Source organism: Arachis duranensis, chromosome 9 (genome assembly GCF_000817695.3).
Source record: "Arachis duranensis cultivar V14167 chromosome 9, aradu.V14167.gnm2.J7QH, whole genome shotgun sequence".
Taxonomy (NCBI): Eukaryota; Viridiplantae; Streptophyta; class Magnoliopsida; order Fabales; family Fabaceae; genus Arachis; species Arachis duranensis.
Genome location: NC_029780.3, coordinates 6,406,050 through 6,466,997, shown reverse-complemented (window position 1 = coordinate 6,466,997; position 60,948 = coordinate 6,406,050). Strand labels below are relative to the sequence as shown.

At 33.0% G+C, this 60,948-nt stretch overlaps 7 protein-coding genes and 1 pseudogene across 7 annotated transcripts; 5 read left to right on the top strand and 3 right to left on the bottom strand.

The window, feature by feature from the left end:
- The first annotated feature begins 556 nt into the window (after positions 1-556).
- On the top strand, positions 557-5,135 carry LOC107464315 (IQ domain-containing protein IQM1-like). The gene is made up of 9 exons (XM_016083244.3): positions 557-611; positions 1,202-1,656; positions 2,194-2,308; positions 2,718-2,783; positions 3,131-3,219; positions 3,315-3,402; positions 4,060-4,290; positions 4,385-4,486; positions 4,649-5,135. Exons 2-9 carry the CDS (start codon positions 1,208-1,210, stop codon positions 5,063-5,065), a joined length of 1,557 nt encoding a protein of 518 aa, XP_015938730.1. The 5' UTR covers positions 557-611; positions 1,202-1,207; the 3' UTR covers positions 5,066-5,135.
- Positions 5,136-10,889: 5,754 nt separating this feature from the next.
- LOC107464314 (protein IQ-DOMAIN 6-like) lies at positions 10,890-13,948 on the top strand (annotated as a pseudogene).
- Positions 13,949-14,358: 410 nt separating this feature from the next.
- Positions 14,359-17,540, bottom strand: LOC107464503 (uncharacterized). Its single transcript, XM_016083424.3, has 3 exons — positions 17,226-17,540; positions 15,463-15,559; positions 14,359-14,809 (listed from the first exon to the last, which is right to left on the bottom strand). Exons 1-3 carry the CDS (start codon positions 17,473-17,475, stop codon positions 14,737-14,739), a joined length of 420 nt encoding a protein of 139 aa, XP_015938910.1. The 5' UTR covers positions 17,476-17,540; the 3' UTR covers positions 14,359-14,736.
- Positions 17,541-18,270: 730 nt separating this feature from the next.
- Positions 18,271-21,825, top strand: LOC107464534 (protein MAIN-LIKE 2). Its single transcript, XM_016083463.3, has 6 exons — positions 18,271-18,367; positions 19,143-19,250; positions 19,357-19,992; positions 20,082-20,246; positions 20,325-20,717; positions 21,187-21,825. Exons 2-6 carry the CDS (start codon positions 19,161-19,163, stop codon positions 21,394-21,396), a joined length of 1,494 nt encoding a protein of 497 aa, XP_015938949.1. The 5' UTR covers positions 18,271-18,367; positions 19,143-19,160; the 3' UTR covers positions 21,397-21,825.
- A 623-nt stretch (positions 21,826-22,448) lies between these two features.
- Positions 22,449-22,974, top strand: LOC110275371 (uncharacterized). Its single transcript, XM_021131277.2, has 2 exons — positions 22,449-22,647; positions 22,735-22,974. Exons 1-2 carry the CDS (start codon positions 22,453-22,455, stop codon positions 22,972-22,974), a joined length of 435 nt encoding a protein of 144 aa, XP_020986936.1. The 5' UTR covers positions 22,449-22,452.
- Positions 22,975-23,555: 581 nt separating this feature from the next.
- LOC110275608 (uncharacterized) lies at positions 23,556-24,982 on the bottom strand. The gene is made up of 3 exons (XM_052253694.1): positions 24,410-24,982; positions 23,777-24,324; positions 23,556-23,687 (listed from the first exon to the last, which is right to left on the bottom strand). Exons 1-2 carry the CDS (start codon positions 24,888-24,890, stop codon positions 23,789-23,791), a joined length of 1,017 nt encoding a protein of 338 aa, XP_052109654.1. The 5' UTR covers positions 24,891-24,982; the 3' UTR covers positions 23,556-23,687; positions 23,777-23,788.
- A 481-nt stretch (positions 24,983-25,463) lies between these two features.
- LOC107464313 (uncharacterized) lies at positions 25,464-26,246 on the bottom strand. Its single transcript, XM_021131779.1, has one exon. The coding sequence runs from the start codon at positions 26,244-26,246 to the stop codon at positions 25,464-25,466; it is 783 nt and encodes a 260-aa protein (XP_020987438.1).
- Positions 26,247-41,695: 15,449 nt separating this feature from the next.
- On the top strand, positions 41,696-42,172 carry LOC107464312 (serine/arginine-rich splicing factor SC35-like). Its single transcript, XM_016083240.1, has one exon. The coding sequence runs from the start codon at positions 41,696-41,698 to the stop codon at positions 42,170-42,172; it is 477 nt and encodes a 158-aa protein (XP_015938726.1).
- Positions 42,173-60,948: the final 18,776 nt, after the last annotated feature.

The following is a 60,948-nucleotide window of genomic DNA, read 5'->3' as shown; positions in this document are numbered from 1 at the left end:
TAATAAATTTATTAAAGGAAAATTAAGTCTCAAAAATATTATTATTGATTAATGTCTATTCAAAACGATAAAAGAGACCAATTTATCTAATAAAAATAATTTTTGAAGACTTGTAAAAAATAAAAATTTATAAAAACCAAATATTTTATTTAAGATTTATTGAGTACCAATTTAAGTATTTATTTTATATTATATTATAGAGTTTAATTTTGATATACTAATAGTATAAAGTATTTTATACAGTCGTTTAATTACATCTGTTCTTTTGGATGACCATTTACGCAGTAAAGTAGTTATTTTAACTATGTGACACAAAACAGCCCATTTAGTGGGACTAATTAAGAACTTTACACAAATTTCCATTCAAACAAAAACCTGTTCATTGGTGCCACAAAATTCCAAAGAGGGAACCAATTTTCTGCAATGTCTTGTTCTCTTGCGTATTTGAAACTACAAACTCAAGAAAGTGAACTTCTATTCCAACCCTTTTTATATGTCTTCCAATTCCAAACTCGTGCATTATAAAACATAGAACCAATCCCCATTTAATTTCTATTCTAAAAGTGAATCATACATACAGAACAATATTCTGACTTGGTATAATTTCTAAGGTGATTATCCTCTCTTTCTGCCACTTCATTACATTGTTCTGTTTCTGTCAAATTTCCCTTCCTTTTTTCTTTTAATTTGAAAACCTCACATGACTTATTATAATACGTGTCACCTAAAGCTTCAACATTATGGTATGATCAAAGAATGAGTAATTATTTAATAGAGAATTAAATCATGGGGTGATGAAGATCAGAGGTAGGAGTTGCTGTCAATTTAATTAAGATGTTGGTCGAATGCCATTAATGTTTATTTATTTTTTATTCATTCTAATGATTGACTTGGTCATGTTTGATTTTTCCTCCTCTTCTTGATTTACTTATCTTACGGGGTAGTGAATGGTTCTTTTATTGAATTTTCTGAGAATTATTGTATTGTATATGTTTCATAATTTGACAAATTCTGGAAAAGAATTGTATTCCATGTAAACAATAATGCTACTATATATTCTAAGTTTTCCTTCTTCAATTTGGTGCATTCAATGTGTTTAGTTAGTAGTTAGTACTTCACAACTCTTCTCATTAAATTGCAAACTAACGAACGTTATTGCTTGAAAATTTTCTAAGTGTCTTGTGTTTAAATGTTTCTGCAGAGGAAAATGGAAATGGTTACTTTGAGACCAATGGAAAGAACAATGAGCTTCAAGAAAGGAAGAAACTTTGATGAGTTTTATGAGCCCCAAAGGAATGATTTGGATGAAGATGAAGTTGTTAATTCTGAAGAATCTACAACATGCTTGAAGAGAAGAAAAGTTGGGAACTTGAAACTTCAAACCACATTCTCATTCAAGTACTTATTACTCCCATCAGAGAATCATTGTGATGATTCAAAAAATGAGAATAGAGTTGGAGGTGGTGGTGGTGGCATTATTGTAAATAATAATGAGCAAAAACCAACAATTGTGGTTCCAAAATCAGAATTTTGGTTCTCATCACCAAAGCCAATTAGGGAGCTTGATGTTGCTGCAATAAAGCTTCAGAAAGTTTATAAGAGTTACAGAACCAGAAGAAATCTTGCAGATTGTGCTGTTATTTGTGAAGAGCTATGGTAAAGTTTCAGTATTTTAATCTTGATTTTGGTAAAGTTTCAATATTTTAAGTGTTTTATATTAATATATACTCCTATTTCTAAGTAATTGTCTGCTTAGACATAGTGCTATATTAAAAAATATGATTCCACCCTAAATATTTTGTGTCTAAATATATTTATTTTTCAATTTTTCTAATATACTATTCTATCCAAATAAGTAATTATATATAAAAGCAAAAGGAGTATGTGATGTTTTTAAAATAAGAGCCAAATGTTTTTACTTTTTAATAATATAAATATATAAGGTATTAAAATTCATGAAAGGCTTGCATATTCTAACAAATATATTCATTTTATAATAATGATATGATATATATTAAATATTATATTATTAGACCACAGTCTGACAAAAAATAATTAAGTGAATAAAAACTTATTAATTCGATTTTTATGTGTGTTCATAGGAGAGACATATATATAAAACCATGATTAATTACTACTATTTAATAAAGAATATATAGAACTTATTATATTATTTTGTTTAAAAAATTGTAGGTGGAAAGCTTTGGACTTTGCTGCTCTGAACCGATGCTCAATCTCACACTTTGACTCTGATAAATCGGAAACAGCTGTTTCAAAATGGGCAAGGGCTAGGACCATGGCTGCTAAGGTATATATTATATATTATAACCCCTAAGAATCTTTGAATAAATTTGTCACATGACTATAATAATATCTTTCTTTTTTCATGAGGAATTTATATATATTATAAATTATCATCATCATATTTAAAATAAACAATTATTTATTTATTTTTTCTATTTTTATGATGATAAATAAATAAAATTTTCAATGTTTAGAAACTTAAAATATAATTAAAAATTTATTAAGAGAATATATATATCATTTATTTTATTTTAAAAAATTGTGGGTCCGGATTTTTTTTTCCTTTAAAATCCCAATTATATATTTGACTGGGACCACAGAAAAGAATTCAAAGTTTTCATTCTCTTCCGACATAATTTCTCTTTGGTTAATGTAGTTATCAATAATATAAGTTTATGCTCCATTTTTGGTAGGTGGGAAAGGGTTTATGCAAAGATGATAAGGCGCAAAAATTGGCTCTAAGGCACTGGCTTGAAGCTGTAAGCTCATACGTCCAAACTTTGACTTATATATGACTTTTTAATTCACTTTACCATATATACTATATTATTATATTTTGGTATTGGTCAATGCTTATTACTTATTAGCTTAAGCATTAGTAATTAAATTTTTAAAAATAAATATTTTTAATTTACAGATAAATATTCAGTTATTTTTATTTTTATATTAAAAAAATTAATTATAAAATTAAAAATAATGTAAAATTTAATTAAAAATATATAAAATTTTAATTACAAATTTAATAAAATTATAAAAATAAAAAAGTAATTTATTTATTTTTTAACTATTTTGTCTCATTAATATGATGTTGATGTTGTTTTTGCAGATTGATCCTCGTCATCGTTATGGCCACAACTTACACTTATATTATGACATCTGGTTTCACAGCCAGAGTTCACAACCATTTTTCTACTGGTAAATTATTATTATTATTATTATTATTATTATTATTGTTATGTGATAAGTTAATTAATTTTGTAATTTCATAATTTTATATTGGTGAAATGAAGGTTGGATATTGGAGATGGAAAAGAAGTAAATATTGAGGAGTGCCCAAGAAGTAAACTACACAAGCAATGCATAAAGTACCTTGGACCAGTAAGTTATTCATCACTTATTTTGACCTCATGAAATTCACAATGTCACAAAAATATATATATTATATACTAATCACGTGTAACCACAAGTCTGATTTTAGTAACTTTTAATTAATTTAATGAAAGTAGTATATAATTGAGTGATATATAAAACTTTTGCATTAATTAGTAATTTATCAAATCAAAGCAATTAAGTATTATTATGTCATTTTTTATATTGATGAAGTTGAGTGCGTTGACTAAGGAATGCTTGGTCAATTCTAGAGTGCTATTTGGTGCTTGGGAAAAGAGTCAGAAGACTAGCTTTGTTGACTATTCAATTAATTTAGGTACAAAAACCTTAGAGTAACTAATTAATAACAACATGATGACATATAATTTGTATTGAGTGCTTCAAGGAGACAAATGATTTTGTGATGCATTTTAGTAGCAAATAATTTTTTTTTTAATTTTAGTAGTAATTTTAAAGGATTTAATGAACGTATCCTTTTAAAATGTATGTTAAGATTACTAATGAATTTTTCTATAACAACAAATAATATTTAAGTTTTTAATGAATTTCTTATTTATTTATTAAAATAAAATATTTAAAAATTTAACTAATAATAATTTTAACATCAAGCACATGTTAGCTAAATTCATTTCTTTATAATTGCAGAAAGAGAGGGAGGCATATGAAGTAACTCTGAATAGAGGGAAGCTTATTTATAGAAAAAACCAAGAGCTTGTTCACACTGCTGAGGGATCAAAGTGGATTTTTGTTCTTAGTTCATCAAGAATTTTGTATGTTGGTGAGAAGAAAAAGGGTCAATTTCAGCATTCAAGTTTTCTAGCTGGTGGTGCAACAATTGCATCTGGAAGAATGGTTGTCCACAATGGAGTTCTCCATGTATGATATACATTTAAATTAACTGTAATTTTTTTAATAAATGTTATGATGATATAAAAGTATAATTGATGATAATTTTTATATATTTATGCAGGCTATTTGGCCCTATAGTGGTCATTACCGCCCTACAGAGAAGAATTTCAAGGAATTCATAGGATTCTTGATGGAACATAATGTGGACATGACAAATGTAAAGGTGAATAATAAATTAAATCACATTATTGAGACAAATCCCTTTGTTTGTATATAGACATTGGTTTCATTTTGGTCTTTTGATTTGAGGTCACCAAGCCCAATATTGTTGAATTTAATTAAACATAACCTTTTAATGTTAATTTGATGGGTTTTTGATTTGTAGAAATATGCAATTGATGATGATGTCCCACCTTCTACACCTCAATTTAAGTCCAAAGAAGGAAATGTTGATTCAAGTGATGACTCATCCAATGGCAACAATAATTGTAATAATCAAGAAAATGTGGGTCATTTTGGTACCAATGTTGAAGATTCAAAACCCAAAGATAGCAAGAATTTATTGGGTAATAAATGGACAACAGGAGTTGGTCCTAGAATTGGTTGTGTGAGAGAATACCCTCCTAATCTCCAAGTTAGGGCACTTGAACAACTCAATTTTTCACCAAGAGTCAACCATGGAAAGTTTGACCTTAAAGCTCCAATTCCATCTCCAAGACCAAGTCCAAAAGTTCATCTATCCCCTAGACTTGCACAAATGGGTCTTCCTAGCCCAAGGGTAAATGCTACTCCCACAAATTAATTTCTATCCGCGACGAATTAGTCCTTGATTTGTTGGGTTAGAAAATACGGTAAGAAATCAAAAAATTAGTTCCTAATTCCTATATATGTTAGGGTTTCACATTATGTGACTCATCATTTTTGAAGCATAATGTGATCAATAACCATCTTCTAATTTGGACCATAAGATTTAGTACAGAAAAATAGGATCATAAATCTTATACAACACAAAGGATCTAACCACACAAGATTTATTTTTTCCTTTATTTATTTATTTTTATTTTGATGGTCCAAGATTTTTTTATTTGGTTTTTTCTTGGCCAGTTCTTTTGGTCATTCGGCTTCTATTGTATCATTTTTCCCCTTCTCCCCAAATTGTATTGTAGGAGGTGGGTTAATCTTCCATACTTGTAAGCCAATTAATAATTTAATATGTAAATTACTTTTCCTTTGGTTTTTCTAATTTGTGCCTCAAAGTACTCCATTCAAATCCAAATAAATGGTTAGTTTTAAATAGGTGCATAAATTAATGAAAGGGGTTGATAATATCCTTTTTTTAGTAAATATAATTTATTTTATTTTCTTTCTCATTACTTGCATAGGCATTTCAAAGTTTAAATTTAATTAATTGACTATGCAAAAAATTTTGTATTATGGCACATGCAAATTAGTGAAAAAATATATTTACTATTTCTTAAAAATTTTTAAATAAACAAATACAATAATACATAAATATTTATAGATATCTTTTGTTTATGCAATTCTTAACCAAATAGAGAATCCTAAAAGCTTGGTTACTTGGTTTGGATTTAAATAAAAAATGTACTAAATTAATTAAAATTTAATTAGGTGAATTTTGGATCAAGTTCAACTTTTTTTTAACTCAGATTTAAATTTATCTAATCCGTTTAAAATTAATTTGTAAGATGAAACCTGATAATGTTCAATCTAAATAAGAACGAATTCAATCGATTTTTACAAGATTATGTGTTAAATACTAAAATTGATTAAATTGAATTTATTATCCAACCAATTTGAATTACTTGTGTGGCCATCTTACTCGTCTTAGTCGTTTGTTTAAGTAAGTGTCGTTGATTTGAATTCTATTTTACATATGCAGCAATTTATTAGTTAATGACAAACCTTTAAATAAACTTCAGACGCGTGTCAAAAAAAATACCGGGACACAAAAAAAATAAATTCGTCCGATTTTAGTAAAGAACACTCTATTATACAGATTAAAGTTGTATAAAAAGAAAATATAATTTTTTTGTAGTTATTTTTTATTATATTATTATTATTTAAAGTATAGACCATAATTTCTCAAATATTATCTCATCCCATAAAAAAAAATTCGTAAACTTACATCTTTATTCTATAATTCAGCTTTTAGTAGAATAATGGGGTTATCCATTCTTTTCTTTGTGATGAAGGTAAGTATTGTAGCCATTAAGCACGCATGCAGTTAGGGATTGCGTCAGTGATGCGCATAATTGGTCTCACATTCTACATTCGAATAACATAGACCAACAAGGAACTTGGAACCCTGCATCTGCCTCTGTTACATGCGACTTATTTGCATTCAATTCACTCAGCATATCAAAGTCAAGATTTGGCTCATGTTTCCAAAAGACAAACCAAAAAGAAACCTTTTTTTAAAAAAGTGGATCAACATTTTGCTTGGTTCAATAATGACATAAAACCCCCCTTCATAGTCATTAGCTGAATTGACCAAATTGGCAAATTCTCATTGTGCTGCCAATGATTCTAGACACAATATTATTTTTAATCTTCTTTTTCACATGTTAAATAGTAATTTTCCCTTGTTAGTGCCTAATTCATGGGAATTTTACTTAATAAAGAAAATTTTTACATTCACAAGGTATGAGTTGTCTTACACCAAATTATGGCTTTCAGGAGTCCCATTCAACTCTACAATTGTCTATATATGAAAGCATGCATTGAATTATTTATTTAACTACCAATTTAGTGATAAGTTAATAGGAGTTTAGACTAGAATTGTAGAACAATTACATAACTTCAATTATTAGCTACGTGTTTATTTGAAGCTGATTAATAGATTAGATGCACTGACTTTGGCCTCTCCCATTGTCAAAGCTGGTAATCAGATTAGATGGAGAAGCTGACTAATGTTTCTTACTCATCCTGCTAACAGAATAGTCCAATCTTTTAACAATGGGAATCTTAGGGTGCATGAATGAATTATGTTTTTATATTCATTTTAGATAATAGTTATTTAATTTTTAATTAGTCAGTCGTCCTTGTTTTGTTAATATTTCGTAGTAAAATTATAGAAAATTAACTTTTGACTTAGCTAACTCCTCTTTTTTGTTAACATTATTTTTTTTAACTATTATTCTTGCTATTCACACTCATGTCTATGTTCCCTTTTCTCTCCATCACTTCTTTCTCCTCTCTCTCACTCTTGGTTTCTTCTTCCCACTATACACGTTAGGCTGCCTTCTCCAATATCTGTTGGAATCGGCCTCAATGCGCCCAATGCCTGATTGGGTTTCGCAAGTCTGATTATCTATTTTATATTTTGACTTATATAAAATAATATTAGTATTGATTCAAATAATAAAAAATTAGAGATCAAATTGGTTTTACCTGTATTAACTGAGATTGAAATAGAAATTGATAACGAAATTATTTAGAAACAATAGAGAATTATAATATTTTTTAAAGAGAATTGTTTACTATTTGAAAAAGATTTTTTTAGTCCGAAACTTGTGGTAAAGAGATGTGATTTGCAAAACAGATTGTTTGAAGACTTTTATTCTTATTAACAATTTTCATGATAATGCCAGATATATAGATTCTTTGGTACTTAAAGTCAGAGATATCATCACTTAGAAGTAGCACGTTAATTTTCGCTTGATCATACGAGATGCAAACATAATGACGGACACCATAGCAAAGACGACGTTAAGATCGCATTCACAACATGTAGAGCTTCCAGTGTCTTGGAAGGAATTCAAAATGAGTATTCAAACTTTGTTTTCTTTTTTTACTTAGTTGTTTTAAATTTTCAGTAAAAAAAAAAAGTTAATATTACTTATTAGTTGGAGTCTTAATAAAAATAAAATCAATATTATTCTATTTTATTTGGAAATTAAAAATTTAATAAGAATTAATAGTCTAATATAAATAAATAGAGTAACATAAGATTTTAGTCTCTATATATACTAAAATTACGACTCTTATTCATAAGAGAGTTGTTATTCAACCTCAATAAAAATTTAGTAGAGTTTTATCAAAAAAAGATTAAAGCATTACACATTAAAATTAGAAATAATAAATGATTATAGAGATCAATAACTGAATCCAAATCAAAAGTTAAAATCTTTTAATTATTATGTTCACAAATTCATGTGCGCTTCCATCAATTTTTAGGGATCTGTTTCAATAATAAGATGCTGATATTTTGAGTTTGATCGAAGTGGAGGAGCGAAGATCTCATCGTCATCATCCACATTGTCATTATATTTGTATATGATGGCACGTCCATCACCATTCCTCAATCGCAAGGTGTCTTTTGACATCAGAATTGGGACTTGTATGGATGAGAGTAGATTGTTGAAACATTTTAAAAAGTGCAAACTACATTAGATTTGCCTATTTATTTGCTGATGTTTGTCGTTGTTTGTTTTTTTTTATTAACTCCCTAATTGGATTATAAGAATAAAAACAGTTTTTAAAAAATGTTAGTTAATGTTAGCTATTATTTGTTTTTTTTTTTTAATTAGACTCTCTTGTAATAAGTAATGACTCAATACCTTAATTGAGTTTATTGTTAAAAATGCTGGAACGTCAGTATTATTAGTTAAAAATAAAATAAAATAAAATAATTTTAACTCAACTATGAGATAAATCGCAGTATTAAACCAGTTGGATGGAAAAATTACATGATTTAATCAAACTAGAAAATGAGACATAAATAAACTAAAAGTATGTCTCTATGTATTTTGAATTAATCTAACTCGAACTATAAACAAAAATAATTCGAATCAATGCTATTCGAATTATGAGGGACTATGCATGTTAGGTAGTTCGAACCGAATTTATTTGAATTATACATGGAGTAGTTCGAATTACCCTGATTTGAATTATATGGTGAGATATTCGATAGACAGTTCGAATCTAGCTAATTCGAATTATATATATAATCCGAAATTGGCTGTTTCGAGTCTCAGACATGTATAAATATGGTGTGAACGTGAATTGTGTTAATTAGAGTGAGATAAAATGGCCGACCACCTAGCAAGTCCTGGAACCACACCCAAGCTGACCGACCACCTTCGATGTACGTCTGCAAATCTGTTAGGCAACCACTAACATAATGTCCATCGATCGGCAGTTCAAACTGGTACGCCACGTCCTATAGCGTAATAGTGCACTCCCCGAACGGCATATGAAACGTGTGCGTCTCCGGACGCCAGCACTCAACAAATGCACTGACCAAGGGGTTCATCTAGTCTGAACCATCTCTCGTTCAGCCTCGCAAGATGGTATAAGCCAGCCATCTAAAAGTACGGAACGTACCTTTCGTCCATACGCATACCCTGCTACCGTCGCATGCTCGAAATATATCGCTGGGGCTGCAAACAGAATGTACCAGAATATAAAAACCACTAACATCATTCACTAACAAAACCATTAACAAAACCACTAACATCTTTCACTAACAAAATCACTTGTATGGCAATCCTATCTAACTTAGCAACGCTACATAATGACTACCATTTTAACACACCAAAGATAAAAATATAAAAAATAACTCTTATTTTAAAAGAACAAAGTCGTACTAACCTCTTCATTGATAACACCAACTATATAGAATACTCCATCTAAACGATAAAGTCGGTCCAGATTATCCCCCATCGGCTAAATATTCTGCTCAAGCCTTTGTTGAAGTCGTACGGGGTCCTTTTCTCTAAAATTTGGTGGGGGCATGGATTTAAAATAGTGGTTCGAATGAGGTTACTTTATATAGGCAAGGGCCATGTAATTCGAATGTGTAGAATTCAAATTACCAAGGACAGCCAAAACAGGGGGTAATTCGAAACAACATGTTTCCAATTACTATGGATATGAACTTATGGACTAGTTCGAATGATGCTAATTCGAACTAGTATGTCTTAGTGTGTGTAATTTGAATCAGTGTGATTCGAATTACTATGATGAGTAAATGCAGGCATAATTCGAATTACTATGGTATATGTAATTCGAGTGGCTCTAATTCGAATTGTATAGAAAAATGTTCTTGATAGAACTGTGTAACATTTTTATCTTGCCTCTTATTGATTTATATGCGCCATTTATTCTCAAATATAAGATGAATGAAAGAAATTATCGATTACTTAATAAAATAAATATTTATATACAGCTGTGTATGTGAAATTATAATAAAAAAAATAAATAATAATTTAATTAAATATATTAAATTTTTTGTCAAAAATATATTAAATTATTTAATAATTCTCCATTAGCATACAACTGGACCGTTTAACATTTGTGTTTGATAATTATCAGATGAGTTTTTCGATTTTGAGTTTGGAATCTGAAGCCCATTGAACCGAGAATATTTGTACGAGATATTCGGGTTATACGGCACCGTTTTCACCATTCAGAAGTCGCATTCATGAAAAGGTCAACTCATAGCGGTACACGTAAGAGTGCAAGACAGAAAAAACAAAAAGAAAAGTCCTCGTATCCGTTATGTTCTGTTTTTGTTTCTTTTGGACACTTTTTCGCACACATTTCAAATTTCAAAAAAACTTCTCTTTCCTTCTTCTCATTCTTCACTCTTAAGTCTTAATTAAACCAACCAAACTCAACAAACATTTTGCATTCTTCACATTTTTCACAACCCAATCAATAAAAATCCGATCTTTGTCCTTTGCTCTCAAGTTTTTTTTCTCAAATGGGTGGCTCAGGAAAATGGTTTAAATCACTCATATCTCACAGGAAGCCCTCCACCCGTGATCAAGTTTGCAACTTCATCACAATCTTCTTCTTTGTGTGTGTTTGGTTATGCTTTTGTGATTCTTATTTATCATTTTTTTACAGGAGAGGGGTAGTGGTGGTGGTGGTGGTGGTGATAAGAGCAAGAAGAAATGGAAGCTATGGAGAAGTTCTTCAGAAGGGTTTGGTTTTGGATCCTCGACAAAGAAGGGTGACGGTTCTCACAAGGCTTTTTCTTCTTTGGTGGATGATGAAGTAGCTTTTAATGCCGCGGTGGCAGGCTGCTATACGCATTCAAGCCATTTTTCGAGGCTTCTTGGTAAGTCACCGTGTCCACACACTTCGATGTTTTTGATCAATTTCAAACTTTTTGTATGATGGTGATCCTGATGCTCCTTGTTTTATTTTGTTATTATGTGTGTTTAATCTTGATTTGTTTAATATGAAAATCATTGATTTGGCCTCACATCTATTTAGACTGTAGCCTTAGGGGGCACTATTGGGTAAAAAAGGCAAAATCTTCCAATCCATCAATGCATTGAAAGTTTGATTTTTTTTTTCCTTTAATCAAAACTCTCAACTTCTAATTCTAGTATCTTCAACATGCAATAGTTAGTTGATGTTAAATTACTAAAATTCCGGATCAGGTAAGGATCAGGATTCCTAAGATCACAGCATGATCTTTTGCAGAAGAATTACTAACTAATCCTAATTTTGAATGAGTTCAACCATGGTAAGACTTTGACCTATTGAAGCTTAGTCCATGGTAAGACATCAAGCCACAATTTTTTCTAGTTTCCTAAGGAATGCTTGAGGACAATGTTGGTGGGGTTCGATTTGACCAGAGAGAGGTAGTTCATAGTTGCAAACTTGATCCTTGTGTTAGTATGTTAAACTTGTGTTCCATGTTATTGTATTTGTATTTCTCTTACTTGTTTATTTTGAGTTTTTTACCTTAATTTTGTGATGAATGTTGCAGGCAAGACGAGCTTTGAGGGCGTTGAGGGCAGTGGTGAGGCTGCAGGCTATATTTCGCGGAAGGCTAGTGAGGAAGCAAGCTGCAGTTACTCTAAGGTGCATGCAGGCTCTTGTTCGAGTTCAAGCTCGCGTCCGCGCTAGGAATGTGAGGAACTCTCCAGAAGGGAAAGCCGTGCAGACACTATTAGATCAGTACCGCAACCAAGCTGATCCTATTAAGGAGGCTGAGGTATTGTAAAAGCTTTTTAAATTCCTCCCCCCAAAAAAGATTCTCTAATGGAGAAAAATACTCATGTCATCCAATGATATATACATAACACTCAAGTTAGTCCTGCACTGATCTTAAATGTCAATGTAGTCTCTCTTTTTTGAAATTGATATAAATTTTTAGTTCTCTTAGACATCAATTTGTTCTAATTGATGTAAATTTCTTTCAAAAACTAACATCTTTCACGGATCACTTTTGTTCTTGTATGTTTGATTCCAATTCAAGTTTATATTGAGATGTTCCAATGTATGAAAATTTTCCTTCTTGTGCTATCAGGACGGCTGGTGCGACATTCCAGGAACAGCAGAGGAAGTTAAAGCAAAACTTCAAATGAGGCAAGAAGGAGCAATTAAGAGGGAGAGAGCAATGGCATACTCAATGTATACCAAGGTAATGTATTCGAGCTAAGAATTTAAATATACATGTGATGAGATTCAAGTTACTTTCAGAATTCAAGAAAGTTTCAAATCATACTACTAACTATCCATTATAATTTCCATTGTTCTAGATTTCTATTACTTAATTCGATTAAATGGGGAATGAAATACAGTTCATTACTTAATTCGATTGAAATTGTTTGCTTTCAGCAATTAACAGTGTGTGCTAGTCCACGCTCGACAGCTTCCAAGCCAGTCACACCTCTCAAGCAAGGCAGCCTAGACAATAAGAGCTCGCGATTGAGCATGTTAGAGCGCTGGATGGCGACAAAGCCATGGGAGAGCAGGCTACTGGAGGAGAACAATTTCGGCTCGCTTGACATGACTCCAGTGTCTGGAAAATGTGATGATCTTGTTGCTCCCTTCAATTCACATCAACAAAGAGGCTTATCCAAAGCAAGAAGCAGCGGTGCAATAACAAGAATTTCTTCCAAGTCTCTCACAACTACTCAATCAACTCCATCTTCTTCGGGTGTTAGCTCCGAATGCATGTATGATGATAGCCCTGCCTCAACCTCATGTACATCTGGATCACTGCCATCGATCAACAATGTTGTGGAGGAAGCAGCAGAGGATAGAAGTGTTAATAAACCAACCTACATGAATCTGACAGAATCAACCAAAGCTAAACTGAAATCTTGTAGGTGTTCCTCTCAGAATTCGAAGAGACTCTTAATGGATGACTGTCATTCTCATGGCTCAAGATCAGAATTTCTAAATGGAGACAATAGAAGCAGTTGTGGATCCTATCCTTCAGTCAATTCGTGGAGGGATCTCTATGCAACACCTTCAAGAGCAAGTTATCAGAAACGATTAAATTCAGATGATAAGTAAATTGCCATTCCAGTGGCTGGTGATAAAAGAATGTTTGGTTTAGCATTCAGAATGCCTTGAACCATGATTCAGGCAAAAGATTGTCTTTGATGATAATGTTTGCTTGAATAACGATTCTGGAGTTTTGAAAGCTAAACCAAGCATAAGTCTGTTAGAAGTGTGTTCTTTTGATGAGTCCAACAGCTTGTTGTTCATTGTCACCTTTAAATGTGTGCACAAGTTCACATGTGAAAATTAGCATTTTGTTTCAAGTTTTCTTTTTTAGGAAAAAACTTAAAAATGAGCCCCCCCTCCCCCCAATTTACTTGAAGCTTGTGTAATTGTGTTTGGATGCAAGGATGACTGTGTGTATGTTGAATGAAATGGAGCCCTGTTTTCATTGCTAGTGTTCACTTTCTTACTTCTATAGTTTTATTTCTAAGAAATACTTCTATAGTTCTCCTTTTTTTTTTTTTTGAAACCAAAAAAGAGAAAATGCCTTTAGAACATACTCAGTTGCTCAGCATATATCCTCGTTGTTATCACCCACCCAGTTCGGTAACCGAATTAAGTGAATATATATATCACCATGTCAGCAAGCTTTGATCATTTAGCTTATAAATAGATTATTGAAGGAGAGTTGGAACTTAGAACAGAGTCTTTTCCATTCGCTAAATTGTTTGGGTTTACTAGAACATGATATTAGCATCTACAAGCAAGTTTCATGACTACTGTTATTTTCTTGTCTTGCATAGCTCTGGGGGCTATGGCTGAGCCATTCTTCTTCCAAAAAATATCACATAAAAAATGGCCATTTTATCGAAAAGCGTGTACAATTTTAACTTTTAAACTACTCATTGGGAAATGAAAAATGTTCACACATCAATACATCACCATGATCGTCCATTCATCTGATACAAGTGTAGTCCAATAAGTAAAGGGAGACCCGAAAAATGAAATCACTATCGAATTTGTCCATTCTAGACTTGCAAATTATTGCATCTATATTCGAGAATCACAACCACAATATAAAAATATTAGATGCCTCAATATTTTGCTCATTTGCATACAGCACCAACAAACATCCCCAGTTCCCCATCCCTATTCAAAAGAGAGATCTGAGGATAACAAAGTTCAGCATCTTTTGCTGGATCATACCATGAACTGCACTAAGTTCTAAATTTGATGTCTTCCTCCAAGTCAACAACGTTAAGCTGTAATCCTAAACCTACCCTTAGCTATTCTTCTTGCAATTACTCTTCTGCCACCCTTGGTTGCCTTCCTGATCATGTAGAAGAAAAATTATTTCATTAACACGGCACAGATCTGTTGAGGTTACTCGAGTGAATTTTCAGTAACAATTCTAATAAAGAAAATTTTAGAAAGTAGTATTGGACCAACACTAGATTGGTTGTGTGGAAGACAGGCTTGTCAACTTACTAATGGTCTCGAGTTTGAGACACAAATAGTCACATATGGAATGGAATCTCAGAAGGGTCTAAATACCAATGACAAACACAATAAAAAGAGGTAGTACGTGGCAGTTGGGAATAGTAATATACACCAGGTATGCAATGAAAAACAATTGGCATGATATTAAATGTCCCCAAGGCCCCAATATCTACCTATAATTGCGCAAAAACAGAGCAATCATAGTCTAGAGACACAAGCAACACAAGGAAAAATATTACTCAATGTGGTGTCATATTCCATAAAACAATTTGTATACAACTGAAGAATTCTAACAGATATAAGCACAAGGTCATAGAATGAAATTGAATGATGTATCAAAATTCAGTGACAATCCACTTCATCCAAATTCTGTGTATGCATCATTAGCCTTAGCATAGAGTATGGACATTCATGTGAAAGAAGAAAGGATAAATAGTCATATTTTCCCATCTCTATAAGGGAGACATACACAAAAGTATTTACCGAGCAAAAAAACCATGATTCCTCTTTCGTCTAATGATGCTAGGTTGAAATGTCCTTTTGGGGAATAAAATCATTGGATCATCTGAAGAAGCATCTCCTACAGAAGAGAATAAACACTAATTAGAAAGAAATCTTTCAAGATGGAATAAGTGTAACCAACTGCTTTAAAATTTTCAGAAAACAAGTGTTAATGTCAACCTAGTGTGGGAAATATACTTCTGAATAGATATGCAAAGCATGACATGACAATTGGAGTGCGTGATAAAGGCTAATTGGATCACCAATGTGACATTATGCCTTTTTTTCCTTGATAAGAACTCCTTTAACCCCACTTATCTCAAGGCTTGCAACCTAAACCAACAAAATAACAATGACTCAATGACTTTAGTTTCCACGAGTGCTTCCTCATAACAAACACTACGTTGACATGAAGATAATGAGAAAAAGCGTCAATCTTGTCTTCCCAAAATGCAACAGAAGCCAAAGTAACTGTCATCCAAGGAGGCATTACCCCATCTGCTTGGTACACAAAAATTATTGTTGTCGAAGAGATGGCACAGCTGCATGCCTCTTATCTTGGATAAATAAATAAAAGAAGGGACAAAAATACACCTGAAAGTTCACACGCTGGACACGACAACACTTCAATCATTTAATGAGTCACGCGTGCACGGTATTTATACACTCCGGCGAACACAATATTTTCGTGTTTTTCTTTTTTAAGAAGAAGGGACAAAAATACACCTGAAAAGTCACACGCTGGATATGACTACACTTCAATCATTTAACGACGCCACACACGGATGGCCGGAAGGGTGAATGTGTCCGTCGGAGTGTATAAATAGTGTGCACGTGTGATTCATTAAATGATTGAAGTGTAGCCGTATCCTGCGTGTGAACTTTCAGGTGTATTTTTGTTCCTTCTTCCATAAATAAAATTTGTATTTGAGTAAACCAGTGATACACAATCCAGCTCCAGGTGCATATAGATTTCCTTTCTCTGTTCTATCAAAATGGATACTCCTTTGATGCACATACCGTCAACTTACATCCAAAAAAGCCAAACTATCAGCCGCCTATTTTCCACAATATCTTGCCTTAGGTGGTATTAAGTATGAACATCTTCAGATAAGACATGTAAAAGGCTCTAGTTATGAAATTGGATCAGATGGATGATAGTCTTATAGCTAGAGGTACATACATGGAGGAGGGAGACCGAACAAAACATCAAAAGAAACAATTAACAGAGATCTAAAAAATGAATGGTTTAAACATTGGTATGATGTATGATAGTACGGTTGGCATCATTTGATCAATGTAATCGAGAGCACACAAAGTGGGACAAGGCTTACTTGTTGCATAAAAAAAATAAAATCCCCAAAACTTTAGCATTGAAGATCCTTTCTCATATACTTTGTCTTAAAAAGCACAACTAAAACCCAGAATTGAAGTGATCCTCTTCTTATCATATCTTTTCATCTTCAAGTGACATTTCGACCAACCACAAGCCACAGCAGGAAAAACCAGAGTCAAATATTTCTAGTCTTCTAGTTCTAATCAAGCTGAACCGATTAGAACAAAATGTGTACAAAATGAACAAATTAAACGATGAAAAAGACTGTAAATGAACAAAATGTGTTGCAGAACCGATTTTATCCTTCGATAAAATAAACGAACCGAATCAGAATTCACATTTCAAATGAAAATGAAGTGATAGAGAAGAAGAAGAAAGAAAGAAACAGTTGATAGAGAGTGAAGTGTACCATTTGGTAAGAAGAAGCGGAAAGAGGGAAGGCCGCAGGGGTAAACGAAACCTTCGGTGTAAAGCTTCTTGATCGATTCGGCGTCGTTTTGGGGAAATTGTGGAGAGCTCGGGATCCTAGTGAGGGAAGGGAATAGCTGCGGCGAGATTTGAGGGTAATTGAGATGCGGTAGTGGAGTTTGATTGAGAAGCGATTTCGAAATCTGATTTAGGAGAGAAGCTCCGCTTCTGAGAAGGGTTTTCGACGCCATATTTTAGTGCGTGGAGTTTCAGAGAGCCAGCGATAACTAAACCCTAGAGAGTGTTGCATCGAAGGAGACGATGAAGAACAAAGAAGCTCTTTTTTTTTTTGGATGATAGAACAATTGGGCCCAATCGGGCTGTGGTCTTGGACCGGAATGGTCCAAAGCGGAAGATTGGACTTCTACATTTTTTGTATTTTGCAAAGAAAAAGTTTCTAGAGCAGACTATTTTTTAATCAATTTTAGCCAATTTCACTTCCAACTTATTTTTAATGTATATTTTATATTTTAATATCTATTAATTTCAAATAAATAGTTTGAAGATTTTTAATGGTGTATTAAGTATCTAACGTTTTAATGTGATAATTTTTTATTTTGATTTTTTTAAAGTCACTAATAGTGTTGTGATTTCAACAAAGAAAAATAAAAAAATAAAATTGTGAATATAAAAGACAAAATCTTATTCTTTAAAAAATTAGCTAAAATTTATTGTTAAATAATTTATTCTCTAGTTAAGCTTAAAAGAGAATAGTGAGATTAAAGAAATATTGATGTTATATTTAGTAGAAGAAAAAGATTATCTTTTGTTACAATTAAATGTGTTTAACAAGATTAAAGCTTGTTTTAGAAAAATTGAGGACAACAGAATTTAATTATAAAAACTCATCTTTATCATCTTACATAAAAAAAAAATTTAAAATTTAAAATTTCATGTATTTTATTGAAATCCTTTACCCGAGAAATATTAAATATTAGTTTTTATTTATTATTGTATTTTTATTTCTCCATTTTCGAAACTAACCATGATAGTTCAGCTGGGAAGAATAAACAACCATCTTCATTCTTCAATCGGAGAGTATTATCGGTATTGGCACCACCCACCACTTTTCCCTCGCCTCAGGTTCTCTCTCTCTCTCTCTCTTGTATTGGATAAAGTATTGGCTTTTTTGTTGTAGGGTGTTTGGATTATTGATAGAAACTAGATTGCCTGATAACAGTTTAGGTCCATAATTTACTGTTGTGGCTTTCTGGGTATGTCTGATTGATTCAATGTTTTTAAAAGGGAATGCATGCCATGGAATTTGAAAGTTCTAGTGATTTTGTTGATGGGCAATGAGAACTATTTACTGTATAGTTTAGAGAACTGTGTGAGGGATTATGCTTGCTTAACATGTTAATTACCAGCAACATGTGGGGATTTTCATGCTTCTTTTTGTTAAGGGGAAAAACAAAAGGTTATGAAAGAGGTCCTTATTACTTGTGAGGGAATCGTGAATATAGAGTTGGCTGAGTTTTAGCATTGTAACTACTTGCAAGCTCTAGGAGTAAGGAATGGAGATGTTCTATGGCATGAGATAGTAATGTCTTGGAGGTTAAGAACTGATCATGCCATGTCTCGGGAATTATTCTGGATGCGTTTTACTGAGTGATAGTCAATATTCAAATTGAGTAGATAAAATAGATTAATGCTCTGAGGCTTAGGCAAAATTTACAATCACAAATTGCTTGTCAAACTAAAAGGAAAGTTGTCTTGGAATATAAGGTAGCAGTGCACTATCATTGTGATTCATGAATGTTGCATGGATATAGATCCTTGTGCATATATCTTTGGTATTCTTCAAGTCAAGGTTAATGCTAGCAAGTTAATTCCATAGCTATTATTGTATCATGGACAGGTTCTATTGCTTTTCTAAATGGAGGTCAGTGAAGATCCTGGGCCGATTGATAGTCATGTACTTTATGATCAAGATAATCATGTTTCTTCAGCAATATGGGATGGACAGGTGGATGATGGATTTTATTGTAATGTTATGTTATGTTTTGTTTTTAAATTTTCGTTTTAGTGGCTAGTATAGTAGTATGATCATATTATTCATGCCAAATTCATAGGAGCGTGGTGTTCTTAGATGTCATGAACACACTTCAATGCTTGATCAGTGGAAGCTTACGCCTATACAGATTAAGTTGGTTGAGAAGGCTGGCTTTGGCTACCTGAGGTTACTTCCTCCAATGAGTCTTGACAATGCACTAATAGCTGCTTTGGTTGAGCGGTGGAGGCGAGAAACGAATACCTTCCACTTAACTGTTGGAGAAATGACCATAACCCTTGAAGATGTAGCGCTGTTACTTGGATTGGCTATCGATGGAGAACCTGTTATAGGCCCGATAAGCGCACCAAGTTCAGTTTGTGAAAAGTTATTAGGGAGAGTACCAGACGACCTGAATGGTGGAATGGTGAAGCTTACCTGGCTGAAGGAGTTCTTCTCAGAGTGTCCTGAAGATGCACCACCGGAAGAAATTGAGCGCTGTACTCGTGCTTACCTTCTATACCTTGTTGGCAGTACAATATTTTCTACAACGACGGGGAACAAAGTCCCCGTTATGTATCTTCCTCTGTTTGAAAACTTTGAAAAGGCAGGGAAGTTTGCATGGGGTGCAGGAGCATTGGCATTTTTGTACAGAGCACTTGGCAATGCCTCCCTTAAGTCTCAAAGCACCATTAGTGGCTGTTTAACTCTTGTACAGGTTACAAACATTACTTCCATTACTATTGAGATTTTCCTCCCACATTTTTGGTTCAGTTTGAGTACTGACTAGATTTCTAATCATGTTAGTGTTGGAGTTATTCTCACCTCAACGTTGGACAGCCAAAATTTAATCAAGAGCCTTATATTAACTCCTTTCCATATGTGCTTAAATGGAGAGGGAAAAGTTGTACCCGGACAAAATGTAATGTATTATCCTACAGAAAGGCTTTAGATTCTCTTAATGCTTCCGACGTAAGTCCTTAATAACGTGGCTTATTTCGTAAATTGTGTAGAAGGCGAGAGTAAATCTGCTTTAGTTTTAATGCACAGGTCCATTGGCTGCCTTACAAGGATATGGACTATACGACCATACCAGAGGATATAAAATCTAGTCTGATTTTACGGGCTTCTAGGACAATGCTGTTGTGTTTTGATAAGGCAGAAAGACACCTTCCAGATCGATGCTTAAGGCAATTTGGCATGCATCAAACAATCCCCAAAGATATAGAGCGGTGGGAGAGGAAGGGTCGTATAGTGGATCATGGGATCGATTTAATAGGAAAAATGGACTTGGCTGTCAAACAATGGTCAGAGCGTTGGCATACTATTGCCAAAGGTGTTGATATTGTTGACGAGGACAGGTATATGCAGTGGTACCAGAAGATTACTCGTAAATTCATTGGAAGAGTGACATCATCTCTCGAGTCAGAGTATCAAAGAACAGTAAGTCTTGGCTGAATTATTTATCATCACTCATCTTTCACTTGAATGAAACTAAAGTACTAAACCCTAGAGTTTATCTTCAGGAAAAAAGTGGTGTTGGATAAATGAAACTAAGTAAAAATTATTAGTCCCATAAGTTCTTATAAGATACTTTTACAAGTTTAATTTCTACACACTCACTTTGCAAAACTCTTTTATACTGACATCTAATGCGGAAATTGCTGTCTCATAGATGATAAAAATGGTTTCTTTTTGAGAAGTAAACTGTTTTTGTCTATATGACTACACTTAATTAGATGTCAATGTAAAAATATTACATTTAGAATGTATAGAAATTAAGCTCTATTTTTTTCCCTTAAAAAAGGAATTTGGTTTTCTAGTTTTCCTCATAGGCTAACAAGTCATTTGTTTTAAGGTTTTACTCCTTAAAAGAAGATATGCTATGTATCGATAACTAAATGTTTTACAGGTTACTGCAATGAGGGAAATTGCAAGCATTGCTGATTTAGTCTCAACAGAAGGATTGGATTCTTATAATACAGAATTGCTTAATGGGGTTAAGAACATTGTGCATAAATGTTTAACTGAGCAAATCGACGAAACACCAAAGGAGAAAATGACAAAGAAAGGTAATCGAAAACGGAGGCAAAAAGACCACCTGAGTGTGGAGTATGAATAGAACCATTATAGAGGAGTTGCTGAAGCTAATTCTGACTTTGGTCACTAATATTTAGAACTTAGGGGTAGAAAAGGAGCTAAGATATACATTATACAATCAAATGGTCAACACCATTTTGCCAGAACATATAGAAGATTATGAAATTTATTATTAGGGAACACAGATTTGAGACATTGGGATGCAGATAGTTAACTACTGTAAAGCTCCATGTTTCAATGTTATAGGCGTTTGTTAAATGTTTTATTGTTCATTTCCTTGTTCTTTTTAGTTTTATTTCCTGATTTGGAATGTGTGCAATTACTAAACCGAATTGGTTGGAAATTTCTTCAGTTACAAAGAATGTTTTGTATTTTTCTTTTTGTGGATTTTGTTTGTTTTAAGTATACACTACGAGGGAAATTCACCAGTTATCCCTGTGTTACTGCTAGATTCCAAGTCTAATACAAGAAGCTTGGCAAATTGTTTGTTCAATTACTTTTCTGATGTTTCCATTGATTGTGAAATGATGTGTAAACAAGCATGCCAAGTTTTTAGTGTTTATGTGCATGTTAGAAGTTGAAATTATAAAATTTGCTAAATGGCAAACTTATAGATAATGTATCGTTATTCCACACAGAACAGTTTTTGGTATCATATTTAATTAAATGCTTTATAAGATGTATGACTTGCCCTTTTATTTTTCTTGATTGAACTATAGACATTCTAGCCTGACTTAAACTAAAGTCTTACAAAAGAGATGGCTTGATTAGAGTTAATACTCAAAATGGCCCCTCAAATTTGGATACAGACTCAATTTGACCCCCGAAATTTTAATTGACTCAATTTGAACCCCCAAATTTGAATAAGTGACTCACGTTAGCCCTTCTGTTAATCTCCGTTAACGGCACGCTTACCTGGAACGTTAAGTGGCACGTGGGCTTGACAGGTGGCCTTATTAAACGTTGATGACGTAGGAAAAAATTTTTTAGACTCAATTTAGCCCCCATTTTAATGAATATAAAACCCTAACAAGTGCCAAATTCCCAAATTGATATCGTTGTTTGGGTGTTGAAGAAGATGATGAGGAGCACCAGCCAAGGTTCCGGAAGCTGCAACAGATCTCATTCACATGGAAGTTTGGAAAGGAATCCAAATCGAGCTAGATCTGGAAAGGTTCCACACTGGTGTGGTTGTGGAATGCGTCCTGTTCTTCGTTGGTCTGGAACAGAAGCAAATCCAGAAAGACCATTTTTTGGATGTCCAAATTATAATGTGAGTTCTTGAATTGCTTCCTTCTTGAATTTACATATTCTTTTTGTAATACATGCATAATTTATTTTGTGGTTCTTGTTGTGATAGACATCTGGAAATAGATGGTGTGGACTTTTTGTGTGGACAAATGGCGTGGAAGAAGAAGACATGATTGGCAGACATGAAACTGAAAATAGCATTGAGTATTGGAAGATGAACGTGGGTTGGAAGATTAGTGCAATAGAAGCTGAAATTAGGAATTTAAAAATATGGAATAGTATTTTGAGTTTTTTTCTTGTTTTGTTTGTAGTTGTAGCCATTGGCTATGCCTTGGGTGTAAGAAAGTGATGAATAAAATTGAATTAATGTCACTACAATTATGTTTTTTTCAATACAAATCTGTTTTGTAAATTGTAAGTTTTGACTAAACTTACAAATTCAGTAAGGATATTACAAATAGGTATGATTCTGTAAATTAAAATTTGTGACTAAACCTGTAAAAAGAAAATGGTAAGAATAAACAAGAGATTGATTACAAATCTGCAAATATCAATAATAAACTAACTTGTAATTTATCTACCAAATCTCCAAATTGCAAAATAAGTTATAATAATAAACCTTAAATCTGATTTCATAAATCAACCATAGTCATGCCAATGACCATCGTAACACATGATAAACCAAGAGTGATATCTAGAATGTCATCATTACAGTCACAAAACAAAAGGGCTATTTAAAAGGTTCCAAAACAAAGCCCTATACAAGACATGACAAAAGGCATAAACCACTGATGTAAATTTTAGTTACAAAACAGCCACAAAATAACCTCAAAACATACACTTTGGATTACATTTATCAATTCATCCACAAAAGATAACATAATTTAAAGTCTATTTCTTCCTTGGTGCTTTGAAACCCGGAGTGGGGACAAATTTCATAAATTCAGTAAACTTTGACGCTGTCCCAGAACTAGCTCCTTGCATTGGGTCCACACTGGGAGTTGCTCTTCTTTTATGCGGCAGCTTATCCGGCCTTGTGAGTGGAGGTGGAGGTGGAGGCACCTACATGTAATTAGAAATATTTCATAGATGATGAATAAACACATGAAATTTTTCTAAATATAATTAATTAATGTGTTATATATTGGTACCTGCTCTATAATTTATGGCTGTGAAACAGTGGGATGGGTGATGTCAATCTCCGAAACCTGTGGAGCATCCACAGTTTGTATACCAGCAGTTGTCGCAGCATCATCGGGTGCATTTGCACTAGCTCCATCTTGGGATTTGGATTTAGCTACAACAGCTGCTGCTGCAGCAGCAAGAGCACTTGCAATATCATCAGCTTTTCTATGAGCACAACTTCTTTTAGTGTGTCCTTTAACACCGCAGTAGGTACAAGTAAATTCTTTGTAGATTCTCTTTAACTTTGTTGCAGTTTTAGACTTCTTACTGCTCGAAGGCTCCTCATCAGCGTCCTTTCTCCTTTTCTTCTTAAAGTTTCCTGGCATTCTCCTAGTTTTAGGTGCTTGAGGTCTGTTGTATTCAGATTTTTCCCACAGTTCCTCACCCGGTATTGGATTTAGGGAATGCATGTATGTAGCCCTATATGCCTCCATAGTCAACCAATGATGACAAAAGTCTTCAGGATTTTTATTTATCCTTGAAATTGCTGCACGTGCATGGACACACGGCATGCCTACAGATTCAAATCTTAATTAGTCATGATATATAACTCTTAAATGCCATACATTAAAAATGTTAATTAAGATATCAAATTGGACCTGTTATCTGCCAGAATCTACAAGTGCAGATGCTTTTGCTTAAATCAACTGCCATGTTAGTAGGCCAGCCGTGAATTTCAAACCTTTGGTAGCCATCATCTCCACACCATATAGGTGTCCATTTTTGCGAGTCTTTTCTGATCTTCTGTAGCCGACTTTGTTGGATTGGGGGTAGCTTGCCAATATGGTGAGATAATTTGACTTTATTTTTGGCAATTGACCTCGTTGCAAACATCCGAACCTCCTCTAGTAGTGTTATAATTGGCTTTGCTCTGAACTCCTTAATTCTTGAGTTAAATACCTCACAGCCGTTGTTACAAATGTTGTCCATCTTTGGTCCATGACTGAAAAATGCTCTTGTCCATGACTCTTTAGGCCACTTGTTCAAGTATGCCCATGCTTCTTCATTTCTCCTCTTTAGCCTAAGCATCTTCTGTTCAAACCCATGGCGAGTAGTTTCCCTGGCACAATCCCACAACATTCCTCTCAACTCCAACTCCTTCCATTGTTTATTGAAATTTTTCCATAAATTCCATACGCAAAACCTGTGGTGAACCGTAGGCAACAATTCCTTGACCGCTGGTATCAACCCCTAAACCAAATAGTAAGAACAATTTAATTTTCGTGCCTTATATTGGCCCCTAAAATAACTTTAATGAACTCAAATTGACCCTTGAAATAATTTTAATGAACTATTATTAAACCCTGATAAAATAAAAGATTGCATGTTCTATGTATTCCAGGTCTATGATAATGTGTGTAATTAGTAGAATGGTAACAATAAAACTAAACATTTCAAATTGAAACAAGTTGAATTTGTACTCTTTATGTACTCTATAACATATATGCTTTCAAATAAGTACAAGTATTTCTTGGAGGAGAGCAGGTGCTTATGATATGTTAATAAGTCACATTTAATTTTGAATATAATAGTATATATGAATATCAAACTCTTAATTAGAACAAGTTAAAAATAATAGTGTAATTATAACTCTTAAGACAGTACATAATTAAAATAAATTAAATTTGTAAACAATTTGTATAAAGCTCAAGTTTAGATTACCTTTTGCATGTCCGATATAAAGCTCCGTTTATCTTGTTCATATTCACCAAGGTCTTCAAGAAGCAATTCTAGAAACCACCTCCAGTTCTCCTTATTCTCGACATCTACAATCGCCCAAGTAATCGGATATATATGATTGTTGGCATCCTGTCCCACAGCTGAAAGTATTTGTCCACCGAAATGCGTCTTTAAGAAAGCTCCATCTAAACCAATCAATGGTCGACAACCAGCCTTGAACCCCTTTTTGCAACCATCCAGACAAATATACATTCTTTGAAATATAGGGTCGCCTTCAACCTGTGGAATCACTCCAATTTTAACTGTTGACCCTGGATTGCTCTTAAGCAATGTCTCACCATAGTCTCTAAGTCTACCATACTGTGCGGCTACATCACCATACACTGCATTTCTTGCATCTGTTAAAGCTCTAGTTAAGGAGGACTTGTTCAAATCCAGGTCACATCTCCTCTTGAAATAAGCTGCTGCCTCACAATGCTTCAAGTTAGGGTATTTCCTTAACTTCTTGACTAAGTTCTGAGCAAGCCACTTCTTATTTGCTGCCCTGTTTTTGTTCATCCTAGGACATACATGCTCATTATTGAACGTCTTTAACTGCCAGCATGTCTCCTCATGGTCCTTAGATGCATATGCAATCCATGGACATTTAACTTCTTCATTCTTCCACTTGAAAACTGCCCTCACCCTGTAGCTTTCATTTCTTCTAAATTTGATTTGTCTCCCCTCTTGAATGGTAAAGTCCCTCACAGCTTCCATAAATTCTTGTTTAGTGTTAAATTTCATTCCAACTTGGAGCATCAGCTGTCCAAACCGAGCACCTTGTGAGAATACAGGAAACATGTCATCACTTTCTTCGTCACTAAGTTCATCTTCAGTATCTGGGGGGTTTTTAACTCTCCCGATTGCCAAGAGTCTTTTCCATCAGATTCATCATGCATTGGGTCATAAGCATCATAATGTGAACCATGGTTCTTCCCTAACACTTGTAACCAGTCCAGCTCCTCATCAGAATTCTCTACTACAATTCCATCATCTTCCACTGACACTTTTTCTTTCCCCTTTTTCCAAGCAGACCCTGGTGCATGCTTGAACTTCAAGTCCCTCTTCCTTGCTTCAGAAATTCCACCATCAATATCAGAGTCACTTGAGCTTTCAAATGGGTCAGGCCTATATAGGCTGTCTTCTACAGAGTCATATGAGTCGCTACTACTGCTGGTTCGGTCTCCACCATCCTGACTTTTCACTATTTTACTTGCTGATCTAGCAGACGATCTAGTAATAGGTTTGGTCTTGGCAGAATTCACTGAAGTGGATTTTGGTTTAGGCTTGTTTGTAGGCTTAGTGATTGTGACTTTAGATGATGAGGGTTTGTTCTTGGGTTTGGGTTTGCTTGCAGATTTAGATGATGTGTGGTTGGTCTTGGCAGTGTTGGATGTAGTGAGTTTGGGTTTGGGTTTGGGTTTGGGTTTTGCCTTAGGTTTGGGTTTGATGTTGGTGGTGGTGGATTTGGTTGAGGTGGGCTTGGGTTGGGCCTGAGTTGGTGATTTGGGTTGGGCCTGAGTTGGTGACTCAGGTTGGGCCTGAGCTGGTGGATCTTCTTGGTCCTGAACTAGTACTTCAGGTTGGGTCTGGACTGCTGGTTCTTCATTGCACTTTGTATTTGAGACATCATTTGAGCTTCCTATTGGATTTGGTTTGGTGATAGGTGCATCCTTGTCTTCTTCAGGAGTAATGGCAGTAAACTCTATTAACTCAGGTACTTCATTATCATGAGGTTGGGAAACTCCATGCTCAAAATATAAGTGGACTCTTCCTTGGTTCATTTTTGCAAGATAGCACATCTCTAACAATTCTTTGTCATGTAAAAGTGCTCTCAGTCCATTCTTTAAAGGTCTCCCAGGAATAAGCCACCAACATTCAACAATGTCAGCATAACCGAGCTCTTTGTAGTAATCCCTCAGTGAAAATACATCCAATCTATCTTCATCTAGTCCAGTTAATTCATCCGTATTGTCTGTTTCGTAAACTACACTGCCATCATTCTTTGTAACAAAGCTGCCTCCATGATGATAGACAATGGTTATCAAATCACCCATCTACAAATATAATTCAAACAATTAACAAATTAACTTCAACATCCAAGCCCTTTCATATCATGCATCAGATGATTCTACATTAACATGCCAATCAATATTTTTTCAGAACAGAAAATATAAAAATTCATATATAAAATTTATCCGTGTAACAACAGCTACACAATTTTGTGTTGTCCATAATTAACAGCTCTGCATTATCACATTGACAAGCATAATCTATTTACTCATTCATGAATTTTTCATTTTATATTTTCAAAAATAACTCAGCTATTGAATCGTTTAGAAGCGTTGAAATAAAATGCTAACAGTAAAACTAAACATCTCAAATTGAAACAAGTTGAATTTGTACTCTATATGTACTCTATAGTACATAATTTCAACGCTAAGTGCCAGTACTCATAACTCTCCTTACTAGCATGTTTAGTATAAATATGTCAGAAACAAATGATTTAACTCTTCTAAAAATGATTCAACTCTAATTTATATATCCTTTCTTCTCTGTAACATAGTTAACGTTAATCATAATTAGTCTTTTAAAAGAAAAAAAACCCTAACAGAAGAGGATCAATAACTAAAACTATCTTCTTTCACAATGGACCCAATCCATTTAAGTATCAAATAGAGCACAAATTAATGGCCTGTAAACCGCAACTAAGAGAAGACAGAAAACATAACATTGAACCCAAATATAGAATGCTTGCGTTACTAACCTTCTTTGGAGAAACAGTGGTTCGCAGCTTCTTCTTTCTCGTGCTAGCAAACGAGAACGCGTGTGACAAAATGAGAACCCTACACTAGCAGCGACATTGATCTTCCACAGTATGTTGCCAGCGACATTGATCTTCCACAGTATGTTGCATGTGAGAGAATGAAGAAGAAGAAGAGTTTCCCTGTTTTGACTGGTTTGATCATTGGTGTTGTTGAATTTTAACCTTAGCATGAAAAACGCTGTCGTTTGAGGAGAGATTACCCGCCAAGGAGAAAACGACATCGTTTAATAAGCCCACCGTCAAGCCCACGTGTCACTTAACGTTTCAGGTAAGCGTACCGTTAACGGAGATTAACAGAAGGGCTAACGTGAGTCACTTATTCAAATTTGGGGATTTAAATTGAGTCAATTAAAATTTCGAGAGTCAAATTGAGTCTTTATCCAAATTTGAGGAGTCATTTTGAGTATTAACTCGCTTGATTATTATATTTACATTAGTAACGCATTGTGAGAATATTTTGTTAAAACCCGAGGACATGTGTAATAAAGTTTTACCAAGACATTTAATTATATGTTATGACATTAACAAAAATAATGATTTATATAATCATCTAAATATATAATTTTAATTTGATGATAGTGTAATTTTTTTTATTATATCAGAATTAAACTTATTTAATTAGAGATTTAAAAATACGAAAAATTACACATAAAATTCATTTTGGTAAAATTTACATTCATTTATCATCTAGCTAAAGATACTCTAAAATTAAATAGAAAGGGACCAAATTTAATTTTAGCTCACAAAATTTGAAAAAAAAAATATAGCATTTTGAGAAGAATTTAATTTTCACGTATTTATGGATATAAAAGTTTTAAATTTATTTTTTATAATATTTATGCATCAAAATTAAATTTTTTGTGAAACCTCAAGATAGTGAAATATTATGTGTAATTAAACTTCAATAATCAATAATAAATTATAAATTACAAAAAGTGAAAGAAGGTTGGAGAAGACAATACTATGATTATTCAAAGGGTCACACTTTGTAAAAATTCACTTTATACCGAATTTATACAGATATATATTTTGTGGTTAAAACTAGTAACATGTGTTGTTCTTTTTTTTTCCTTTTTATTAGGCAGAGTTTCAATATAAATGCAAAGGCTATAATTGTAGTCTGGTATAACTATTTGCAGATTATTAAATGTTAATTACTAACTCCGTTTAAAAATGGTTGACGCAGTTTATTATACTTCTTTTTTCTTATCAGTCGGATATACCAAGAAAAGCTTCCAAGCAATACAACGACCATAACTTTCTCGGATTATCAACTCGAATTTATTTTTTTTTCTTTTTCTAATGTAATGTACTAGTAGATTAAATAATTTATAATTTTATGACGGTAAAATAATACATGTATAACCATTTAAACAATAATAACACATTTTTTTATTTTTTCTTCTTTACGTCTTTATTCACAACTTTTTAAATGATAATTATAAAGAAATAGTATTCGTATGATATATAAAAAATTGTTGAATATTCATTTATAAGTATATATTAAATAATTAATTATAACATGTGTTGTTAATTTGTTATAAACATTTTAGCATTTTATTAGTTTGCTTTCTTTTCATTTTTACATGGGAATGATTAAACATGTTAAACAAAATTAAGACATTATTATACTTATGTTTAATTTTTATTAATTAATAGAAACTATTCTAACATGATATATAATTTAGTCAGAGTATCTGAAGTATATTATTTTTCCATTAAAATTACATCGTCTTCACTGATGAAAGATAGTTTTAATTTTACTTCAAATAGTTTTTCAAGTTTATATATCTAGCAATTAAATACTTAATATAACATTTCAAACAACTTAATAAAATTAAATTAGATAGTTCAATTTTTTTTAAATATTTTTTATTGTACAAAATTTATAAAATAAAATATTTTGTATGTGAATAGACTAAATCTAAGATTTTACTACATGATGTATACTCCTTTAATTTATCTGTTCTTGTATATTTATACGTTAATATTTTTATGAATTTTGTTTTTGATTTGTCTAAAATTAGAAAATATAGAGATAATATTTTTGTTTTTGAAGATTCTGTGTTTGTATGGTGTTTTTCGAACTATTATTTTTTATTGTAACATGAAATATTTGAATAATTTTTGAAAAGTATTGTGGGATAAGTTGGGCACAAATTATTATATTCTATCTTGGTAAAACTAAAGTGGTAAATCAAACGTTAGGAATTTTATTACGTGCTTTTATTGATAAAAATTTGAAAAAAAGCATATGAAGAATTATTATACAATTAAATATGATTTTTGTTCTATATTTATTGCTTGTGAGAATACTGATTTAAAGTGCCATAGTGAAACAAAAAGAATTTCAGCTATGTTATCTATATATTTTTGTTGGCCTCATAGACATAGGAGTTGATCCGTACCCTCAGTATCAGACCGATGTTATACCTTGAAAATACCACGTTTAATAATCAAAGCGCGGAATAATAGATCGGACTTTCAAACGATCATCCTCAAGATAAGAACGCGTCATTAAAATCGGATACAGGGCCGAGGATCTCGAGGCCACTGACGTATCCTCTCCCCTTAAATACAGCTACACAGATAGCTCAAAGGCATCGGTCACTCACTCTACATCACAAAACTCGTTCTCGATTCCTTCAAACTGGAAGCTCTTTCATTCTAGTTGTTCCTAGTTTATCTCTTGGGCAAAATTTGACTTAAACTTCGGAGTCCTCTTGCAGGTACCTCCCCCTACTTGAATGAGGCTTGCTCTCGGAGCACGGAGCTAGATGATGAGGACTAAGCAAGGATTCTTGCGGCAAGATCTGACTAATACCTCGGCCCTATTACCAGGCAGGAACATTTGGCGTCCAACATGGGGCTCGAAAAGTTTACTCCTGCACTCCACAAACACCCTAGTTTTTATTTATTTTATTTGTTCTCGTACCACACACCTTTCTCTTTGCAGGAAAGCGAAAAATGACTGATCATTCCGAGACTCAGCAACACTCTCAGACCAACGCCGACCTCATGGCCGCCAACTCCGCTCTACAGGCAGAAAACCAACGGATCGCCGAGCTCCTGGCAGCCCTGCAAAACAATGGAGATCAGAAAGTCGATAGCAAGAAGACAAATGCTGACCAACATGAAGAACACCAGTCTGAATCCAACGTGAAGACGGGGGGACAAACCCAAAAAGTGTAAGGCGGCGGACCAACACGTTCTCCGAAGAAATAATGAGTTTCAAAATGCCGCAGAACTTCACACTTCCCATGACATTGACACCATACAAATGGATCGGGGATCCCAAAGTCCACGTCACAAAATTCGAATCCATGATGTTCCTTAACAGCGACTCCGACCCCATCTTATGTCGGTCCTTTCCGACCTTTTTGGATGGAGCCACACTACTATGATTTTCTAACTTACCTGCAGCTGCAGGGTCCATAAACAGTTTCGATGAGTTTGCCAAGATGTTTATCAACCACTTTGCAGCATCCAAGATATATGTGAGGGATTCGGATTACCTCAGCACAATCAAACAGGGGCAGCACGAGAGCTTAAAGGATTACATGACGCGCTTCACGACAACAGCCATGGAGATACCCGACCTCAATCTGGAAGTACAATTACACGCCATCAAGAGTGGCCTCCGACCTGGAAAATTTCAGGAAGCCATCGCCGTGGCGAAACCGAAGATGCTGGAAGAATTCCGAGAAAAGGCCACCAGGCAAATCGAGATAGAGGAGTTGCGCGAGACACGAAGTAACGAAAGACCACCGGCTAGAAGAGAAGAGGATAAACCTTACAAGTCCCAAAGCAGGGATCCTAAAAAATCCTTCAAGCTCACATCGAGGTACGACTCATATACAAAGTTCAACACGAAGAGGGAAGACATAATCAAGGAAATCCTCCACAACAAACTAATAAAGCCACCAACCAGAGCAGGAACATATCAGGACCAAAGGTATGTTGACAAAACAAAGCACTGCACTTTTCACCAAAAGTTCAGCCACACCACCGACAAATGTGTAGTGGCCAAAGACACGCTAGAAAGGCTGGCGAGACAGGGACTGCTCGACAAATATATCGGCAGACAAACACACAAGGACCCACCAGCCCCAAGCGAGGCAGAACAGAACCTGAAAATGAACAACGAGAAGCCCCAATGGCAGAATGGTCAAACACAAAGGAAAGTCATCAATTATATTTCAGGAGGTTTTGCATGTGGCGGAGAGACAAGCTCGGCCAGAAAAAGAAGTTATCGAACTATGTTGGCGGTACAAGATGAAACACTCACTGAAACAACTACACCAAGAATTCCTGACATAACGTTCACAAGCAAAGACTTCGACGCCAAGACACCTAACCTCGATGACCCCATTGTCATCTCTGTAACAACTGGAGACCTCTTGGTTCAGAAAGTCTTATTAGACCAAGGAAGCAGTGCCGACGTCATGTTCCTATCTACCTTCAAAAATATTCAATTGAACGAAAAGGCGCTGCAACCATCCTCCGGCGAGCTGGTCAGATTTTCCGGAGAAAGGATTCCCATAACAGGTTACGTATGGGTGAGGACGACCTTAGGGGAGCCTCCTCATTCGAAAACTTTATACATTCAATACTTAATTGTTGATTGTTTTAGCCCCTATAATATCATATTAGGACGACCGTCTTTAAATGCTTTCAGGGCTATAGTCTCTACTATTCACTTGTGTGTTAAGTATTGTTCAAAAGCAAGAACCATAACAACAGTCCACTCGGATAGGAAAGAGGCAAGACAATGCTATAACGCAGAACTAAAGGCCCAACAGGCACAGCCAAGGAGGATAAACTCCGTCTACAATGCCAGCGACATGCCGGACCTTTCCGAGTTGGATCCACGGGTCGACAATGAGCAAAGGCCCACACCAACAGAAGGCCTAAGTAAGGTAACATTAACAAACGACAGAGAGAAATGCACTAACGTCGGTTCTTTTTTGCCTGCAGGATATGCACAACAGATAACAGACCTGCTTCAAGCAAACACCGATTTGTTCGCATGGACCCCAGCCGATATACCGGGAATACACCCCGAAGTAATGTGCCACAGGCTGGCTTTGAACCCAAGGGCTCGGCTAGTCAAACAAAAGAAAAGGCAGCTCAGACAGGAGAAAATCGAGGCAGCAACAACAGAAACACAAAAACTACTCAGTGCAGGCTTTATAAGGGAAATACAATTCACGTCGTGGCTTGCGAACATTGTCATGGTTAAGAAAAACTTGGGAAAATGGCGAATGTGCGTAGACTTCACAGATTTGAACCGAGCATGCCCAAAAGACGCATACCCCTTACCCTGCATCGATAAGCTAGTAGACAACACTTCCAGCTATCAAATATTAACCTTCATGGATGCATATTCAGGCTACAACCAGATACTCATGGACCCAGCCGACGAAGAAAAAACACCCTTCATAACAGACCAGGGCAACTTTTGTTACAAGGTCATGCCATTCGGCCTCAAGAACGCAGGCACCACCTATCAACGCTTAATGGACAAGGTATTTCAAAAGCAGATTGGGAGAAATATGGAGGTATATGTAGACGACATGGTGGTCAAATTGAACACAGAGGAAGAACATCTAGCCGACCTCAAAGAGGTATTCAATTAACTGAGAAAGTACAACATGCGGCTCAATCCGGAGAAGTGCGCCTTCAGAGTCTAAGGAGGCAAATTTTTAGGATTCATGTTGACACACAGAGGTATAGAGGCAAATCCCGACAAATGCAAGGCAATCCTGGACATGAATTCGCCATCAACAATCAAGGAGGTACAGCAACTCACAGGAAGGTTAGCCGCACTTTCACGATTCCTACCAACAATGGCAGCAAGATCGGATCACTTCTTCAACACACTGCGAAAATTAAAAAAATTTGAATGGACAGAAGAGGGCGAGAAAGCATTCGCAGAGTTCAAGCAGATACTCTCAACACCTCCGATATTGGCAAAGCCAAGGCCTGGTAGTCCTCTACATCTATATCTTTCAGTTTCCACTAAATCAATTTCATCTGTGCGCGTAACAGAAACAAGTCGGCAACAACATCCAGTATACTTTGTCAGCAAGATTCTGCAGAATGCTGAAAAATTATATCCGACCATTGAGAAACTAGCATATACCCTAGTAATCACAGCGAGACGACTAAGGCACTACTTTCAAAGCCACAAAATCATAGTTCAAACAAACCAACCACTTAGACAAGTGCTGACAAAGCCGGACCTAGCTGGGAGGCTAACCAAATGGTCTATAAAACTATCAGAGTACGACATTGAATATCAAGTCCGAAGCTCACTGAAATCCCAAGTGCTGGCCAACTTCGTAGCAGAGCTAACCAGCAAAGACATACCTCCAGAATAGGAGTTATATGTAGACGGCGCAAGTAATGAGGACGGCGGAGGAGCTGGCATAGTCCTCAAAGACAAAATCGGAACCTCCACCGAATAATCCATAAAGTACATGTTCCTGGTTAGCAACAACCAATCTGAATATGAAGCACTTCTTGCAGGCATGCGCCTAGCAAAGGACTGCGGAATCCGACACATAAAGGTCTATTATGACTCTCTCCTAGTCGCCAGCAGGTAAATGAGGTATTCCAGGTACGCAACCCCTCTTTAGAACAATATCATGCACAAGTAAAACATTTAGCACGACATTTCAACCATTTTGAAATAATACATGTAAATAGAAACGACAATAACTGAGCAGATGTACTATCTAAACTAGCTACATCTAGGAAAACAGGTAAACCACCAAATTTGTCACATATAACATTAGAACAACCTAGCATATACAACAATATTATCATGAGCATGTCGCAGGAATAGGACTGAAGAACGCCTTACCTAGAATACATTAAACACGGGAAGGTGCCAAAAGAGGAAGAAGAAAACCCAAAACTCTTCCAAAGACGAGCTAGTTTTTACACAATCATCGGAGACGACCTCTACAGAAGAGGCTTTTCCCGACCTCTACTCAAGTGCCTGGGAAGCAAGAAAACTGACCTGGCAATGGAGAGTCCCACGAAGGAATCTGTGGTACACACATCGGTGGACGAAGCTTCGCAACAAAAGTGCTAAGGGCAGGGTACTATTGGCCAACGCTGAGAAAAGACTGCCTTGAAAAGGTCCGAAAATGCGACAGCTACCAAAGGTACTCGCCTATCATTCATAACCCAGCTGAGACTCTACACGCCACAGATATCGGATGGCTATTCCATAGGTGGGGGTTAGGTGTACTCGACCCTTTTCCGCTTTCCAAGGGGCAGGTCAAATTTCTGTTGGTAGCAATCGATTATTTTACGAAATGGATAGAGGCCCAGCCACTAGCCAAAATAACATCAGATAAGGTAAAACATTTCATTTGGAAGTTTATTATATGTCGGTACGGGCTGCCCACAGACATCGTCACCGACAATGGTAGGTAGTTCGTTGATAAGAAAATAGCATCCCTTTGGCAAAATTTAATCATAAAACACCATCTGTCATTGGTTGAGCACCCACAATCTAACGGGCTTGCCGAAGCTGCTAATAAAGTTATTTTGCAGGCACTAAGAAAGAAAGAAAGTGAAAATTGCCAAAGGACAGTGGGCGAAACTCATACCCGATATACTATGGGGTTACAACACAACCCCACAAAGCTCGACTAAGGAAACACCCTTCAGGCTCATGTTCGGATCAGATGCCATGATCCCGGTCAAAATATCTCAAGGATCAATCCGAACAATTCACCTCGATGAAGATACAAATGAAGAGACAAGAAGATCCGAGCTAGATACCCTAGGCCTGGAAGAAACAAGAGAAGAGTCAAGGGCGAGATCAAAAGCTATCCAGCCGATGATCCAACATAAGTATAACAAAAAGGTCAGACCTCGGACATTCCGAGAGGGAAACCTCGTCCTTAGGCGACTTGAAGACGTAAGAAAACCAAAAGGAGAGGGTAAGCTCGCAGCCAACTGGGAATGCCCTTTCCGAGTGACACGTGTCCACGGCCGCAGAGCATATTCACTACAAACATTAGACGGAGCAGACCTATCTAACACTTGGAATATTACTTCATTACGATTATACCATATGTGAACATTTGTACACCTTTGAAATAGGAAGGTACTCTTTTTCCTACCACCGAAGTTTTATCCCACGACAGGGTTTTACTCGGGGAGGTTTTAACGAGGCTGACCTTTTCGAAGTCAGTTGTAAGCATTTATCAGAACACAGTTTGAAAATATCAATAACTGGCAAAACAAGCATGCATTCATACTTAAATAGCAAAATACATAACCTTAGTTCATAAAATAAAAAAGAGCACTACAAGCTCTATACAAAAAAGTCTATGACAAACAAATATAACAAAATCACTTATCAGTGACATCAACATTATCACCCTGGGCTTCTCCCCCAGGCTCATCATCAACTAACTTTCCTTTGACTACTATCTTTGTAACATCAAGCTGGCCGACATTAAAGTCCGGAACAAATACAGAAACCTGGCTGACTGCTCGGTCAAAACCGGCAGCAAACATTTCTATACCACCCTCCTCGAGCTCCTGGATCCGAGCTGTGAGACCCCCTTTCTCAACATCAGACTCCTTCGATTGCTATTGAAAGGTGCAGACTTGATCCTGAAAATTCCCCACCTCGCCCTCGAAATCTTTTAACCGATTTGTGAGATCCATGATCACGCCATCCCTTTCGTTCAACGATTTCTCAAGACCTTTGATCTTCTCGGCATCTCTCTTCTCCTGCCCTCCAGAGAGCTCCAGACCCCGACCCACACAAAAGAGCCTCATAGCCATAACCTACAAGGCAAAATCAAATTTACATTTCAGAAAAAACCACAAAAAAAAACATGACAACGAAGCATATACCTACACATATTGTCCAACCGCCTCTTCCCCAGCACTATTCAAAAGCTGGAAATCAGAAGGGTTTTGCCCAACCTTCTCCGAAAGGGCAGAAAAAGGAAAATGATCGCTCCAAACAGAGTCCAAACTCCTACCAGAAGCAAAACCATGCAAACACATTTGGTTTTTCAAATTCCCCCTAACTCTACCACCACTAGTGAAATCAAAACCAGACAGTACTTCAAGAGAGTCCTCGAGTTTGGGACTTTTTCTCTTCTCACCATGAGGAATCGCACTAGATTGTGCGCCCTCAGCAACAATCTTCTTCGGAATATTGCTGGCCGAGGCTCCCCCCTTCACATCACACTTCTTCTCCAAAACCGTACGCATCCTGGCAGAAGACAAGCTCCGAACTCTTCCTCCTAAAAAAAAGAGAGAGAGTTAAAAGCAAAACAGAAAAATAACCAAAGCTCGGCAAAACAAGACAAACCCACCAATATACTCGGCCAACCCAACATGGTCATTTTCACGCTGAAGAAGCTCATCAATGGACAACAACTTAGCAGATGAGAAACATTCAATTAGAAACGCAAGAACAAGATCTTCCTCTTCGGTTCTCCCCAAGGCATCAAGAACCTGCATCGGCTCAGGACACCAATACAGGGGAAACCTCTCACACAACTCATCATTCAAGTAAAAGGTGTATTTAGTTTCAGCAGACCGAATTTTTACAAACATTTCCTTGTAGCTTTTAAAAGAATATTTAAATAGAGAAAATAAAGAGCACCCTGGATAACTGCTCAAGTTAATCTAGAGACCCTTACGCACCCCTTTCGACTAAAACAGGGAAAAGAATAAACTGAGAGAAGGTTCATAGTTTAAAAACGACATCAAAATTTCAAACCCACGAAGAAAAGCCCATGCATTTAGATGAAGTTGAGAAGCGGCGCAGTTCAACTGAGTAAGAACCAAACACTCAAACTTAGTAAAAGGGAGCTTTACCGACAACTCAGAAAAGAGGACAGCGTAGGCATAAAAATATGCTCAGTCTTCCCTCCTCTCGCACACCCTTTCCTCCCCATTGCATGCGACCAATTCAATATACGACAGTGGGAACCTCCACGAACCCATTCACGACTGTTAAGCGACGCAAGCATCTTGGGGTTTTGAAAAAGAGATGCCCGACACTTAACATCAGCATGAACCTACTTATAAAGGTCATCCTTGACCTCCACAACCTTATCCTCAGGCTTCATCATAACAGAAATGCCAGAAATAAAGTGAGAAGATGGGAGACAAGTAGAAAGAACCAACCTCTTGAAGCCATCCCTCCCTGAAGAAATAAAATGGTAAAATGTCAAGCAAAAACTTCCCAAAATATGAGATACACTATCACACGATCAAAACCCCAAACAAACCCTAACCATCCGATTGTTAAAACCCTTCGGATATCTAAGACATAACTGCTTCGAAACCAGGGCCCACTAACACCCATTCCCAAAAACCATAATTTCAAAAGTCTAGTTAGTAATAAATGTAAAAACCTTTCGTTTCCCCACTTGCCTCTCTCCTACAAAACACCATTTTCTTTGCAACTTTCAAATGCCTAATTCAAAAAGCAAAACGGCACCAAGTTAAGCTTGGGGGCTGGGACATAGGTCAAAATAGGTATAACGACGGTCAAAGACTAAACTTAACTTGCCACCGACCTAAGCAAGTCAAGCTTGGAGGCTGTGATCCTTACCCTCAATATCGGACCGACGTTATACCTCAAAAATACCACGTTTAATAATCAAAGTGCGGAATAATAGATCGGACTTTCAAACGATCATCCTCAAGATAAGAATGCATCATTAAAGTCGGATACGGGGCCGAGGATCTTGAGGCCACTAACATATCCTCTCCCCTTAAATACAACTACACAAATAGCTCAAAGGCATCGGGCACTCACTCTACATCACAAAACTCGTTCTCGATTTCTTCAAACAAGAAGTTAGCTCTTTCATTCTAGTTGTTCCTAGTTTATCTCTTGGGCAAAAACTGACTTAAGTTTCGGAGTCCTCTTGCAGGTACCTCCCCCTACTCGGACGAGGCTTGCTCTCGGAGCACAGCGCTAGGTGAGGAGGACTAAGCAAGGATTCTTGCGGCGGACTCTGACTAATACCTCGGCCCTATTACCAGGCAGGAACAGGAGTATTAATAGAATTTATTCTGATTTTATTACATGTAAGAAAGTTAAATCTCAAGTTTTTTTTATTATATTGTGCATTTTTTTACTTATTACTACTCATACTTAAATTGATATTTCTATAGATTTTCTACTTTGTTTAATTTGTCAAGAGTTAAAAAATGTACATATATTATTAATTTTTCAGTGGATAAATTTAATATGATGGTATTTCTAATTAAAAGTAAAAATATTAAAGATTCTACACACATTACTAAGTTGTTTTCCAAAGAATTTGTTTATGTGCTAATTTATGTTAGTTGTTTGGATGAATATATCTTGCACATTACGCCTGTTTTGGATACTTCTGTGTGAGACATTGAGTGCCATTATTATTCTGTTATCTATAGTTCTGTTGATCGTTATCCTTGTGAATCTTTAAATATTTTTAAGTCTTTGGCTATTATGAAATTATTATTTTTGTCCTTAAGACATGGTGTTACTTTAGAAGGAAAAAGTCAAGTTGAAATGATTGAACTTGCAGGTACACATGAGAGACATAGCCACAATTTAGTGGGTAGAGAAAAGTCATTAAATCATGATTTTTGAATTCGAAGATTGGGATTGGATTTCTTGAAAGGAAGAAGAGATTATCATTCAAAGAAAAACAATACTAGTTGCTAGAGAAGATGGTCTATTCCAAGTGATGGGAATTATCAAGGACGATTTCAACAAGAATAATTTTTTTGGTAGGTATGATAGTCTAATTGTACTTATTATCTCTAATTTTTCTCCTTTTGATATATATGCAAATTTGAGAACCAATCTTTTTGAAGAAGGAGAGGATAACACGTGTTTTGGATGACATTTTCATCATTTTAAAAATAAGTGACAAAATAGTAATTTTATCATGTTCAAGAATCTGAATATTAAAAAAATTATACTATACCAGTCTTAATATTAAGGAGACCAAAAATTTGTCTCAAAAATAGTGGTGCTGAAATAGTAACAACTCATATAATCTATTGGGCTAAGTCACGAAGTCCAACTGTTTTTTTCAAGTTTAATGAAAGACACAATTTTAATATTAATTTTTGAAAACATTAAGTTTATATTTTAATTTGCTTTCTTGTTAAGGTTTCTTAGAAGATTTGATTTAATTCTGATTTATTTAGTAATATTTTTAAAAATTTTAAATTTAAATTAAATATTATCTAATCTAATAAAACTAAATCTGATTTAAATTAGTTATCATATTTTTAAAATTTTAAAATTAAAATTAAATTATCTTATTCTATCTTTAAATCGATTTGTTAAGTGTAAACTATTAAAGTTGATGCCGCCTATGCGAATTTTAAACTCAAAACCACAGAATACAAAATAATAAGTTCAGTTACATGGAGATCCACGAAGCATAGTTTCTCTGCAGCTATGGCGACGAGATCAAGCCCTGCGGGTGCATCAATAAGCTCGCCTACGTCGGTGGCACACTGGCACCAATAAGCTTCTTTATGTTGACCGTGGAATTGACTTCAGAGCCATGGTTGCCGAAATCTCCAGCCTCTTTGACGGCGCCTGCAACGGCGATTACTGCTTCAAATACCAAGTCCCCGGCAGCGATGATCTCAATGCTCTCGTCTCCGTCACCAACGACAGAGACCTCCACAACATGATGCTCGTGTTCGATCAACTCTACCACGATTCCCCTAGATTCGCCCGCATGAGACTCTTCCTCTTCCCAAACCCTAACAAACCTCTCGATTCGGTTAAGCCAAACTCTATCTTTGGAAGCATGAAGTGTTTATCAGCTTTAGAGGGAAGGGCCCTCTTACCGGATTCATGTTTGAAGTTTATTATAAGATTGAAATTAATTTATGGCGGAAGCTTTAGACTCTAATGTATTAAGTTAACGGTCAGTTCTATGATGTAGAAAGGAAAAAATTTCTATACCTATAGATATGTATTGGCTGATTGGAGAATTTGACAAGTGTTTAAAAAGGGAGACAAAGTCTCTGCTCTTTACAGGAATGATACATATAAACTCTCTTTTCCAACTTAGAATTTAGGTGAGTAATTATTTTTATTATGACTAATTATGTTGACATAATAATAGGCCTCATCGTAAGCTGGATTTCTTTTTTATTATTGTTTGAAAAATAACGACTCAGATTTTTGTCCATTATTATACCAAAAAGATCACAAATTGTCAAACCAATAAAAGAAACACGTGTAATGAGAAAAGAGGGTTGAGATCATAAGTTTACAAATAACAAGCTTCCCCATTGACTCTCATCAGGTCTCCAGGTAATGAGGGAGAGAGAGGCTGTGAGAGGTGAGTACTCTAGGGGAGGGAATACGTTAGGAATACAGTCAACAGCAAAGGATACCAGAATTTGGAATAGGGATACATATCATCGCTTGAAAAATTCTTCGTTCTCTGTATTCGTGGACAACCTACCGGATGATATTTCTAGGAGAGAATTACATCACTTGTTTTGTTGGACAGGAAGAATTAACGACATATATCTTGCCCGGAAACGAAAGAGTGGATCGATTTACCTGTTTGCTTTTGTTCGTTACACGACAAAAGGGGGCGCCCTCAAGGCGATTGCAGAAATGAACCACTGGAGATTACGGGGGAAGGTAATTACTGTTGGAGAAGCGAAGTATAGAAGACAATCCGACTCACTTCCAGCCCTAGCCATTGTTGTTCAAACCAAAATCATAACGCGTAAAAACGTTCAAGAAAATAGGAGAGCAGTGGGGCAATGTGCTTCAGTGTGATGTAATTACTGGGGAAAAAGCCTCCTTCACAGTGGGAAGGATTCAAGTTGAGACGGGGGTGTTCGATGCAATCAGAGAATGGATGCAAATTGTTGTGGGGAAGACAGCATTTGGGATTTTGTGAAGGAGGTAGGCTGCCAGGAAGATGCTGCGGTCAGTATGGAGAAAAGCAGAAGTGGCTATGATGAGAATGCAGCTTCTGGCGCCGCTGGCACGGCCCTGGAAAAGGGGTGGGTAACTGGGATCCGGCGGCAGAATTGGTTTCCGACAGGCTTACAGAGGCTGCGCAAGGAGAGGGCAGAATAGTAACTTCTGATGTCTTTTTGAATGATGTGAACGTTGAGTATTTGAATTTCAAAAAGGATACGGTTGTACCAGATTCAGATAGTACCAAGGAAGGTGGAGTAGCAGATTCTAAGGGGTGTGAGGTGGTTCATGAGGGGGAGTCGGAGAATACGGTTACGCAGGTTTGTGGAGGTGTGAGAGGAGATCATGTGGAATGGGCTGGTACTTATGGTATGTATGACGAGGCCCATCAGGTGTGTTACAAGGCTGGGGCGTGTGTGGGTTATTGTAGAGGGGTGGGCTGGTCTTCAGTTGGCCCAATAGCAAATCAGGGGGTAGATGGGAGGTTGACTGTGTACGAAACACGCCTGCGAAGGGAGCCAGCTGTTGGGCTGGGCCAGGCTAGTCTACTGCATGCAACGGTCCATGGATCTCTCTCCATTGGGGGCAAGGCCGGGTCGGGTAGTCTTATGATCCGGCAGGTCCCACGAGATCTGGGTGATGCGGCGCAAATGGTAGGTTTGCGAGAGAGGCTGGGGTGCCAAGAGGAGGAGGAACTTGAGGAGGGAGAGGGGAGGCACACAGCTAGGGGCTCGTTGGAGGATAGGATCCAGGTTTTGGAAGAGAAGGTGGAGGGAGTAGGGCCGACTGAGGAGGCTGGTGTTGAGTTGGATTGTGGCGGTGTAGCGCATAAGGGGACGATGGTGGGGGAAGCAAATCGCCGGCAGATACAAGGGGCGCAGCACAGTGGTGGTGAGACCGGTCTCCACGATGATGGTTCCCAAACGAGTCTAAGCCGAAAAACGAGGAAGGGTGAAACCTCAGAAGCTAAAGGCAACACAGAGGGAGACATACTGGGGGTGGCTGCTAAAAGCGACGCCCGGGGGGTGGAGCAGGGAATGAGCTGGGCCCAGGTGGTCATGTAGAAGGGGAGAAGTACAAGGGGACGCAGGGAGTACAGAGCCAGGAAAACCAAGCAACCTGGGCACTGGCTGTGGAATCGGGAGTGGTTTTATACGATGAGGAAGAAGACATTATGGCGATTCTACAAGCACAAAATGAGGAAATAGCAGCAAAGAGAAGGCTAGCGAAGCAGAAGAAAAAGGCGAGAAGGAGTCGGCCAAAAAATAAACAAAAGGTGAGCAAAACTTTATTTAAATGATTGTGGGCAGTTGGAATATTAGGGGGTGGAGGGGGGACGGTAAAATGAGCATGCTGAAGTCTTTGAAAAGTAAATATAAATTGAACATGTTGGGGTTGGTTGAAACAAAAAAAGAAGTGATTACTAAATATGAGGTTGCAAGGCTTTGGGGATCTAGTAATGCTGGTTGGGATTTTGTGGAAGCTGTAGGAACAGCGGGGGGTCTGTTATTAATTTGGGATGATGGAGTGTTTCATCGGAAGAGTTTAAGGGATGGGTGCATGACATGCAGTTGATTGATTTGCCTCTTACGGATAGGAAGTTTACATGGTTTAGGGGGCGGTCCTGTAGTCGGATTGATAGAGTGATGGTGACTATTGAATGGACTGAGCAGTTTCCGGATATTAGGATAAAAGGTGGCCCAAGGGGGCTATCCGATCACTGTCCATTGATATTGGACGGGACAAGATTCGGAGGGGCACCTCGACCGTTCAGAAGTCTGGATTCCTGGTTTACGCATGAGGGGTTTCTGAGAATGGTGAAGGATGAATGGCAAAGCCTCGGAGAAGCGCAGTTCACGTGCAAACTGAGGGCTTTAACAGAACCATTGCGGAAATGGCACAAGGAGAACTTCAGGGACATGGATAAGAGACTTATGAGGTTTGAGGAGGAGCTTACCAGGCTAGACAATTTAGTCAGTGATGGAATTTATGATGGTACAACAGAGGCTCGACGGAAGGCGCTTGTGAGCTTTTGTTCAAAATGGTACATTAGAAAGGAATTGCACTGGAAACAGATGTCTCGATCTAAGCATGCTGCAAACATGGATAAGAATACCAGATACTTTCATAACATTGCCTCAGCCAGAAGACGGAATAACAGGATCGACGCACTAATGATACATGGAAGACTTGTGCGGAATCAGGCGAGAATAAAAGGTGCGATTCGAGGTTTCTATAAGGAGTTATATAGACAAGAATATGTTCCGAGGATTGGAATCAGGGATGGCTTAGTAAAGTGTATCCATAGGGCTGAGGCTGAAGCTTTAGAAGCAATGCCAACGGAGGAGGAAATCAAGGAGGCTGTGTGGGACTGCGAATCTTCCAAGGCCCCAGGGAGTGATGGGTATAACATGAACTTCATAAAGAAATGCTGGGAGGACATTGGGCGGGATTTCATTGCTGCGGTATTGGGGTTCTTTCAAAGTGCGAAGATGCCAACGGATGCCAATGTCACTTGGGTGACACTAGCTCCAAAGTTTGAAGGTGCAAAGGAGGTGAAGGATTTTCGGCCAATTAGTATGGTGGGGTGTGTGTATAAAGTGATTTCGAAGGTGTTGGTGAGAAGAATGCGAGCTGTGATGCCGGGGTTGGTCGGAGAGACTCAGACTGCGTTTGTTAAGGGAAGGAAAATTCATGATGGCGCCCTCATAGCCTGCGAGACGGTTCATTGGTTGAAGACCCGGAAAAAGACAGCAGCCATTATCAAACTGGATTTTCAAAAGGCCTATGACAGAGTGCGATGGAGTTTTGTTGATATTGTGCTCCAGAAAATGGGCTTTGGCCAAAGCTGGAGGAGTTGGGTGAAGGAGGGTGTTACTACGGCTACCATGGCAGTCTTGGTGAATGGGTCACCGTCTAAGCCATTCAAGATGGAGAGGGGACTAAGACAAGGGGACCCGCTCTCTCCACTGCTGTTCGTTTTAGTGGTTGATGTTTTGCATCGGATGTTGGGGGAAGCTGTCAGGAACGGACGCATTGCTCCACTGCTGGTAGGGGGAGATCATATTGAACTGTCACACTTACAGTTTGCGGATGACACTATCTTGTTCTGCCCGCCGGAGACTGAAACAATTGTTAACTATAAGAGACTGTTGCGGTGCTTTGAGTTGATGTCGGGGCTGAGCATCAATTTTGAAAAATCGAATCTGATATCGGTGAACTGTGAGCAAAGATGGATTGATCAGGCATGTGGAATACTGGGATGCCAGCAAGCTGCTCTACCGGTAAGATACTTGGGAATTTCTTTAGGTGCAAATCCGCGGCTGGTAAAGACTTGGAAACCAATCATTGATAAGGTGGAACAGAAGCTTAGCTTGTGGAAAGCGAAGGTGTTGAATAAATCAGGGAAGCTGGTCCTTATCAAGTCGGTACTGAATAGTCTTCCCATATATTATCTTAGTCTGTACAAGATGCCGAAAGCTGTGGCGGACAAGCTGATCACTCTACAACGGAACTTTATGTGGTGTAAGGAGAATGGTAACTCTGGTATACCTATGGTTAAGTGGGAGCTAGTACAGGCTCCAAAAAAGGTGGGGGCTTGGGGGTTGGTGATGCAATGCTAAGGAACACAGCGCTCCTGTTTAAGTGGTGGTGGCGGTTTTCAAAGGAGGATTGCCCGCTGTGGAAGAAGATTGTTTGTTCGTGTAACAAGTTGAACCCGAATGTAATGTTGGCAACTCAGCCTTTACAAGTAAAAGGAGGGCCTTGGAGGGACATCTGTCAGCTGAATATAAAAGAACCGCGGATTCGGGATAAAATGGTAAGTGGACTGGCAATGGAAATAGGCAATGGTATGCAAACCCGATTTTGGGAAGATAACTGGATTCAAGGGGGTGTTCTCAAAGGGAGTTATCCGAGACTATACTCTATCTCAAGCCAGCAAGGACTTCTAATTGGGGACTGTGGCTTTTGGGATGGGCTTGATTGGATTTGGAATTTCCAATGGAGGAAGGAGTTGTTCCAATGGGAGCTAGAACTTGTCAATCAGCTGCATGAGAGGTTAAGGCCAGTGAGGTTGTCATCAGGTCGGGAGGACAGCGTGGTCTGGAAGTTTGACAATAAAGGTGTTTTCTCTACTCGTTCTGTGATACATGCTATACAAGCGGAGACTCTTTCGGCTGAAATAACGAGTTATAGTTTCACGAGCTCCGTTTGGAAAGGTTTTGTTCCTCCGAGGATTGAGCTATTTGGGTGGTTTGTGCTAGTTGATCGAGTTAACACCAAGGAGCGGCTGGGTAAAATAGGAGTCAACATTCTGGGGGATAGTTTGTGTGTAATGTGTACTAAGGAATTAGAATCTGCTGAGCATTTATTCCTTAGGTGTGAGGTAGCTTGGCAGGTGTGGTGTAAGTGGTTGAGGTCACTAGGTAGAGCGTGGGTGATCCCTGGAACCATTAGGGAAATGTTTGAAAGCTGGCATGGCTTGCATAATAGACAACAAGGGCAGCAGATGTGGATGACAGTGTTCTTTGCAGTTATTTGGAACATCTGGTTGGAACGGAATGCACGAATCTTTAAGAATACAAGAGCAAGCCTGGAGGTAATCCACACAAAGACGGTGATGAGCTATACAGAATGGCGTGGTGGTGATTCTGGGGGAGGCTGTTGATAGGTCTGGGGTGTTAGGTGTTGGTTTGGTTGGTAGCTCGTTGTGTGTCTTCTTCTTTATTTTATGCTCCACTTTAATGTGTTGAGCTTTCTATGTTTCAAAAAAAAAATAAAAGAAACACATGTATCAAGTATTAACCATTTAATCCAAATTATTTTTTATTCACAAAATATATAGTAAATTACTTTATATGGCAATATTGTTTAAAAATAAACCGTTGTATGATATATCTAATAAAAAAAGTATTTGTGTCATAAATTTCATATTATTAAATTGTCTTAGAAATATGTTTACCGTCACAAAATTTAAAAATTGTAAATAATAATATGATAAATAGTATTTTTTATTGTTAACTATTAATTTAATTAAACGTATTTAGTGAATTTAGATAGTATAATTTATTTTATTTTAATAACAAAAAGATCATTCAGTATACATTGCTCATAATATAAAAAAAAAAAGAGAAAATACATTACAATTGTATTTTGGCTTACAATATAATATAATGAATATGTCTTTTATTTGGATTTATTTACTATATTGGTCTCTATAATTTTGTAAAATTTTTAATTAGGTTATTATATTTTTATAATTGAGTTCTTGTTTCAAATTTTTTTTTTAATTGGGTCCTTATACATTTTTTTCCTTTTATTGGATTTTTGCACCAAAATTTTTTTTAGTTGGGTTCCTATACAATTAAATCAATTACTGTCAAGAAAGACTTAATTGAAAAAAAAAATTGCAGACCCTTAAATGGACCTGTCGGGTTGGAGAATACCGTGAAAAACAAAAAAAAAGCAAAAATTGGTATAGGGACCAAATTAAAAAAAAATATAGAGACCTAACGAAAAATTTTGTAAAACTATAGAAACCAACAAAATAATTAAATCTTTATTTGAATCTAACAAAATTTACTATAAATAGTAATAACAATAATAAATATGAATTAAAAATAAAAATAATAAATTAATTTATTAAAAGATTAAGATGATTCAAAGTTCAAACAAAATAAAATATATAAACTGAAGCCTTTTTTTTGTAATTGTTAAAGATCGATGAAAAAAAAATAATTTTTATGGTGAGGCATATCATCATCTTACTAAATGTAGTTTTAATTAGTATAATTAGCCAATTAAAATTTTGAACTAACCACTTACTAGAAAAAATAAGATTCCTGTACTTCTCCTGCAAAAGTGCAGATTTTGTCCCCTTCTAAACACTTGTCAAACTCTCCAATAAGCCAACACACAATCTATAGAGGTAGAAACTCTCTCCTTTCTACACCATAAAACTCACCTTAACTCTAATGGGTTGATGAAATTTTCTGTCAAATACATATAACATATCTGCATAATACATATACGATTAAAGAATAATAAATTTTTTTGAGAAAGTACGAGGAGCCAATGAAATATTTGTATATGTACAATAAAGGTTTAGGGAATATTAAAGATATAATCATTAGTGTTATCTTTTTTCATCGGCTGAAGTTTTTAGGATAAGTGGTATCATGATATGCTATTAGAGTTCATTTTGAAACTCAATAGCTCATTATACACATTATATAAATAGTCTATTAACTCCCATTTTTTATCTAATTATGATGTCTATTATACTTTTTAATTAATAAATTATTTATAGTAAGACTTTAATTAAGGAGGTTTTAAATTTTGACGTTATCAAAATGGTAAATTTGTGGTTGTATATGTTTTACATGTTTTTTTGTAAGTATTTTAATGTGGCTATAAATTATATTCATGGATGAATTTAATTTTGAGTTTATGTTTTAGTAATGATGACAATTATAAATTTATTTTGAGTATATATTCTAGTTTTATGAAAATTTATAAATATTTTATTTATAGTATTAAAAGTCAGAAATTTTAAAAGTAATTTTTTTAAGTTGTTGACTTATAAAAAGTAGTAGTATTAATATTTGGTATAATTTTTAAAATTAATGAAGCTTTTTGAAACTTATAGAGAAGTTAAAAAAATGATTTCTCTCTACTATTTTTTATCACATTTCAATAAAATAAATACTTTTAAAATTAAAAATCTAAATACAAAATAACTTATTTATAAACTACTTTTAATATAATTATTTATTGTTTAAATTATTTTTTAAAAATAATTTAATTAAGTTATTTACCTAAATTAGACCTAAATTTATTTTAATTACTTTCGACTCAAGTGTATTTTCTTTTTTTTTTTCTTAATGTAATATGCTAGTAGATTAAATAATTTATAATTATATGACGGTAAAATAGTACATGTATAACCATTTAAACATTAATAACGCGTTTTTTAATTTTTTCTTCTTTACGTCTTTATTCACAACCATTTAAATGATAATTATAAAGAAATAGTATTCGTATGATATATAAAAAATTGTTAAATATATTCATTTATAAGTAATATTAAAAAATTAATTATAACGTGTATTGTTAATTTGTTATAAACATTTTAACATTTTATTAGTTTGCTTTCTTTTCATTTTTACATGGGAATGGTTAAATATGTTAAACAAACATAAGACATTATTACACTTATGTTTAATTTTTATTAATTAACAGAAACTAATTTAACATGATATATAACTTAGTCAAAGTATATAAACTGTATTCTTTTTCCATTAAAATTACATTGTCTTCAATGATAAAATTAAAGATGGTTTTAATTTTACTTGAAATAGTTTTTCAAGTTTATATTTCTAGTAATTAAATACTTAATATAAGATTTCAAACAATTTAATAAAATTAGATAGTCCAAACATTTTTTTCTAAAATGTTTTTTATTGTACAAAATTTATAAGATAAAATATTTTGTATGTGAATAGGCTAAATTTGAGTTTTTACCACATAATTTGCATATTCTTTTAATTTATTTGTTCCTGTATATTTATAGGTTAATATTTCTATGAATTTTATTTTTGATTTGTCTAAAACTAAGAAATAGAGATAACATTTTTGGAATTTTTTATAAATAAATAATTTAAATATTTTATTTACAAATATAGGCATTTTGTAGTATATTTATTATTTTTCATTTTCTTTACATATTTCGTTTATAGTGTAAACAAGATATGTATTATTAAAAAAATGATTAAAATAATATTTATAACATGATTTAGATCGATTTAGAAAATAAAAAACAATATAATTTATTACTATTTAGATCAATTAGATAAATTTACAAGTAAAATTTGGATATAATATAAATTTAATTAAAAAATTAGTGATAAATTGGTACTAATGCAATTTACAAATAAAGTTATTAATAGCTACTTCTCTTATTCTATTTTTAAGTGTTTTTTATCTTCTAACGTTGTAAATTTAGACGATTAATTTCTCTTAAACGGTTTCTCTTACAAATTTATAAATATATTTTTTTTACATTTTCAATATCATAAATGGTCATGCAACAAATGAAATTTAAAATATATATCATTTAAATTTAAAAATTAATACTCAAGAAAATACATAAAAAATAAAAAAACTGTCATTTAAAAATTATATCTCAATTAAAAATTTAATAAATGAATTACATCTCAATTAAAAATTTAAAGTATTATTTGAATTAATTTAGTGTAAATCCTAATAAAAAATCGTCTATAAATGAAAGTTAGTGAGTGGAAGAAATAATAGTGTTAATATTGGGTAGTTAGAAAAAATAATAGTATTAACGGTGAGTAGTTAAAAAAAAGGTAATCATGTTAATAGAATAATAGTGATACCATTTATGCGCTTTTAGTTATTTCAACGGTTTGGAGAAGTAAACGTGTTAATAAGATTAACATTGAAGAGTTTAAATTTAAATTGGTTTCTAAGAAAATAATGGGCTGATTCTAAATGTACGGTTTCAAATTACATGATACGTCCATTAATCAGTTAGTCAAAACATCTCTCTATTATTTAAAAGTATTCATCTTTCCTATTACAATGTAAACGAGATAATGATAAACGTATATCGTAAACGAAATAAATTCATGTGATGTAAATTGGTAAATACACTACAAATTAAATTATATATTTCGATAATTAAAATAATTAAGTTATTTATTTTAAAAAATCCAACATTTTTATTATGATAGACAAATTTAATAAAATGACTCATTTCATTATACCATAACTGATGATGAAACAAACATTTTTTATCTGTTTTTAAAGAGGTTGTGTACTTGTATAGTGTTCTCCAAACTATTATATCTGATGGTGACATAAAATATTTGAATAATTTTTAAAAAGTATTGTGGGATAAGTTGGGCACAAAATTATTATACTCTATCCTAATCAAACTCAAGTGGTAAATCAAATGGGTTAGTAAAAATTTGAAAATTTGAAAAGATTGTTTACCTTTTATTGAGTTTGCTTATATGACTATTTATTTTTCTGCATATTTTTCTCTTTTCGAATTTGTGTATGGTTTTAATTTTTTTAGACTATTTTGGACTTATTACCTTTACCTTTGAGAAGGTAAAGCTGAAAAGATTAAAATAATGCACTTGAAAGCACATGAGTTAAGAGACAATTTGGCTTTAAATTTAATGACCTAATCTTTATCTTTATCTTTATCTTTATAGTAATACAAATGGGGAGCTCATATGTTGACGTAGCGCTCATACGTTGATTCTGAGAGTTTATTTGCTTAGGTGTCGTTACTAAAAATTTTTAGATTTATATTTATAAATTATATTATAAATTATAAGTTATTATTTGCTTAGATTGTTATTTTCAAATTTTAAATTATTTGTTTGGATTGTTTTACTTAGGTTGTTATTTTTTAAATTTTAAATTATTTTATTTGTTTGGGTTATTTTACTTAAGTTGTTATTTTTTAAATTTCAAATTTGATTGAATTAAAGTCAATCAAATTTAAAAAATTTTAATTATGAGTCAACTATAAAAGTATAAGTTATGAAAGATGTAAAACACCATAATTTAAAGTACATCAATTCCTTTCTTTACATATATTCAAAATCTCTCTACTTATTCCATTGGATGGTATTCACAAAATTGCAGACATCAATCCTACCGTCGACAATTTGTGTGTACGCATACGAGTGATACGGTTATAGACACTACCAAGTTATGAAAATTCTCCATTGCCATACTCAATTGAGATGGTTTGGCTCGATGAAGACGCGAATTTTCTACTAATATTTTTCTATTTTATTTTAAATTTATATTATTTATATTTTAAATTTATTTGTTTATTCTCATCTAATCGTTCGTTCTTTGATTTTTGTTCATCAATTCTATTTTATTTTATTTTATTTTGCATGTATCGTAGTCTTTGACAATGAGGCAAAACAAGTTCTGAGAAAGAGTTGTGTAGAGATACTTGATCTATTCCTATTGGTAAGTTATAACCAATATTTATTTCTAAAAACATTAATGAAGATATTTTTAATGGTAATTTTTATATTATTTATTATTAATATATTATGTAATACCCTGCAGAAAGGAGATCTATCGGATACACCTACACTTTTTCTCAACTTAATTGATAAGACATTTCTCTTCATCGTTGAAGTTCAAATATCTGATGATCCACATTTTTCACCTTCCTATAAAGTTAAGAAGATGACTGATAATGTGGATCTCATAAATAAATTCAAAGATGCTCACCCTATTCAAATTGTGAGTATAATTATAAGTGTATTTTCTATTAAAAATCAGTTTATTTTTTGCTTCCTTGGTCATTAGTAGTATCTAATTTATAAATAATAGTTAATAATTAATTATAATTTTAGGATGTTGACTACACCGCTGGTTTGCTTCCAATTTCAAAGGCATCATCAATCATTGAAGGGGGAGAAAGTAGAAGGTGCTAAGGTATTTGTTCAAAAAATAAATTTTTTGTTTGTTTGTTCTCTCAAAATTAGATCTTAATTTTATTCAAAAAATATTAGTGAGATAAAATTAAAGGTTAGAAAGAAGTCTTTAATTTAATATGGTAAAAGTACAGAATTTGTTGCTTGAATTCTCCAATGAAGTTACGGCCAATGGTAAATCTGAAGTATTAAAAAATGTTATTACACCAACTAAGCAACTATCATCGGAGTCGGAAGATTCGAAGGTGGAAGGAGATATCTCAACTTGCAAGAAGATCAAAATTGAAAATGAAACTTGAGAATTTGGATGCAAATATTTTGGAATCCCTTTAAGAGTCTATCTAATAGAATAATGCCAATCATATGTTTATTTTAGTGAAAACATTGTCTTTTCTTGAGTTGTTATTTTTCTTTTAGTTCTTTTCGATTATGTTTAGAATTTAGAATTTTTTAAAATATAAATGGAAGTTATTTGGTTATTACTTGTGGTTTTATTTTTAATTTAATTCACACCATTGATATTTTAATAATTTCTAATTTAATATTTAATATCGTAAAGTTCTAAATTTTTTTTGAATTATTGTTGATACAATTAAGTTAGTTATTAATTTTTAATGTGTACTTATTTTAAAAAAAATCTAATTATAATTTTTAATTAAAATATTATGTTTATAATTTTAAATTTAAATTCAAATATATTTTTTTAAATTTTTAAGTAAGTAATTAGGTTTGAGAATACTTTTTAAAAAATTATATAATTTATAAGCTATTATGCTAATTACAAAGGATTATAATAAAGTAAATAGAATTACCAGTCTTATTAAGATGTGAGGTTATTTATACTGTTAAAAAAAATCTTTATCTTTGTAGCAATATAAATAAAAAGTTCTTATGCTGACGTGGTGCTCATACATTGAGTTTGAAAATTTATTTGTTTAAGTGTCGTCACTGAAAATTTTTAAAATTTTATTTATAAATTATAACTTATTATTTGCTTACGTTGTTACCTTTTAAATTTTTAAATACGCTTTCTTAGGTTGTTGGGTATTTAATTTCTAATATTGTTGAACTAATAATTTGCTTAGGTATCATCACTAAAAATTTTTAAAATGTTATTTATAAATTATAATTTATTATTTAGTTAAGTTGTTACTTTTTAAATTTGAAATAATCTTTCCTACAAATGGAGAGACTTTTTGCTGACGTGACACTCATATGTTGAGTTTCGAGATTATTTGCTTAAATGTCTTTATTAGAAATTTTTGTAATTTTATTTATAAATTAATAGATTATTTGGTTAGATTGTTAGATAATAATAAGGATTTAATTTTTGAGTTTATTAACAAGATAGTTAGATATTTAAATCTTAATATTATTGAAGTAATTTAAAAAAATTAATATATAAATTATTCAGTTAGGTTGTTAGATATCAATAAAGATTTAGTTTTTAAGTTTATTAGTAAGGTAGTTAAATATTTAAATCTTAATATTATTGAACTAATTTAAACAAAGTTATTTATAAATTATTTTTAAATTAGGATGGTTGTTTAATAATAAAATTAACAATTTAAAAGTAATAACAAAATAATAAGAAGCAAGTAATAGTAAGAAACAAGTTCGAAAACAAAATAAGAAAAGCTTAAATTTAAAAATGAAAACAAAATGTTATTTTAAAATAAAATAATAAAAAATTGAATTTAAAAGTGATTGTTACATTTTAAATTTAAGTTATTTAATTAAGTTGTTTTGTTTAGGTTGTTATTTTTTTAATTTTAAGTGATTTTGCTGATGTGGTTATTTTTTAAATTTTAAATTATTTGTTTAGTTTATTATTTTTTTAAATTTTAAATTATTTACCGATTACTCTTTTAAATTATAAATTATTATTATTTGTTTAAGTTGTTACTTTTTAATTTTAAATTATTTGTACATAAATTAAAATTAAAAAAATACATACTTCAGTTAAGAGGACTCTTGTGTCTCGATCTATGAATTTGTTAAGAGAAATCGATGACGGATAATCAATTATTTTTTTTAAATATCAACACTTACACATAATAGATGAGTAAAATAAAATTTAAGAATTTTAATATTAACTTTGATGTAAATTTATTTATTTGGATTTGTTTCAAAATTTCATTCTATATATTCGAATTTATTTATTTGAGTATTTTGTATTTAAATTGTTATTTTAATTTTATTTTGTTACAAAAATTTTTGTAATATTTTTTTTGTACTTGAAATGTTTTAACTTGAATTTGAAGTTGGTCAAACGTTAACGTATGCTGAGTTTTCAAATCAATTTGTTTATGATAGCAAAGAAAGGGAATGATATCCACACAAGAGAGAGTATTCTATCAGGAGGTTAAACTATGTTCCACCGGGTACATGTGATGATATCTACTATATGAGAATTTTGTTAATTATTCAAAAATGTTGCACAATATAAGAGTCTATTAGGACATTTAATAGGATTACATATTCTAACTTTTAAGATGCTTTCTATTTTATGGGATTACTGTATGATGATAGAAAATTCATTGCAGTTATTAATGAGGTCTGGTTATCAATTAAAAAATTTATTTGTAATGCTATTGATATCTAATAGTGTTAACAAATCAAATCGTATTGAAAATGCAACTTAGACGTTAGGATATTATATATGAAGGGAAAAATATTAAAAAATTAAGGTATTTCACTATGTGGTAAATTATTATCACATGTAGAACTTTACTTGAAAAAATCACTGTTCACCAATGACCATTTTTACATTGCTTTGTCAAGAGTTAAGAATCGCAATGGTCTTAACATTTTAATTCTAGATGAAGACAACAATCCAAACTCATCAACAACAAATGCCGTGTTCAACGAAGTTTTTAATAATATATATTTAGATAAGAAAATAGTATTTTCATTTTAGTAATATGTTATGATTTATACTTTTGTACAAATATTTGTCGTAGATATAACTAATTTATTAACTATACTTTCAGACTTGAAATAAAATGTATATCATGAAACACAACATTATATGCCAATTATTTTTCTAACGAGGTTAGTAAAATATTAGGTTGCCTATAAATTTTTATTAGCCTTATAATATAAAATTTAGTGTAAAATTAACATGCTAATATTACAGTTATATATGTTCTTATTTTTTTCAGGTCAATTTTTTTATGGCTCAAGAATATTATAGACTTCAAACTGTTTCATTTGTATTTTACTTTGAATAAAAATAAAACAACATTTTAAGTATGTTTATTATATAAATAATGATGATGATAGTGTTATACTAAACTTGAGAAATTTATGATTATTAAATATTATTTTTGATTTGTCATGTCAAATTAAAATATAAATCTCGTGCATCGCACGGGTTTAATACTAGTATAAATTCATTTGAGAAAAGAGAAGTTTTCTACTCAAAGAAAAACCTGTATAATATTTTTTGTATTCTTTATTTTTTAATAACAAGATATTTTGTTTTCAATAATTTTTGTTTATATTTATTAAAATCATTCGGTACATTTATTTTATTAAATCACTTTATTTTTAGTTAATAAAATCTAATAATTCACAAAAATGATATATCCAATATGGACAAAATCAAACTAATTATAATTAAATATATTTAGAACACATGATAAACTTATTATTAGTGAAAGATTTTAAATTTTTTTATTTAATAAATACAAAATAAATATATTAAAAATTTAAATTTTTATATTTTTAATACAAAAATTAATTTTTAATATTAACATATACTCTTAAAAAACAAAATAGCTAAACCCTATTTTATAAAATGACAAGTTTCATTTACTTTTCTAAAAATAATTTAATAAAACAATCAAATTACCAGAAATTGAAAATAGAAGAAATTAATTTGTCTTTTTATATTATTAAAAATTAAATTATTCAATAAAATGTCATGAAATAAGATTTTAATATTTATTTATTAAGTACTAATTTGTTTGAAGCAAAATTATCTAAAAAATTAAGAATATTATTTCTACATGTTATTAATTGCTTGTTAAAAATAAAATAAATTCAGTTAATATTAAATTAGTATTATCTTTATCAATTATTCTTTTTAAGTTGTTCGAACAAATTTAATTAAAAGCAATGTCTTAACTGTTATTTTTAAAAAACTATTCTTAATTTATATGTAAAATTATTTTATTCTACATATAGTATAAACGATGTTTTGTAATTATTTTCTTTTAATACTATACTAGAAAGAACTTTAACACTATTGGGTAATTCTTCAATTTTCAAAAGTTCTGTTTTTACTATTTTCTAATAAAAATAGTAGTCTTTAATTACACAGTAATAATTATAAAGTCTATGGATATACCAGTATTTCAATAATTTTTAATCGTTAATTTTAATTATATATAAAGAATTTTAAGTGTATTAGGTACACCAGTATTCTAATAATTTTAACTATTAATTTTAATTATAAAAAATATATATAATATATATTAATTAAAATCAACTGTTAAGATTACTAAAACATCAGTGTTTCAGATACATTTGAAAACTTTTCAATTATATATATCATATATATTTTTTATAATTAAGATCAATAATTAAAAATTATTAAAATACCGATATATCGATACATTTAAAAGTTTTCGTGTGTTATTAGTGTATTGAACAAAAAAGCATATATTTAAATCTGTATGATTTATTACTCCGTACAGGCTCATCCTTACTTAAATGCTTCTTGATAAGTATAGAGTGCTACACATATTATTAATTTATTAAATCTGAACTCTTCATTTATTATATTTTATTTGAATGGTCTAGATTTAAAAAAATAATCTATTAATCAGGTTAACTATTTTTTATAAGTTTTTTATTTTTTTAATAAGTTTTAGATATTGGGTTGAAGTCTAAAACAAAAAAATAATATATAAATATTAAAAGCAACATTTCTATACAAAAAAAATAATTGGACTTTAGAATTAAAATAAAAGGATGAAAGGCAGAGGAAGACCTAAGAAGATGGAAATGGATCCTTTCCATTTTTTTGTCACTGGAGGGAATAAAGTGTAATCTCCCACCTTTAATTCTATAAGTGGGACCAGAAATAAATGAGAGAGAATGCAATGAAGGGTGAGATCTTCCACTGGATACCATCCAGTTTTTTTTCCACTGGAGAGGATGCACTCCCTAAGAAGACCATCCATGAGGTAGTCAAACGAGATCTACATATAAATGCTCTTTTTTGTAGACATGATACATAATAAGAGAACATAATAGAACTCAATAACATCATTTGATCCATGTAATCAACCGGACAAGGCTTCGTTATTGATGTTGTTGTTGTTGTATATGCAAATCAAGAATATTTTTTATCTATCATCAGCTATATTACAATAAATTTTTATGGACACACGCAAATAAGTAAAATAACAAATATTTCAATTTAAATAGAAAGAAATAGTTTTAAAGTTGATTGAATCATTAGAGTCGAATCTTGTTTCCATCATATATCCTTTGAAGAAATGGAAAAGCCTAATAATAACAATAATAATAATAATAATAATAATCTCATTTGTTATTTATCCAAAGTTAAATATAGCTTTTCAAATATAAATGAAATGATTAGGCTACGTTTAGATGATAGACTAATACTGAGAGAGATAGAGACTGCAACATAAAAATTGAAAGACGATAGAGACTACATAATTTTCTGTATTGTATTTAGTGTAAAGTGTATAAGATTGAGTTATGTCTCAATATCTTTTTTATTTAAGATAAATATAAAGACTGAAACAAAAAAAATAGTTAAATAAATTTTTTTTAAAGGAATATTTTAATATTTTAAAATTATAATATAAAATTTTAAACATAATTAAAAAACTTTAATTTTAAAGGGGTGTTTTATTATTTTCAAAATTAGTCCTAAAAGCTATTTTAATATCTTAAAAATTAAATATAAGAGCATTTTAATGTTTTTAAAATTATTTTAAAATTTTAATTCCTAATACAATTAAATAATATGAATTGGTTCTTATAAAATTACTTTAGTATTTTTAGAAACACTCAAAAGTTGTTGTGTACTTATAAAATTTAATTAGGGTATTTTAGTTTTTATTTAAAGTTTAAATTTATAATTTCTAATATAATTAAAAATATTTATTCTCAAAGAGTATTTTAATCTTTATTCTAAAAGGGTATTTTAATTTTGTTTAGATTAATTCTATTTTAATATTAAATTAATATTCTAATTTTTAATGCAATCAAAGAATTTTAAATAATCCCATAAGTATAATTTAGTATTTTAAAATTGATGCGTAAAATATATTTTAGTATTTTAAAGGGTAAATGGTCAAATTAATTTCTGAAAGATTATTCGTTCTCTAATTTGATTTTCAAAGATTTTTTTAATCAAATTTGTTTTTTAAATATTTTAAATTAATCATATTGGTCATTCTGTCACCTCCTTTGTTAGCCGTGTCAGAATTTGTTGATGTAGTACGTTAAATAACATAACAGACACCTATTAGTCCTAATTGACTATTAACATTATTAGTTAATGAAATTAGATCAAATGAATCCCAATCTTAGGAATTTCAATACCTCAAGTTCTCTCCTCAATTAGACTTTAATTTGATCAAATTTCATAATTTATAATGTTAATATTCAATTAAGGTTCTTAGGCTGCATTTTATTTTGAAAACAGGACAAGACAAGACACTGAAAACTAGACAGAAAGGACAGAGGCACACAAATTAGTGTTCTTGTATTTTATTTGGTGATCAACTAAAACAAATTATAAAAGTCTAATTTATTATGAATTTTTTCATTCAAAAAATTTAGGAAGAAAAATATAATAATAAGAGTTATAATTATAAAAAATTAACAAGGGTAATAAAAGAAAAAATAAAAATAAGTTGTGTCTTTGGTTAGTGTCTCTGTGTTTTTTCTGATTGGATGTACACAAAATACATTAATTCAGTATTTCTTGATACAATGTCTCTGTCTATGTCTCATTTGTCAAACACGATCTTGTGTCTCTGTATTTCTGTTTCAGTATCTCGTGCCTGTAAATAAATGCACCTTAGGTGTGTGTTGTGGTGTCACATTAGCAAATTTTGACCCATCAATAAAGAAAGTGATAAAAGGACTACTATGACTAATTTAAAATCTTTAAAGGATGAGTTTGAAAAAAAAATCAAGGACCAATTTAAAAATTGAATGATTTTTCAGGGATTAATTTGATTATTTGATCGTCCTTTAAATATAAACTATAAGGGAGTTTTTTGTTTTTAAACTAATGCTATAAGGATTTTTTAGTCTCTTAAAATAGAATCTACCAAAAAAAAATTTAAATTTTCTTTAAAGTTTAACTTTGTTTGAGTTATAAAAAAGGTATTTTAGTTTTTTTTAAATGAACTAAAAGTGTAATTAAGTTTTTTTAAAATCAAATTTAAATTTTTAATTTCTAATATAATCAAACAAGATGAATTAATTTTATAATCGCATTTTAGATTTATTTTTTAAAAAATTAATAATAAGAGGTTGTTATTTCGAGTTATTAATTTATTATCTGGAATCAAGGTGGGTTTTGAACCTGAACATGAGGTGCAAACACTTAGGCTGCGTTTGTTTTTAGCGACAGGACAGGACAAGACACTAATGTAATGTCTAGTATTATGTTTGGATACACATGGACAAGACTAAAATATTATATGAAATGACTAAAATAGCTCTGTGATTCCAAATTTTTTACATCAATACAAATTAATTTAATAAAAAATGAGAGTACGTAGGAGTACAGACGAAATTTAAAAAAATATTTAAAATTTATTATTAATATGTAGGAATACATATGGTTAAGATTAACAAAAAAAATAAATTTGAGTTTGATTAATAAAAAATTTTATTTAAGTTAATAAGCCAAATTAATTTTAAATAAAAAATTAATTTAAAAAAATCTATTTTTACATGAAAAAATAATTAGTTTTTGCATACAAAAATCTATTTTTATTTAACAAAAAATTAATTTTTTTATCTAAAAACTGATTTTTCTTTATAAAAAATTTATTTTTTTAAATTATATAAAATCAATTACAATTTATAAATTATTTTTTAGCATTTTAAAAGATCAATTTTACT

Bases quoted from the DNA above. Each gene is read 5' to 3' on its own strand.
- LOC107464315 (XM_016083244.3), top strand. From the start codon at position 1,208: ATGGAAATGGTTACTTTGAGACCAATGGAAAGAACAATGAGCTTCAAG. The intron at 2,309-2,717 runs GTATATATTATA...CATTTTTGGTAG, and splicing joins CTAGGACCATGGCTGCTAAG to GTGGGAAAGGGTTTATGCAA. The intron at 2,784-3,130 runs GTAAGCTCATAC...TTGTTTTTGCAG, and splicing joins TAAGGCACTGGCTTGAAGCT to ATTGATCCTCGTCATCGTTA.
- LOC107464503 (XM_016083424.3), bottom strand. From the start codon at position 17,475: ATGGCGTCGAAAACCCTTCTCAGAAGCGGAGCTTCTCTCCTAAATCAG. The intron at 15,560-17,225 runs GTACACTTCACT...TCTCTTCTGTAG, and splicing joins CCGCTTCTTCTTACCAAATG to GAGATGCTTCTTCAGATGAT. The intron at 14,810-15,462 runs GTAAATACTTTT...CTACATGATCAG, and splicing joins AATCATGGTTTTTTTGCTCG to GAAGGCAACCAAGGGTGGCA.
- LOC107464534 (XM_016083463.3), top strand. From the start codon at position 19,161: ATGGAGGTCAGTGAAGATCCTGGGCCGATTGATAGTCATGTACTTTAT. The intron at 19,251-19,356 runs GTGGATGATGGA...CCAAATTCATAG, and splicing joins CAGCAATATGGGATGGACAG to GAGCGTGGTGTTCTTAGATG. The intron at 20,718-21,186 runs GTAAGTCTTGGC...AATGTTTTACAG, and splicing joins AGTCAGAGTATCAAAGAACA to GTTACTGCAATGAGGGAAAT.
- LOC110275371 (XM_021131277.2), top strand. From the start codon at position 22,453: ATGATGAGGAGCACCAGCCAAGGTTCCGGAAGCTGCAACAGATCTCAT. The intron at 22,648-22,734 runs GTGAGTTCTTGA...TTGTTGTGATAG, and splicing joins TTGGATGTCCAAATTATAAT to ACATCTGGAAATAGATGGTG.
- LOC110275608 (XM_052253694.1), bottom strand. From the start codon at position 24,890: ATGTTGTGGGATTGTGCCAGGGAAACTACTCGCCATGGGTTTGAACAG. The intron at 24,325-24,409 runs GTCCAATTTGAT...TTGAATCTGTAG, and splicing joins TAGATTCTGGCAGATAACAG to GCATGCCGTGTGTCCATGCA.
- LOC107464313 (XM_021131779.1), bottom strand. From the start codon at position 26,246: ATGGAAGCTGTGAGGGACTTTACCATTCAAGAGGGGAGACAAATCAAA.
- LOC107464312 (XM_016083240.1), top strand. From the start codon at position 41,696: ATGAGGGAGAGAGAGGCTGTGAGAGGTGAGTACTCTAGGGGAGGGAAT.